The 72,089-nt window shown below is 49.7% G+C and overlaps 1 protein-coding gene across 1 annotated transcript; it reads left to right on the forward strand.

Annotated features, from left to right (window-relative positions):
• The first annotated feature begins 29,774 nt into the window (after positions 1-29,774).
• On the forward strand, positions 29,775-30,140 carry LOC109766204 (uncharacterized). Its single transcript, XM_020324977.1, has one exon. The coding sequence runs from the start codon at positions 29,775-29,777 to the stop codon at positions 30,138-30,140; it is 366 nt and encodes a 121-aa protein (XP_020180566.1).
• Positions 30,141-72,089: the final 41,949 nt, after the last annotated feature.

The following is a 72,089-nucleotide window of genomic DNA, read 5'->3' on the forward strand; positions in this document are numbered from 1 at the left end:
GTGCTGCCGGTGCGTCGCCCCGTCGGGCCGTAGCAAGGATGGCACGCGATCCCTGCAAACCGCCCTGAGGTCTTCCCCGTCGTCGCCCCAACCTGCCCACTGTCGTTGCGTCGCCCTTCGGGCCGAAACGCTGCGGCCCGCGGTCCACCGAAGTCCATGTGCGTTTACTTCCACGTGATATATGCTGCGCTGCCTCCCTTGGCGCAGGAATGTCACCGTCCGCGCCGGTCTTCATCACGCTGTTGGGTTCATTATCGCCTACTTCGAGCACCGCCATCCCGCTCCTTCTCTAGCCGCCGCTGCTGCCTCCTTAGGCCGCCGCCGCCGCTGCTCTTCTTCCGTGGCTCCACGACGACTACCTCGACATCGGTGACCCCCAACTCGACACCGACCACAGCATTCTTCGCACGGCTACCTCGACTATGGCTACACCACCTACGCTCTTGGCTACCTTGACAAACGGCACAAGGGCTACCGCCTTGCTTGAGCAACCTCGTCGGTTTCCACTCCAGCCACGACTTCGCGATGCATCGACCGTTACGACTGTGGGGGGTGTCCGTTGGCTTACCTTCGGATTATTCTCCGTTCTCACCATCTGCGTCACTACCGTTGTGACTGCGGGGGGATGTTGAGTATCGTGATTATTAGGAAAGCTAGGATGGCGTAGGATATTATTCTACCTTGCCTTGTACTCAAAGATGATCATGTACTCCTATATATATGCCCATGAGGCTCAAGCAATACAACAAACTATTCCACCAAATCCTTCTCTCCCTTATAACATTGACAGAGGCAAGGCCAGCTCGACGGGGACCCTCGTGTAGGGGTGGCGCACCCGCTGCAGTTGACACGAGCGGCGGCTCAGAACAGCAGGGCAGCTTGCGGCAGTCCGCGCGCCGAAGGCAGCTTGCGGCAGAAAAAACGGTGGGTCGCAGTAGGAGTGGACGGCTTGGCACAGAACCATAGCGAAAGCAGAGGTGGCTCAGTGCTTCACCGCGGTGGCGGCTCACCACGAGGGCTGTGGTGGCTCACCGCAGTGGCGGCTCGGCGAGGCGGCAGCGCCTTGTTACTTGAAGGAGGATGGTTCAAGGCGGAGTTGGCGGGTTGAAGAGGTGTGGCCAAATCGGCGGCTGACGGTGCAATAGAGGAGGCCGGCGACACGCTGTCGGGCCTGAGACGGCGATGGTTTGCGGCAGTGGTGAGCCAGGACGGTGTGGCGATTCAGTGGAGGTGTCTTCAAAGCCGTGGTGGCGACTTGGCCGCGTGGGCGAGGGCGGTCTGACGGCGGGTCAAGGCAGGCCCACGACAGTGGTTTTGACGGAGGTGACCCGACGCGGGGACGACCCGGCGGAGCTGACGTTTTACTGCTGCGGCTCACGGAAAACTGCGGCGGCTTTGAAACAGGGGGACGAGAGTTGGATTCGGATGGCACCGCTGTAGGCTAAACGTAGTTTGAGGTTGGCGGCTCAGCAGGAAGCCAGTTTAAAGATAGCGGGTGGAGGCAGCTTGCGGTGATGCAAGGCAGAGGTGAGGTGGCCCAAAGCAAAGGTCGGGGCGGCTCAGTAGAGACGGCGGCTCGAGGCCTACTCGAGACTCGGAAGACAGGCACAACGGCGGAGCTCCCAAGGGCTTAGGCAGGTCAAGGCCACGGTGGCTTGAAGACGGAGGTCGGCGACTCACGGCGTGCAGACAAGCGGTGGCGCTCAGGCACGGTGAAGAGATGTTGTAGCCCGTGGCCGGCAGGCGCTTCAGGAGGAGCACGGAGGCAGCGAGCTGAGGCCGCATGGCCGCGGCGGCTCAGGCTCGGCCCGACGGAAATCGGTGAAGCGTGGCTGGTTCGATGGCGGAGACCGAGTCTTCTGTCCCAATCCTTTTCCGGGTCGTGGCCCTTTTCCTTCGTCTTCTATTTTTTTGCTTGATCTTCACGTGGGTAGATGGGTCTCTGTACATAGGTTGGTTTCTTTTTTCCCCCTGTAAACCGGACAAGTAGCAGAAGTTGATCTACGCCAATTAGTCTCGGATTAGTACCAGCAGCAGACATCGATCTATTGGATTGACCAATCGCCACAGACACGTGTGGCGGCGCATAAGCTGAAACCCGAGCTTCTCTTGAACTCGATCTTCTAAACTTCGTTTCAACGGCTCGTTGACGGTGTAAATCCTTCCATGCTAGTGGCAGAAAACTTCTCAGCTAACACATGAAATATGTGGTTGAGGTGAAGCTTTCAGTGCCGGTTCTTCATCATCTCGATGATTGCGTGCATCTCGATCCAAAAAGAGATCCCTCCTAGAACACAAACCACCGTGCGCTTTCCCCACGGTGGGCACCAACTGTCATATATTTGTTACGGCAGATGTCCTCTTGAAAAGGACTTAGTCGCGAGGCCAACGCATCTGCGTAGTAGCTTGAGAGGGGTTGAGTGGGACGAGAGACGCGAGGGTTTTTACCCAGGTTCAGCCCCTCACTGTGGAGGTAAAAGCCTACATCCTGCTTCATTGATATTCATCATGGTGATGCTCACGATTACAAGGGCGATGATCCACTACCTCTGTCTCGAGAGCTATTGACTTGTCTGCCTAAAACTTGTCCCCCTTGGGGTGCCCTGCCCCTCCTTATATAGTTGGAGGGGCGGGTTACATGTGGAGTCCTAATAGGACTAGGATTACTCTATTACAAGCAGAGTCCTAGTCTTGCTTCCTTTGTAAGGGAATATTCCTTATGTCTTTCCTCTTAAACCGGCCTAACGTAACATGAGCCGGCATTCTATGAGCCGCCTTCTGGGCCACCAGGTCTTGTCGCTCTTCAGACCTGCCATGCCGGGTCACCAATGAGTCACCGGGCCCAGCCGGGTCATCAGTGAGTGGAGAGATCCGGGCGGGTCACTTAGTGAGTCGCCAAGTCAGGCCGGGTCATACTTCCGGACGGGTCATACCGCGGGGTATATCCCCGATAGAAAGTCTCTCTCCTTATGCTATACCCGTTGTCTTAGTACCAAAAAAAGATGGATTCCAGATGTGCTATGATTGTAGGCCTATTAACAACATCACCATGAGGTATAGGCACCCCATACCTAGGCTTGATGATATGCTTGATGAACTTAGTGGCGTCACCATCTTTTCTAAAATTGACTTGTGAAGTGGCTACCACCAAATTAGAATGAGAGAGGGTGATGAATGGAAAACTGCTTTCAAAACAAAATCTGGTTTGTATGAGTGGTTAGTTACACTATTTGGATTGACAAATGCACCTAGTACCTTCATGAGATTAATGAATCATGTGCTTAGAATGTTCATTGGCAAGTTTTTGGTTGTTTAATTGATGACATCCTAATTTATAACAAAACTTTGGATGAACATGTTGAACACATCCGGTGTGTGCATTCTGTCCTAAGAGAGGAGAGATTGTATGCTAATAAGGAAAAGTGCACATTTTGCACAGACAACATAGTGTTTCTTGGCTTTGTTGTTTCCGGTAAAGGTGTGGAGGTAGATGAGGAGAAGGTCAAAGCCATCCGTGGGTAGATGCCTCCACGAAATCTAAGCCAAGTACGAAGCTTTCTTGGCCTTGCTGGATTCTACCGTCAGTTTGTGAAGGACTTCAACACCATTGCTGCCCCAATGAATGAGCTAACCAAGAAATATGTTCCCTTCAAGTGGGGAAATGCACAAGAGAAGGTCTTCCAAGAGCTGAAAGAAAATTTGACATCTGCACCACTACTTGCACTACCCAACTTTGGCAAGACTTTTGAAATTGAATGTGACACAAGTGGTGTTGGTATCGGAGGCGTACTAATGCAAGAAGGCAGGCCTATTGCATATTTTAGTGAGAAGCTAAGTGGTCCAACTCTAAATTACTCGGTTTATGACAAAGAATTATATACACTTGTGAGATCTTTGGAAACATGGCAACATTATTTGTGGCCTAAATAATTTGTGATACATTTCGACCATGAATCTTTAAAGCACCTTAGGGATCAACAAAAATTTAACCGTAGACATGCAAAATGGAGTGAATTCATAGAATCTTTTCCCTATATTGTCAAGTACAAGAAAGAGAAAGATAATGTTGTTGCCGATGCTTTGTCTAGACGCCATATTTCACTCTCACAACCTGATACTAAATTTTTTTGGGTTGCAAAGCATCAAAGAATTGTATGCCAATGGCCCATATTTTGCTGAACCACACTCAAAGTCTAGCGAGGGGAAAGGTTGGGAAATGTTTCACTTGCATGACAGATTCTTGTTTCGAGCTAACAAATTGTGCATCCCAAATTGCTCTGTTCGTTTGTTGCTTTTGCAGGAGGCTCATGCTGGTGGTCTCATGGGACATTTTGGAGCAAAGAAAACTGAGAGTGTGTTGATTGACCATTTCTTTTGGCCAAGGATGAGGCGTGATGTTGAGCGCTACGTGCTATGTTGTGAGATCTGCCGTAAAGCTAAGTCATGCTTAAACCCTCATGGACTTTATACGCCTTTAACAATTCCTAGTACACCTTGGGTGATAGAGGCAAAGGTGTCCCGTCTTTCGATGAGATGGTAACTATTGTTTCGGAGGAGTATACTTTGGCGATCCGACTACGAACGTGCGAGGTCGTCGCGCCTTGGCAACCGTAAACCAATTCTGAGAGGTTATTGACCACGCCGGAGCACGGTCAACATGACCATGAAGGTCTATTTCCTGCAAGCAAACGAAGAACAAGCAAGAAACTAAGATTGCAATCTAGATATTGCGAATATAAGATGAAAGCTTTATTGATCAAGGTGGGGTTCTATGACGTCTTGGTCTGGTCGTTGAACACAAACGAAGTACGCGAAGTTGCAGCTATGGCAAACTTTTTATCTAAACAAAACCCAGAGTCTAAACGGCGCCCTAAGGGCTGTATATATGGAGGAAGAGGGGGGGGGGATTTTGTGGCCCTTGAAGGAGGGGTTGAAAACCAACCCTAACTCTTGTTTCCCCACACATACGTACTCTAAAAATAGCCTATACTCAAGTATTTCGAAATTACATGGGCCTGGCCAAATAATAAGGCGATGCAACACCTATAATCGCCTCTGGACGAAATTTAGGAAGTGGCATGTTGTATATTTCATCCAAGCCTTCATGCACTCATTATGGTGGCTTCAAAGTCATGAAATCATCACTTGAAACTCCACTCTTGTTCCCCTGGTGCATGCCATCATCTCCATGCTTGAACTTGCTTCAAGGTTCATCTTTCTTGTCCAAGCTAGGCCCTTCATTTGTAAGCAAAACAAATGTATCCAATTTAGGCAGCATCTTATTCTCATGAACATTAGAATCGTTACCTAGAAATGAAAGTACCTGGAAATTCAATTGGCGTGCGCGAGCTCTAGTAATTGGTCTAGTATGTATAGCATCAGGGGCTGTGGGTGTAACAATGGTATCGATGGCCTCATCATACTCCCCTTCTTGAAATGAAGTCATCCTCGATGGAAGCTCATGTTCCTCACCCAAGTAAGGCTTCAAATCTGCAATGTTAAAAGTGGGACTAACCCCAAAATCTGCAGGCAGCTCAAGTTTACATGCATCATCATTTATTTTCTCTAACACCTTAAACGGACCATCAACACGTGGCATTAGCTTTGATTTCCGTAAATCAGGAAATCTATCCTTACGCAAATGTAACCAAACAAGATCTCCAAGTGCAAACACAACATGTTTTCTACCCTTATCTCCAGCAAGTTCATGTTTAGCATTCATACGCTCAATGTTCTCCTTAGTTAACTCATGCATTTTTAAGACCAATTCAGCACGTTGCTTAGCATAAAAAATAACCTTCTCCGAAGATGGAAGAGGCAACAAATCAATAGGTGCACGAGGTAGGAAACCATACACAATTTCAAAAGGGCACATCTTAGTAGTAGAATGCAGGGAACGATTATAAGCAAATTCAATATGAGGCAAGCATTCTTCCCACATTTTCTTGTTATTCTTCAAAATAGCCCTAAGCATAGTAGACAAAGTTCTATTGACTACTTTAGTTTGTCCATCAGTTTGGGGGTGACAAGTAGTACTAAACCGTAGTTTAGTCCCCAACTTAGCCCATAAACATCTCCAAAAGTGGCTAAGAAATTTAGTATCACGATCTGAAACAATAGTATTTGGCACACCATGCAAGCGAATAATTTCACGAAAGAATAAATCAGCAACATTAGCAGCATCATCGCTTTTATGACATGGTATAAAGTGTGTCACTTTCAAGAACCTATCCACAACAACAAATATGCTATCCCTCCCCTTCTTTGTTCAAGGTAAACCCAAAACAAAGTCCATAGATATATCCTCCCATGGAACACTAGGTACACGCAAAGGCATATATAAACCATGAGGATTGAGTCGTGACTTAGCTTTTTGACATGTAGTGCAGCGAGCAACAAAGCGCTCAACATCCAGTCTCATCTTTTGGCCAAAAGAAATGTGTAGCAAGTACACCCTGCATCTTCTTCATGCCAAAGTGTCCCATTTATCCTCCTCCATGCGCCTCCTGCAACAACAAAAGACGAACAGAGCTAGCTGGAATGCATGGCTTGTTAGCATGGAACACAAATCCATCACTAATGATGAACTTGTTCCATGTTCTCCCTTCTTTATAATTATGCAATACATCTTTAAATTCAGGATCATGCACATTGATCTTTGATGGTCTCCGAACCAAATATTTTAAAATCAAGTTGTGGAAGCATAGTATAACGACGAGACAATGCATCATCAATAACATTTTCTTTACCATTCTTGTGTTTAATAACATAAGGGAAAGTCTCAATGAATTCAACCCATTTAGCATGTCTACGGTTCAGTTTCGTTGGACTTTAATATGTTACAAAGATTTATGATCAGAATGAATAACAAATTCTTTGGGTCATAAATAATGTTGCCATGTTTCCAAAGTCCGAACAAAAGCATAATATTCCTTATCATAAGTATAATAATTCAGACTAGGCCCACTCAATTTTTCAGAAAAGTATGCAACAGGTTTACCATTTTGTAATAATGCACCTCCTAATCCAATCCGACTAGCATCACATTCAAGCTCAAAAGTCTTATTAGAATCAGCAAGTTGGAGTAGAGGAGCACCTGACCTCAAGATGAAGATGCCAGGAACCAAGGGCATTATCACGATCAGTGGCGACTATGAGAAGTCGTCCGCCTGTGCTGCAGCCAGCAGTCGGCTGGCTGAGTCCCTCGTGATCGCGGCTGAGAAGAAGCTCCTGGAACGGGTGGTGTCCATGGTCGGCAAGCAGCCGGACCTGTCACCATAGCCGAAAGAGTCACAGACTGAGGGCTCCTTCAAGCCAGCCAAAGAGACAAAGAAGATTCCCTTGGACCCTGAGCACCCGGAGAGGCATGCTGTCATATGTGCCAACCTTGATAGCAAATAGGAAAGCGAGCTCATTGATTTCCTCCGTGAGAATCGGGACATCTTTGCATGGTCCCCCAAAGACATGCCGGGTGTTCCGACGGATTTCGCCGAGCACAAGCTACACGTCAGAGCAGATGCCAAGCCAGTCAAGCAACCCCTCCGCCGACTGTCGTAGGAGAAGAGAAGAAATGTTGGAGAAGAGATCGCCCGCCTATTGGTAGCCGGCTTCATCATGGAAGGTTTCTTCCCAGGGTGGCTCGCCAACCTAGTCCTTGTACTAAAGAAAAAAAACAAGTGGCGCATGTGCATACACCAGTCTCAACAAAGCCTGCCCCAAGGATCTGTTTGCATTACCCCGGATTGACCAAGTGATAGACTCCACAGCCGGATGCGAGCTGCTGAGTTTCTTGGATGCCTACTCAGGTTACCACCAGATCAAGTTGAACCCGGCAGACCGCCTGAAGACCGCCTTCATCACACCATTTGGAGCCTTCTGCTACCTGACCATGACATTCGGCCTGAGAAATTCCGGTGCCACGTTTCAGCGTTGCATGCAGAAGTGCCTCCTCAAACAGCTCGGCAGAAATGCCCATGTCTATGTAGACGATATTGTGGTAAAGACGGAGAAGCGCGGTACCCTCTTGGAAGATCTCAAGGAAACTTTTGAAAACCTGCGCCGGTTTCAGATCAAGCTCAACCTAGAGAAATGCGTCTTTGGAGTACCAGCAGGCCAGCTCCTTGGCTTCCTAGTCTCAGAGCGCGGCATAGAGTGCAACCCTGTGAAGATCAAGGCCATCGAGAGGATGGAGAAACCCACCCGACTGAGAGACGTCTAGAAGTTCACCGGCTGTTTGGCATCCATCAGCCGTTTCATCAGTCGGCTGGGCGAGAAGGCTCTTCCCCTGTACCAGCTCATGAAGAAGACCACTCATTTCGAGTGGAATGACAAGGCGGACGAAGCTTTTCTCCAGTTAAAGAAGATGTTGACCACGCCGCCTGTCTTGGCGGCTCCGACTGCTAAAGAGCCCATGGACCTCTACATCGCTGCCACCAGCCGGGTGGTCAACACAGTCATTGTGGTAGAGTGCCCAGAAGACGGCAGAGCACAGCCAGTCCATAGGCCTGTGTATTATCTGAGCGAGGTGCTGTCAACCTCGAAGCAGAACTACCCTCACTACCAGAAGATGTGCCACGGTGTGCACTTTGCCGCTAAGAAACTGAAGCCATACGTTCAAGAGCACCCAATCACGGTTGTCTACACTGCCCCACTTGCCGAGATCATTGGAAACATAGATGCATCTGGCCGAGTGGCCAAATGGGCCATCGAGTTGGCCCCGTACACCATCTTCTACCAGCCGCGCACCGCCATCAAGTCCTAAGCACTGGCCGACTTCCTTGTCGACTGGGCCGAGACCCAGTACCTGCCGCCAGCCCCGGACTCCACTCATTGGCGAATGCACTTTGACGGCTCGAAGATGCGCACCGGTTTGGGAGCCGGCGTTGTTCTCACCTCTCCCAAAGGCGACAAGCTCAGATACACATTGCAAATCCACTTTGCTACCTCCAACAATGTAGCCGAGTATGAAGCACTAATGCACGGCCTCCGGTTGGCCAAAGAGATCGGCATCCGCCGGATCCTGTGCTACGACAACTCTGACTTGGTGGTCCAACAGTCGTCTGGCGACTGGGACACCAAGGATGCAAACATGGCAAGCTACCGCTTCCTCGTCCAGCAACTCAGCGGATACTTTGAATGGTGTGAGTTCCTCCACGTGCCAAGAAACGGCAACGAGCAGGCAGACGCCTTGGCAGGGATCAGCTCCACCCGTCAAGCAATATCAGCCGGCGTTTCCTGTCAGCGCCTCCGCAAGCCGTTGATCAAGCCTTCTCCAGAATCGGAGTCCATCTTCGTGCCGACTGCTCCCAAAGCAGTCGGATCGAACTCGGGGGCTGCAGCAGCCGGCACTGGGACTTCGGCAAGCGGCACGGGGACTGCAGCAGTCGTACCCGGCCCGGGGACTTCACAACCCGGCCCGGGGACTTCACCAAGCGGCTCGGGGACTGCAGCAGTCGCACCCGGACCGGGACTTCACAACCCGGCCAGGGGGCTGCAGCAGTCGGCCCGGAGATTTCAACGATGCAGCAGGTGGCAACCAACTCCAACCTGCCACCTCCCAGCCCAACTGCCCTAGTACAGGTGGCTGTAGTGGCAGTAGAAGAAATTCAAGCACCATCATGGGCAGAGCCCATTCTCAAGTTTCTGGTGAACAGAGAGCTGCCGACCGATGAGATCTCGGCCCGGCAAGTACAACGCCGATCAGGAGCCTACACAATAGTAAACAGAGAGCTCGTCAGACGCAGCTTGACTGGAGTCTTCTAGTGCTGCGTAGAACCAGAGAAGGGCCAAGCAATCCTCAGAGATATCCACCAAGGCGAGTGTGGCCACCACGTGGCTTCCAGATCTCTTGTCGCCAAAGCTTTCCGCCATGGTTTCTTCTGGTTGACTGCTTTGGAGGACGCCAAGGAGTTGGTCAAGCATTGCAAAGGGTGTCAAAAGTTCAGCTCCCAGCAGCGTCTACCGGCCTCTGCACTCAAGACCATCCCCCTGGCTTGGACTTTTGCCGTCTGGGGGTTGGATATGGTGGGACCATTCAAGACAGCACGCGGCGGCATGACCCACCTGCTCGTCGCCGTGGACAAGTTCACCAAGTGGATTGAAGCAAAGCCAATCAAGAATTTGAATGGTCCGACTGCTGTGACCTTCACCGCAGACATCACCACCCGGTACGGAGTACCGCACAGCATCATCACCGACAATGGCACAAACTTTGCCAAAGGAGCCTTGTCCCGTTTCTACGCGACGCAGGGCATCCGACTGGACTTAGCGTCCGTTGCCCATCCGCAGTCAAACGACCAAGTCGAGTGAGAAAACGGCCTCATCCTCTCCGGCATCAAGCCCCGACTGGTCGAGCCACTGGAGCGGTCGGTCAGCTGCTAGATCGACATGCTTCGGCCGTCCTTTGGAGCATCCGCACCACTCCGAGCAAGTCAACCAGCTTCACTCCATTCTTCCTCATGTACGGTGCTGAGGCCGTCATCCCAACTGACATTGAGTTTGACTCACTTCACCTCACCATGTACACGGAGGCGGAGGCGCGAGAAGATGGCGTCGACCTGCTGGAAGAGGGCCGGCTGTTGGCACTCAGCCGGTCCGCCATCTACCAGCAGAGTCTGTGCCGCTACCACAGTCGGAAGGTCAAGCCAAGGTCCTTCCAAGAGGGAGACCTTGTGCTCCAGCTGATCCAGCGAACAGCTGGCCAACACAAGCTCTCGGCCCCTTGGAAGGCCCCTTCATCGTCAGCAAAGCATTGGGCAACGACTCCTACTACCTCATCGACGCGCAGAAGCCCAGAGCACGCAAGAGAGACGATTCGGGCAAGGAGTCGGAGTGCCCATGGAACGCAAATCTCCTCCGAAGGATTTATAGTTGATTCAGTATGTACCACGCTACCTTTTGTATTAAGTACAAGACATCGGGCCCCTCGAGGAACGCTCGAGGGCTACCCCTTTTTTATCTATATGATAAGTTCTATGCCTATGAGTATGGTATTTCATCATTCTGCCTGGCACCGGGTTCGACCAGTCGGCCCGGGGGCTTCCCGGCTTGTACTATGAGAATGCTACCTGCAGTCGGAGAAGTGTGTGCCGGCACCTAAGCCCTCTCTTGCCACAAGCCGCAGCTTGCAGAGCGACTATCCGGCCGGCAAGAGTTAAAGGCAGGAAACGGTGCCCACACGAAAAATGGCTAAGGACTAAAGCATTTTCATAGGCCGAGCCGGCTCCTCGCCTTGCCGACCAACTGCTGAGTAGCCGGCCGGCCGGTTTCTAACTTAAATTTGCTACACTCTACCAATGGCTAAAGTACTTGCCTTCCCAAAAATGGACAAGTACTTGACCCAGCCACAGACCGCAGAGCGGCTGTCCGGCTGGCAAGACGGTAGCCAAGGGAAGGCGGCAAAGGAAAAGCCAAAAGAGTAGAAAAGCAAGACAAGTCGGAAATCGGCAAAAGACAATTTTTTACAGCAAAAAGGCCCTTGGCCAGTATTCAACAGAGTTTGAATACACCCCCAGCGGGTGGAACTGCGTGGACTTAACAATCTTTATTCAAGCGGTTACAAAACAGGAAAAGGAAAGATAACTCGGCCGCCTAGGCCAGAGGAGCAGCAGCCGGATCGGAGGGCCCGGCGGAGGTAGAGGCTCCGGGTGGTGGAGCGGCTGCCTGGTGGGTCTTGGCCTGGTCAGCGTCGGCAGCAGTCGGTTCGCCGGCGCTTCGCCCGTTGGTCGAGACTTGGTCAGGTCGAGGCTGGCCATTGTCTTCACCATCCGGCGCATCGTCTTCGCTGTCCTCATCCTCATCCTCCTCCTCCTCGCCCTCATCGCTGGAGGTGATCTCCTCCACCGAGTCCTCACCGCCTTCCGGGTTCAGCCCGAACCACTTGGGCAACACCTCGGCGCCCGCTTCGTCTAGCTCGGGGAGGAAGACGCTGGTGTCCGTGTACTCAGCAATCGCCGCGGCGCAGTGATAGAGTTGGGCACCACCGCCTCCAACTCCTCGCCGGCCTCAGCACGAAGACTGGCCAGCTGGTCCATGTTCAGCCAGGGTACCACCCCTTGACGAACTCTAGGGCTCGCCGTGCACCTGCCCGAGCGGAGGAGCCTTTCCACGCCTCGAAGCGGCCAATGGCCACCTCTAAACAGTCGGAGGTCCAGCTGGCGGTGCACAAAATGGGAGTGCCTGGCCAGAGGACGGAGACCACCTAGGCTCCAGCCTGCTAGAGACGGCGGAGAGCCCGATGCGTTTGCTGGAGACGAGCTTGGATGGCAAGCATCTGCTCGGCAAGGGTCCGAGGGGCATTGGGCGCGATTGTCGCGCCAGCCAGCCTCCGCTCGTTGCGATGAGCCTCGGTGGCCTGACCGGCGGCAACGGAGTAGCCAGGAAAATACTCTGCGCAAGGGGAGAAGAAAAAAGTGAGAAGTCGGAGGCCGGCTTGCAGGACCAACCGGCAGGAAGAAGAAGGAAAAGATCAACCTACCATCGACCATGTCCTCGACGTCGCCGAAGCTGGACGACAGGGCCTTCTCCTTCTCAACCTAGTTCGAGCGCTGAGTCTCGAACTCGGCCTGAAGGGCCTCCTCCGCGTCCTTGAGCTTCTGCAGCTCTGCCTGGTGCTTGTACGCCTGGTCAGCCAGCTGCTTGGCCAGACGGTCTCGCTCCTGCTCCATCTTGAGGCGCTCCTCCTCCTTAGCATGCAGTGCGGTCTGAGCTTCGCCCATTTGCTACCGCAAGGTGGCATTGGCTCCTGCAGAAGACGAGGGTAAGAAGAGGTCAACAAATCAACAATGAAAGAAGTAGTTGCCGGAAGATCTGACCCGACTGCTCAGCAGTTGGCCCAAATCTCGGGGGCTACACCCCGCAGGTGCGCTGGCGCGCCCCCACGAGACTAAGGATTGAGCAATTCAATGAAAGAAATAAGAAGTAGTTGCCAGAAGATCCGACTCGACTGCTCAGCAGTCGGCCCGAATCTCGGGGGCTACACCTCGCGGGTGCGCTGGCGCGCCCCCGCGAGAATAAAAGAGCGGAGTGCTTACTCCGGCTGTCGGTCAGCTCGGCGGTCTGCTTGTCCAGCTCTTGGACGTGGGAGTTGTAGGCGGCCGCACGAATGTTGTGGTAGTCCTACAACAGAATCAACAGAAGAGAAGAAAGGGTCAGCACTCAGAGTTTTCCTTTAAGTTCCAAGCCGCCTACTCAGCAGCCGGCCCGAAACTCGGGGGCTACACCCAATGGGTGCGCTGGCGCGCCCCCACAGAAGATTGCAAGAAATTGAAACCGAAGCACAAGGAGCATACCCGGATGGCGGCTCGCGACGCCAGGAACTTCTGCGTATAGTCCTTGAGGGCGTCGCCTTGGGCCTGAAGTAGGGAGTAGACCTCGTGCGCAGCCTTGTTCAGGACGCTCGTCACGCCCCCAGTCGTCCACTCCTACGGGACGGCACTAGTGGCCTCCGCTTCTAGGGCCAACGAGCTCGAGGCTCCGATCTCTTGAGGGCGCGGCGCCGAAGTCGCCTTGGCCGCACGCCGACACATTGGAGTGCGGGCCACAGGGGTCGCCCCTACCACCAACCCGCCACCGACTTGAGGCGCCTGTGCCGCGTTAGGCTGACTACCCTGGGTCTCGGCAGCCGGCGTCTGCTGGGGGATCTCCGCCTTGGGAATGACGGCTTCGCCGCCCTCCCTCTCCATGACCGGATGGTCGTTGCCGGCCGCTCCAGTCGGCACTAAGACCTCTGACGCCGGCGGCATGGAGCGCAGCGAGATGACCACCTGTGGAGCCTGGCCACCCACGGCTCCTCCTGCTCGTGCCTTGGCGGCCGAGTCAGCCTGGGCCTTGGTCGCCTCCTCCTCCTGGGCCTTGGCCGCGGCGTCAGCCTGGGCCTTGGCTGCCGCGTCCTCCTCCTCCTGCGCCACCTTGGCCACGTCCGCCTTCGCCCGCTCCGCCCTCTCCTTCTCCTCGCGCGCCTCCCGCGCGTTCTTCTCTATCGCCTCCAGAAGGTCGACCGCTCAAGAGAGAGCAGGGCCCTGTTCACACAAAACCAGAAAAATTCAGAAAGAAGTTTGTGAAAAAGGAACAAAGGAAGACATCAGGAAAGATGTATTCTAATGCGGACACCATCGGCGGCTGCTTCGGGGCCCTCTGATACCGGGCTGCCTTCACGGCGGCCTCCTCCCGCCTGGTCTCCGCGGCCGAGCCCTTGGGCTTCTTCGGCCGGCCGCCTTGCAGCTGCGTGCCGGCTCGACGCTTCAGTGCGCCGCCTGGTGCGGGAGGCGCCGCTGAGGAGCTCGCCCTGCCCTGTTGGCAACCGGCTGGCGGCGCGGCTCGGCCTCCTCCTCGTCGTCATCTAGCCAGGTCTCAATGCCGCCTCCTCCACTGGAGCCGCCTGCCCTGTCGCCACCGCCCGTGGCGTCGTCTTCCAAGGCGGCCGCCCCCAAATCGGGGTCGTCCGCGTCGCTCACCGCTCGGTCCAACAGGTACTCCTGGCCGTGTGCTGGGGCGTCGGCTGCCTGCTCGGTCATGAGGAGCTGCGACACGTCCAACTGGTCAGACGACAAAGCAGAACTCGGCAAAAGAAGAAAAGATCAAGAAAGAAAGGGGAGTCGGGAGCTTACGGCAGGAGGCGGATGCGCACGGGAGTATGGCCGCTTGCCGTACTACCAATCCGACTCCAAGAGCTTGAGGTTTGCGATCTCATCCACCATACGGGCCACCTCTGTGGCCGGCATCTCTTGGGTGGACAGTCGGCATGGGTCTCGGTGCCCACTCATCTGACTGATCATGTGAGGCCGGCCCTGGAGAGGGAGAACCCGGCGCACCACGAAGGCGGTCAACAAGTCGGACGCCTGGAGCCCCTCCAAGTCCGTCATCTCCTTAAGCCTGGCGACGACGGTGGTAGAGGCGGGCGACACGTGCTTCAGCTTGAAGGCCCAGTTGGTGCATGGCTCGGCCAGTGGGTCGGCTTCGTAGACCGGCAGGTTGACGAAGTCCAACGCCAGGTTGACGTTCTTCATGGAGAAGTATGACTTCTGCCACATCTTCATGGACTAGGTCAAGGTGATGGACAGGAAGCAATTGCCGGCTCCTGGGCGCTGTACCGCGATGAAGGCGCCACACTGGGCCGCCTCCTCCTTGGCGGAGACGCCGAGCTTGGTGTAGAATAACTCCCCCCACAGCTCGAGTGTGGGGAGGACGCTGAGGTAGCCTTCACACGGAGTGACGAAGGCCAACAGCAGCACCATCGTGTTTGGTGTGAGGTGGTGCAGCTGGAGATGGTAGAATTGGAGAATGGAGCAGAGGAAGCCGCTCGCTGGCAGGCCAAAGCCCCGGAGGAAGTGCGAGCGGAACATGACGCGCTCGCCTTCCTCCAGCACCGGCGAGATCTCCTTCTTCGGCGGGACGCGCGCCTTGATGTAGCCCTCGCCCAGCAGCCTCCGCGTGTTGCGGAGGTAGGTGATGTGGTCCTCGATGACGTTTGAGCCGTCCCAGTCGCCGGCTCGCGCTCGCGCCATGGAAGCTCGAGGTCAACGGAGCAACGGTGTGGCGGAAGGGCCGGGCTTGGTGACAACGGGCCGCGGCGGCGCTTCGGCGTGTTGCGGGAGTGCGGCAGCGACAGAAAGAGAGAAGAGGAAGGGCAGAGCAAAGGAAGAGGAGGGCACGCGGGCCAGAGCCGCCCCCTCCTTCCCCTACTTAGAGCCCTGGGCTACGAAGCAGAGGGGACGGGGCGTGGGGATCGTTGGATGAACTGTGCCCACAACCCCATGACCCCGCATTTACCATGCAGTAACGGTGTGGAGTAATCACGGCCCGGAATCCCAACCGTCTGCCTCGGCCACAACAGATCCACGTGCGTGCCAAGGCCCTGTAGTGCTGGGCCCCGGCCTGCGGCGATGTCCCATCGCGCGCGTGGGCTCGCAGGCGGCCCGGCCGGCTGGCACCACATGGCTCGCAGATAATAGGCCACCGTGATGTTTCAAAAACCACCAGGCGACCCGCCTGGTCGTGTCCGGCTCCTGGCAGTCGGCGTGCCGGAAGACGGACGAAGCAAGATCAAACGAAGCACTTGGAGTAGGAAGCTGCCGAGGCTCCTTCCTTTTCACCAGCCACGAAGCCTCATCAGATTCGGGGACTGCTGTCGGAGTAATTGGCCACGGGTAGCCTCATCGGCCCCCCATGGCGCTTCAAGACATCGGGGCCGGCAGCTCCCTCAAGATTCAAAGAGCCAAGCGCCGTCTCCTCGCGGCCAGCTGGTCCAAGCGACCAGCTGCCAGGAGACGGCACATCCCAGCAAGTGGCCATAAGGTGGGCCGACTCCTAGCAGGCGGCCCCCAGAGAGGCCGGCTTCTAGCAGGCGACCCCAAGCGTCATCATAGTCTACACCCACATAAATACGATGAGACGGGGCGTGGCTACAGCGCGCCCTGCCACCCCCAAATCCAGGGCCGAGCGTGGCCACAGTGCACCGTACCAGACGAAGATCTCCCGTCCGGCGCGACACTGTTGCCACTCCGCCCATGACATCACCCATGGCAGAGAAGGCCATGCCTCCACTACGGGCTGTCGGTACGGCCCACAGGCGGTGGGCCTTACCTGTCAGAGAGAAGCCAGAAGGCAGCGAGCCCAGACCAGTCGGCATGAGGGGAGGCCGACTCCTACCAGTCGGCCCTCCCCTCCCTCAAAGTCCGTGCGCCAATAATCTGAAGAGATGGGGGATGGCTACAGTGATCGCCTGCCATGCGGCTGTACTGTAGCCACGCCTCCCCCGACCAAGCACGCGTCATTACCAGCATCACTACAGTACTGAGCAGCCGGCCAGACCCGCAAGCGGCGGGCACGGCCTGTCGGCCAAGTACGAGACAGCCAGCGGGGCCCACCAGGCGGCGGGCCCCATTAGCTAGCGGAGAAGCCGGCGATCAGAGACACTGACAGCGGGGTCCTACACTCAGCCAGATTACCTTTGTACCCCTGGAGGGTAGTCCTATATAAACCCCCAGGGCACCCATGCAAAGGGTTCAGACCTTAGTTCATTCACCCATACATACGGAGAGAGGAAGCTAGGGCTAGCCTTTTTCTTCTTCCCCCTCTAGAGAAACAACTCAAGGAGCAATCTTGTATTCACTCTTGTTGCTTTAGTGATCATGCGGAGACCCCACAGAGCAGGACTAGGGGTGTTATCTCCTAGGAGAGCCCCGAACCTGGGTAAGATACGCCGGCGTGCATGCCTTCGCCTCATCCCGTTTCCTCGCACTAGGGACGTCTTATTAGCCCCCTCCATGATAAGCCATCCTTTGGCATATGTCGCACGACACCCCCGACAGCGGTGAAGTCAAACTCAGGAGCATCGTCGGGCTTGGACATCGTGGTGGTACTAGGCTCATGCTCATCGTCTTGGAGCTTGGTCTTCCAGAAGTGTGCTTGGGGTGGAGAAGCCTTGGCCTTCATGAGTTCTTGTTCCGCCTTGAGAGCACCAATGTAGTTGTCGTCGAGGGACTTGTAGTTCTCGAGGAAGATAGTCTTGGAGATATCGTTGTTTTATCCCATCATAAAGTGGAACTTCATTGACATGGAGTCGTCCACGCCGGCTCGTCACAAGGCATTCTTCATCTCCTTGAAGTACTTGTCGATGGACTTGGATCCTTGGATGGTGTTCTCCAATTGGCGTAGAAGTTGTTCCGTGTAGGTTGGAGGCACGAACTCTCGCTGCAAAGCTCTCTTCGTCTTGGGCCAACTCATGACGTAGCTCTCCGAATGTGTGTGAAGCCACCATTTGGATGCGTAGTCGTGGAAGTTCCTTGTGGCGCACTTCACTTGATCTTTGGGAGGAACTTGATGTAGCTTGAGGTAGTCGTCCATGAGGCGCTCCCACTCGAGATACTCCTCGGGTTCTTGAGTCCCATAGAAAGGAATCGCGTGGTCGATGTCGAGGTCGTAGTAGCTCGTGGAGTCGCGGACTTGAACTTGGGGAGCTTGTCTTGAGCGTAGTCTTGAGGTGCTTGTTGGCGAAGATGCCGCATGTCCAAAGGCGAAGATGCCTTGAAGTCGCTTGGCGAAGATGCCAAGGTAGATGGTGAAGTTGTTGAGCGGTTGTTGGTGTTGAGCTCTTGACCATCACGTACTTGTTGTTGATGGTGTCGACGCCGATGTGACCTTGCCGGAGATGGTAGCTCGGAAGCATGTGCACTTGAGCGTCTTCTCGAAGATGAGGAAGACCTCTTGGAGGACTTGATGAGGGTTGGATCCCCTCCATTTGAGCTTGCATCTTGGCGTCAATGAAGTTTTGCGTGGCATCGAACTCGTCATTGTTGTTGTTGATCGAAGGAGGTGTGCTTTGCCTATCCATCACAAGACTCGAGCAAAGGGTGATTAGGAAATGAGATAAACAATACCAAGCTACCTTTTCCCAAAGTTGAGGATGTATCACGTTTCACTCAATGTGAAATGAAAGAATAGTGGAATTGGTACCGTACTTTCTCACTCACACCTACAAAGTAAAGCTTATCGAGTGGCTTGGTTAGGACAAGTGGCACAAAATTTTGATGCAAAATGTTAGCAAGAGTCAATAATGTTGAAAGAGATTCACAAATTCGCAAGTGAAACAAGTAGACCAATAGCAATGAATGGCACACGGAAACATGCACACAAATAGATAAATGGGGTCGTGCAACAAAGGAATGAGCACAAAATGTGGAATCCACGAAAAATGCTCGTGTTGCACAACTCAAGAGAGACGCTAGCACGATTGCTCAATAGGGGGATACGACACTTGTGCACAACCTATAAGATGCAAAATGGATAAACTTTCTATCCCAAGTATGCTATTATGTATGGTTCCCAGTGTTTCACACACGATGATCCAAGATGGTCAATATGGTAGTATGATATGCAATGTGGCGATGCTATGGCTATTTCTTACAAGCTCTTTGTTTTCTCTTTGCTTAAAATCTTATTCTCTTTTTTTGTATGGCCACTACGCAAAATGCACAAACCAAGATAGCAATTGTGTATATGCGGGAACAATCTTGTGACACAAGAGATGATATGATGATACTAAGATGAGGATACCAAGATGATATGTTATGTATGCAATGGAAGGTGCGGATCACTAATGTGCACAAGTAAAGTTGCCGGCAATACTCAAATGGCTAGTCTCGATAGGCAAGTGACGCAAAATGGCTAGGGGTTAACAAAACAATGGCAAGAAAGAATGTACAATGATGGGATACCACGATACCAAGATGATATAGAGGTTACCGTTCTTGCTTACGGTTAGGGTGCCAAAATGGTGAAGGTGGACAATGTCGAATCCTTGTTGAAGTTGAGCGGCGGTGTTGTCGATGTTGAACCGTTCCTAGTTAGCCAAAACACCCTAGGAAATGGAAAAACCGCGAACTCAAAATCTCATACGGAAAATGTCAAATGGTGATAGCGGAATGCGGTGGTGGTTCCAGAGTTGACAATGCGGAAGTGGTGGTAGTGGTTGATGAAGGTGTAACCGTCCCTAAGTAGCCAAAACACCTTAGGAGAGTCAAGTCACCACTCAAGCAACCACGAATGCTATATGGATCAAAATGGGTTAGGTTGCGGAAAGCTATGGTGGTTTTGCGGATGATATGGTGGAGAGCCTAGGCAAAGATGCCAAAATTTCAAAACATTTATGGAGTCAAATGATGTTGGAACATATCTAGATGGATGGGGAATGTCAATAGCTACTCAATGAGCTAAAGAACGTCAAAATCGGACTCCGGATGTGGAAGATATGGCCGAAACAAGAAATCAGCCGAAGCAGTTTTTGAACTAGCGGGCAGTCTGGTCCTGGGTAGCGGACAGTCCGGTCTTCATCCGAAAACCTTCTGATTCGAGCGGACAGTCCGGCCGAAGAGCGATTTTGGTCCTGATGCGAGCGGACAGTCCAGTACGGTGGTCCAGACAGTCCGTTGCGGGTTGGGAAGGCACGAAATTGAATTTTTTTGGGCGGAAATGGATGATTTTGTGGTCGAAATTGAGGATATTTCGGGGATGGAAGGTGGGGAAACTTGTGGGGAAGCTAGATCCACTCGAAACACAATGAATCCATGGATCAAAATCAACAAAACATCATCAAACCAACAAATCACAAAAAAATTGGGGTATTTTTGGTGGGGATTTTCGGATTTTAGGACGAAATCAAGCAAATCAAGGCTAGAAAATGGTGGGGCAGACTCAAAATTCATGATCAACATGGCTCATGATACCAAGATGTTTTAGGGTGGAGACCCTAAGCATAGATCTTTCACGAATTGGAGGGGATCCACGAAGAACACGAAGAACAAGAGGGGAAATCACAAGAGGAAAACACTCAAGAACAAGTCCAATCACACATCCACTAGACTCACAATCACATAAGATCCACAAAGGTACAAGGACAACAAAGGGAAAGATACAAGGTAAAGTTCATCCCAAATCCAAAGGGGATGAGGTCTTGATGATCCTATGATGGGGATCCTTCTCCAAGAGGAGGCCTTGATATCCACAAGAGGATCTTCTCCAAGAGGAGGGCTTGATCTCCAAGAGGAGCTTCTTCAAGAGGAGGTCTAGATCTCCAAGAGGAGGTCTAGATCTCCAAGAGGAGGAAGATGAGCAAAGCTCTCTCTTTGTCTATCAAAATACTTTGCTAACCCTCAAAAACTGAGAGGAGCACGGAATATATAGTCTAGGGGCGAAAGGGTATGGGCCTCGGTGGTAAGACGGGCTTTTTAGCCCAATTCGTAGCGAAACTGGGCCTACCGGACAGTCCGGTGGTAAGGACCGGATAGTCCGGTGAGGACAAATGCATTTTCGTACGCCACCGGACTGCCCGCTATGGGGACCGGACTGTCTGGTAGTGCAATTTCAGTGTGACCGGACAGTCCGATGTGGGGACTGGACTGTCTGGTAGTGCAATTTCTGCACGCTTCCTTTTCTTCATCTTGACGCTTCCGGTCAGCTCTTGGGTCTTGGGGTCCTTCTCCTTTGCCTCCGGGAAGCTTCCTAGCTGCTTGGTGGCAGTTGCCCTCATACCTAACGATGCACAATGTTCCATGGTGAGGTAGCAACCGAGTCCAATGGATATTCATGTAAATATCGAAGAGGAGTGGGTTCACCTTAAGTCCGGTAGGTCCACTTGGGGCTTGAGGTGCTATGAAGGTGTACATGGAGATGATCGTAGGATGCTCCACATCAGCTATCAAATCTCACAACGTAACTGGGTGATTATAAAGATGCTCTACAGGTGTCTCCGAAGGTGTTTGTTGGGTTGGCATAGGTCGAGATTAGGATTTGTCACTCCGAGTATCAAAGAGGCATCTCTGGGCCCTCTTTGTAATGGACATCATGATAAGCCTTGCAAGCAATGTGACTAATGAGTTAGTTGTGGGATGATGCATTACGGAACGAGTAAAGAGACTTGCCGGTAACGAGATTCAACTAGGTATGAGGATACCGACGATCGAATCTCGGGCAAGTAACATACCGATGACAAAGGGAATTACGTATGTTGTTATGCGGTTTGACCGATAAAGATCTTCATAGAATATGTAGGAACCAATATGAGCATCCAAGTTCCGCTATTGGTTATTGACCGGAGATGTGTCTCGTTCATGTCTACATAGTTCTCGAACCCGTAGGGCCCGCACGCTTAACGTTCGATGACGATTTGTATTATGAGTTGTGTGTTTTGGTGACCGAAGTTTGTTCGGAGTCCCGGTTGAGATCACGGACATGACGAGGAGTCTCGAAATGGCCGAGAGGTAAAGATTCATATATTGTAAGGTTATATTTGGACATCGGAATGGTTCCAAGTGATTCGGATATTTTCCCGGAATACCGAGGGGTTACCGGAACCCCCCGGGGAAGTGTTGGGCCAACATGGGCCTAAGGGAGAGGGAGGGAAGCCTGCGGGGGGTGGCCGCGCGCCCCCCTCCTAGGGAGTCTGAATAGGACAAGGAGGAGGGGGCGGCGCTCCCTTCCCTTTCCACTCCCTCTCCTTCTTATTCCCTCCGGTGGAAGAAAGGAAAAGGGGGGCGAATCCTACTTGGACTAGAGTCCAAGTAGGACTCCCCCCATGGCGTGCCCCTCCTGGCCGCCGGCCTCTCTCCCCCTCCTTTATATACGTGGGCAGGGGCACCCCAAAGGCACACGAAGAGTTCTCTTAGCCGTGTGCGGTGCCCCCTCCACAGTTTACTCCTCCGGTCATAGCGTCTTAGTGCTTAGGCGAAGCCCTGCACGAATCACATCACCAACACCGTCACCACGCCGTCGTGCTGACAGAACTCTCCCTCGACCCTCTACTAGATCAAGAGCTCGAGGGACGTCATCACATCAACCGCGTTAACATAACGCTTCCGCTTTCGGTCTACGAGGGTACACAGACACACTCTCCCCTCTCGTTGCTATGTATCTCCTAGATAGATCTTGCATCATCGTAGGAATTTTTTTGAATTACTACATTCCCCAACAGTGGCATCCGAGCCAGGTCTATGCGTAGATGATATGCACTAGTAGAACACAATGAGTTGTGGGCGATAATAGTCATACTGCTTACCACCAACGTCTTACTTTGATTTGGCGGTATTGTTGGATGAAGCGGCCCGGACCGACATTAGATGATGCGTTCATGAGACTGGTTCTACCGACGTGCTTCGCACATAGGTGGCTGGCGGGTGTGTGTTTCTCCAACTTTAGTTGAATCGAGTTTGACTACGTCTAGTCTTTGTTGAAGGTTAAAACAACACAATTGACGAAAAATCGTTGTAGTTTTGATGCATAGGTAAGAACGTTCTTGCTAGAAGCCCGTAGCAGCCACGTGAAACTCACAACAACAAAGTAGAGGACGTCTAACTTGTTTTTGCAGGGCATGTTGTGATGTGATATGGTCAAGACGTGATAAGATATAAATTGGTGTATGAGATGATCCTGTTTTGTATAAGTTATCGGCAACTGGCAGGAGCCTTATGGTTGTCGCTTTATTGTATGAAATGCAATCGCCATGTAATTGCTTTACTTTATCACTAAGCGGTAGCGATAGTCGTAGAAGCAATAGTTGGCGAGACGACAACGACGCTACAATGAAGATCAAGGTGTCAAGCTGGTGACGATGGAGATCATGACGGTGCTTTGGAGATGGAGATCAAAGGCACAAGATGATGATGGCCATATCATGTCACATATTTTGATTGCATGTGATGCATATCTTTTATGCGTCTTATTTTTCTTAGAACGGCGGTAGAATTATAAGATGATCCCTCACTAAATTTCAAGGTATAAGTGTTCTCCCTGAGTATGCACCATTGCTACAGTTCGTCGTGCCGAGACACCACATGATGATCGGGTGTGATAAGCTCTACGTTCACATACAACGGGTGCAAGCCAGTTTTGCACGCGCGGAATACTCGGGTTAAACTTGACGATCCTAGCATATGCAGATATGGCTTCGGAACACTGAGACTGAAAGGTCGAACGTGAATCATATAGTAGATATGATCAACATAGAGATGTTCACCATTGAAAACTTCTCCATCTCACGTGATGATCAGACATGGTTTAGTTGATATGGATCACGTGATCATTTATATGACTAGAGGGATGTCTATCTAAGTGGGAGTTCTTAAGTAATATGATTAATTGAACTTTAATTTATCATGAACTTAGTCTTGGTAGTTTTGCATATCTATGTTGTAGATCAATAGCTCACGATTAGCTCCCCGTTTATTTTTGATATGTTCCTAGAGAAAAATAAGTTGAAAGATGATAGTAGCAATAATGCGGACTGGGTCCGTGATCTGAGGATTATCTTTATTGTTGCACTTAAGAATTATGTCCTTGATGCACCGCTAGGTGACAGACCTATTGCAGGAGCATATACAGACGTTATGAACATTTGACAAGCTCAGTAAGATGACTACTTCATAGTTTAGTGCACCATGCTTTACGGCTTAGAACCGGGACTTTAAAAACCATTTTGAACGCCACAGAGCATATGAGTTCTTCCAAGAGTTGAAATTGGTATTTCAGACACATGCCCATGTCGAGAGGTATGAGACCTCTGACAAGTACTTTGCCTACAAGATGGAGGAGAATAGCTCAACTAGTGAGCATGTGCTCAGAATGTCTAGGTATTACAATCACTTGAATCAAGTGGGACTTAGTCTTCCAGATAAGATAGTGACTGACAGAGTTCTCTAGTCACTATCACCAAGTTACTAGAACTTCGTGATGAACTATAATATGCAAGGGATGATGAAAACGATTCCCAAGCTCTTCGTGATGATGAAATCGGCGAAGGTAGAAATCAAGAAAGATCATCAAGTGTTGATGGTTAACAAGACCACTAGTTTCAAGGAAAGAGGGCAAGGGAAAGATATGGAACATCAAGAAGAATGGCAAGCAAGCTGCCACCCCCATGAAGAAAACCAAAGCTGGACCTAAGCCTGAGACTTAGTGCTTCTGCTGCAAAGGGAATGGTCACTGGAAATGGAACTACCCCAAATGCTTCGCGGATAAGAAGGATGGCAAAGTAAACAAAGGTATATTTGATATACATGTTATTGATGTGTACTTTACTAGTGTTCATAGTAGCCACTGGGTATTTGATACCGGTTCAGTTGCTAAGATTAGTAAACTCGAAACAGGAGTTACAAAATGAATAGAGACTAGTTGAGGGCGAGGTCACGATGTGTGTTGGAAGTGATTCCAATGTTGATAAGATCACCATCGCATACTCCCTCTACCTTCGGGATTTGTATTGGACCTAAATAATTGTTATTTGGTGTTTGCGTTGAGCATGAATATGATTGGATCATGTTTATTGCGATACGGTTATTCATTTAACTCAAGAATAATTGTTGTTCTGTTTACATGAAGAAAACCTTCTATGGTCCTACATCTAATGTAAATGGTTTACTAAATCTCGATCCCAGTGATACACATATTCATAATATTGATGCCAAAAGATGCAAAGTTAATAATGATAGTGCAACATATTTGTGGCACTGCCGTTTAGATCATATTTGTGTAAAGCGCATGAAGAAACTCCATGCGGATGGAATTTTGGAATCACTTGATTATGAATCATTTGATGCTTGTGAACCATGCCTCATGGGCAAGATGACTAAAACTCCGTTCTCCGGAACAATGGAGCGAGCCACTGACTTATTGGAAATAATACATACCGATGTATGTGGTCCAATGAGTGTTGAGGCTCGCGGCGGATATCGTTATTTTCTGACCATCACATATGATTTGAGCAGATATGAGTATATCTAATTAATAAAACACAAGTCTGAAACATTTGAAAAGTTCAAAGAATTTCAGAGTGATGTTGATAATCATCATAACAAGAAAATAAAGTTTCTACGATCTGATCGCGGAGGCGAATATTTGAGTTACGAGTTTTTCCTTCAATTAAAACAATGTGGAATAGTTTCACAAACTCATGCCACGTGGAACACCATAGCATAATGGTGTGTCTGAACATCGTAACCGTACTTTACTAGATATGGTGCGATTTATGATGTCTCTTACCGATTTACCACTATCGTTTTGGGGTTATGCATTGAGACAGCTGCATTCACATTAAATAGGGCACCATCTAAATCCGTTGAGACGACACCGTATGAACTATGGTTTGGCAAGAAACCTAAGCTGTCGTTTCTTAAAAGTTTGGGGTTGCGATGCTTATGTGAAAAAGTTTCAAACCGATAAGCTCGAACCTAAATCGGAGAAGTGCATCTTCATAGGATACCCAAAAAGAAACTGTTGGGTACACCTTCTATCACAGATCCGACGGCAAGATATTTGTTGCTAAGAGTGGATCCTTTCTAGAGAAGGAGTTTCTCTCGAAAGAAGTGAGTGGGAGGAAAGTAGAACTTGATGAGGTAGTTGTACCTTCTCTTCAGTTGGATAGTAATTCATCACAGAAATCATTTCCAATGATGCCTACACCAATTAGTGAGGAAGTTAATGATGATGATGATCATGAAACTTCAGATCAAGTTACTACCAAACCTCGTAGGTCGACCACAGTATGTTCCGCACCAGAGTGGTATGGTAATCCCATTCTGGAAGTCATGTTACTAGACCATGACGAACTTGCGAACTATGAGGAAGCGATGATGAGCCCAGATTCCGCAAAATGGCTTGAGTCCATGTCGTAGTAAATGACCATGGGTAGCCTCATCTGCTCCCCGTGGCGATTCAAGACATCGAGGCCAGCTGCACCCCTCAAGCCTCAAGGACGAAGAGCCGCCTTCTCGGGGCCGGCTGGTCCAGGCGGCCGGCTGCCACAGGGCGGCGTCCCTCAGAAGAAAGCTACGAGACAGGCCGACTCCTAGCAGGCGGCCCCTCAAGCCCTCAAAGTTAGCACCCACATAATTATGACGAGACGGGGCGTGGCTACAGTGCAGCCTGCCACCCCCGAATCCTGGGCAGAGCGCGGCCACAGTGCAGCGTACCGGGCGGACATCCCTCGCCCGGCGCGGCAGTGTTGTCACGAGGCCCATGACATCACCCATGGCAGAGAAGGCCATGCTCCCACTACAGGCTGTCGGTACTGCCTGCAGGTGGCGGGCCCTACCTATCCGCGAGCTCCGACCAGTCGGCACGGGGGGAGGCTGACTCCCAGCAGGCGGCCCTCCCCCTCCATCAAAGTCTGTGCGCCATTAATCAGAAGAGACGGGGAGTGGCTACAGTGAACGCCCGCAAGGCGGCGGTACTGTACCATGCCTTCCTTGACAAAGCACACATCAACAGTGGCATTGCCACAGCACTGAGCAGCCGGCAGGACCCGCAAGCGGCGGGCGCGGCCTGTCGGTGAAGTATGAGACAGCCGGCGAGACCCGCCAGGCGGCAGGCCCCAGCGGCCGGCGGAGAAGCCGGCGACCATAGACACTGATAGCCGGGTCCAACACCCGACCAGATTACCATTGTACCCCTGGGGGGTAGGCCTATATAAACCCCCTAGGGCACCCATGCAAAGGGTTCAGACCTTAGTCCATCCACACACACACACAAAGAGAAAGCTAGGGCTATCCTTGCTCTTCTTCCCCCTCTATGGAAACCGCTCAAGGAGCAAGCTTGTAGCCACCATTGTTGCTTGAGTGATCATGCGGAGACCCCGCAGAGCAGGAGTAGGGGTGTTATCTCTTAGGAGAGCACTGAACCTGGGTAAGATTCGCCGGCGGGCATGTTTGCGCCTTATCCCGTTTCCAGGCACCGGCGACGTATTATTAGCCCCGTCCATGATAAGCCACCCGTTGTCATATGTCGCACGACACCCCTGACATTTGCGCCCATCGTGGGGCTAGATGCACTATCGTCCGGAGATCTGTTCTGGATGGGAACCCTCTTCCTTCCCAGCGAGCACAACCAGCCTGGCACGCCCGATGGCGTTTGCGCCGATGCGATGCATGGCGCGGAGGTCGCCTGCGCGGCGAGCTGCCTCGCTGACCTCATCGGCGAGATCCGCCTCTCTGACGAGACCGCGCCCTGCGCAGGGGCAGCCAGCTCCGAGAGCTGCCTCCTCGACCTCCTTGGCAAGCTCGACATCGCCAACGAGTCAGCCTTCGACCTGGAGTCGATCGGCTCCACCAACCCGATGCTTGTCGACTCCGACACAGCGTCCCTTGATGCCTTCCCCACCAACCTGATGGTCATCGATGACCCTCTCCCTCGCGCCGGCAGTGGCGGCAGCACCATCACGGAGGTGCTCGTCATCAGCCACGACGGAGCCTCTGGTGGGGCTGCCCAAGACCCACTGCAGGCGGCACTGCGGGACCTGTCTGCACCCATCGCAGAAGATGCCAACGCCGAGACGCTAGAAGCCTGCCGTGTCTCGCTCGTCGAAAGAGCCAAGAAGTTGGCCACCATGAGACGCCTCTCCGAGGCTTACCAGCATGAAATCGATCGCGTCGTTGGCGGCGTGCCGGCTGCTGGCGGGCCTAGCCGCATTGGCACGGTCCAATAGTGCGGCGCTGCTATTGCCAGCATGTTCGGGGCACACTGCCCTGTCCATGCCACACCCATGGAGAACATACGAGCTGCCCAGGCGGCAGCAGACGAGCTGGATCTCCTTGAGGGTGACTGGCGACGCTGCATGGCGGATCGCGTCCAGCAGCTCCTCGACGCGGCTGCCGCAGCAAGAAGCCGGCTGCCGCGTAGAAGAACACGGCCAGCGGGTTGAGAACCCGTTCCCTCGCCTAGAGCAAGGCGCGACCTCCCGGACGCCGATAGGCGGCGTCCATGACAGACGAGACCGAGAGCCGGATGCTAGCTGCAGCCGCACACGCCTCACCATCGAGCGCGACCAAGATGGCCGCCCACGAGCAGTGGAACGACAGGACGACTATCCGCCTCCTCCTCCTCCTCGCAGGGAGAGGCGCGCCTCCCCGCCGCCTGTTGAGCACCCGACACTCGGCGACTGGCTGGGCCGCCGAGAAGGAGTCGGAGAGAACGATGCACGCCACCGGATCGACCGCCTTGCTCGATCCTTGGCGCTAGAAGAAGAAGACGCGATGGGCCCGCCTTGTTTTGGCCCCCACATCCGCGACGAGCTCTTCCCCAAAGGGTTCTCGCTCCCAAGAGACACGCCCAAGTACAATGGCTCCGTGAAGCCGGAGGATTGGTTGGTTGACTATTCCACTGCCGCCGGCATAGCAAATGACAACAAGCACGTTGCCATGAAGTACATTCCGCTCATGCTCCAGGGCATGGCCTGGACATGGCTGAACAGCCTGAAGCCCCGCAGCATCAACAGCTGGGTAGATTTCACTGAAGTCTTCCTCCGCAACTTCACCAGCACCTACAAGCGGCTGCCCAAGCCCCGCCAGCTCTCGCTGTTCGTTCAAGGCCCTGACGAGTCCACCCGCGACTACCTGACACAGTGGGCTGAACTGTGCAACTCCTGCGAAGGGGTGCACGAGGTGCAAGCCATCGGGTACTTCACTGACGGGTGCCGAGAGGGTACCTTACTCAAGCACCGACTCCTCTGCGACGGGCCGGCCACCCTCGACGAGCTGCTGATCGTAGCAGATAAGTACGCCACAGCCGACTCCTCCATGAAGTCGGAGCTCCGAGTGGACGCTTCTGGGAAGGTGCTCCCTTCGGCTCCTCGAACGCCGGCTGGGGATAACAGTCGGCGCCAACAGCCGAGCGACAACAAGCACAAGGCCCCGTAGCCGGCTTCCACTAGCCGACAGGTGGCAATAGTCGAAGACCAGCAGCCTGAAGGACAACCCGGCCCCAAGCGTCAGAAGGGCGGCAAGGCAGCGTGGTTGCCCGCTTTCTCATTTGAGCAGACCCTTGATGCTCCCTGCAAATTCCATAGTGGTGCGAAGCCGTCCAACCATACAACCCGGAAGTGCCACTGGCTTGTCCGCATCGCCAAGGGAGAAGGACTGCCTCCTCCACCTGCCGGCCCGCCGGCTCCGCCTCCTCAGCAGCCGGCTGCCTGCCCAGCAGTCGGCGCAATCCAAGATGATTTCCCGGAAGAACATGGTGCTTACGTTGTCTTCACCAGTGTGGCCAACGACAGACACAGCCGACGTCAGCAGCATCACGAAGTGAGTACCATTGCTACGGCAGCCCCAGAATTCATGCACTAGTCTGAGAAGCCTATCAGCTAGAGCCGAGCTGACCACCCGGAAGTGATGCCTTCTCCGGGTTCCTATGCCTTGGTGTTGGATGCTACCCTTGCTACGGAGAGGCGAGCTGCTCGTTTCTCCCGGATGCTGGTAGATGGCGGTAGCAGCATCAACATCCTTTACCGTGATACCATGGAGAAGTTGAACAACAAAGAGAAGCAGCTGTTGCCCAGCCGAACTGTGTTTCATGGCATTGTGCCCGGCCTGTCCTACTCACCAATCGGCAAGATCAAGATATATGTCATCTTTGGAGACAGGGATCACTTCCGCCGTGAAGCAATTTGGTTTGAGGTGGTTGACCTGGAGAGTCCTTACCATGTGCTCCTAGGCCGGCCCGCTCTAGCCAAGTTTATGGTGGTGCCTCATTATGCCTACCTCAAGATGAAGATTCCAGGAACCAAGGGCATTATCACGATCAATGGAGACTATGAGAAGTCATCCGCCTGTGCTGCAGCCAGCAGCCGGCTGGCCGAGTCCCTTGTGATTGCTGCTGAGTAGAAGCTCCTGGACCGGGTGGTGGCGATGGCCAGCCAGCAGCCGGACCTGTCACTAGAACCCAAAGAGTCAGAGACCCAGGGCTCCTTCCAGCTGGCCAAAGAAACAAAGAAGATCCCCTTGGACCCTGAGCACCCGGAGAGGCACACTATCATAGGTACCAAGCTTGATAGCAAATAGGAAAGCGAGCTCGTCAATTTCCTCCGTGAGAATCGGGACATCTTTGCATGGTCTCCCAAAGACATGCCGGGTGTTCCGACGGATTTTGCCGAGCACAAGCTACATGTCAGAGCAGATGCCAAACCAGTCAAACAACCCCTCCACCGACTGTCGGAGGAGAAGAGAAGAATCGTTGGAGAAGAGATCCCCCGCTTGTTGGCAGCCGGCTTCATTATGCAAGTTTTCTTCCCAGAATGGCTTGCCAACCCAGTCCTTGTACTGAAGAAGAAGAACAAGTGGCGCATGTGCATTGATTACACCAGTCTCAACAAAGCCTGCCCCAAGGATCCGTTTGCGTTGCCCCAGATTGACCAAGTGATAGACAACACAGTCGGATGCCAGCTGTTGAGTTTCTTGGACGCCTACTCAGGTTACCACCAGATCAAGTTGAACCCCGCAAACCGCCTGAAGACTACCTTCATCACACCATTCAGAGCCTTCTGCTACCTGACCATGACATTCGGCTTGAGAAATGCCGGTGCCACGTTTCAGCATTGCATGCAGAAGTGCCTCCTCAAGAAACTCGGCAGGAATGCCCACGTCTATGTAGACGATATTGTGGTGAAGACGGAGAAGCGCGGTACCCTCTTCGAAGATCTCAAGGAAACTTTTGAAAATCTGCACCGGTTTCAGATCAAGCTCAACCCAGAGAAATGTGTCTTTGGAGTACCAGTTGGCCAGCTCCTTGGCTTCCTGGTCTCAGATCGCCGTATTGAGTGCAACCCTGTCAAGATCAAGTCCATCGAGAGGACGGAGAGACCCACCCGACCGAGAGACGTCCAGAAATTCACTAGTTGTTTGGCATCCATTAGCCGTTTCATCAGTCGGCTGGGCGAGAAGGCTCTTACCCTATACCAGCTCATGAAGAAGACCACTCATTTCGAGTGGAATGACAAGGCGGACGAAGCTTTTCTCAAGTTCAAGAAAATGTTGACCACGCCGCCTGTCCTGGCGGCTCCGGCTGCTAAAGAGCCCATGTACCTCTACATCACCGCCACCAGCCAGGTGGTCAGCACTGTCATGGTAGAAGAGCGCCCAGAGGACGGCAGAGCACAGCCTGTCCAGAGGCCTATGTACTATTTGAGCGAGGTGCTGTCAACCTCGAATAAGAACTACCCTCACTACCAAAAGACGTGCTACGGCGTGCACTTTGCCGCCAGGAAGCTGAAGCCATACTTTCAAGAGCACCCGATCATGGTTGTCTGCACTGCCCCGCTTGCTGAGATCATTGGCAACAGAGATGCATCTGGCCGGGTGGACAAATGGGCCATCGAGTTGGCCCCCTACACCATCTTCTACCAGCCATGGACCGCCATCAAGTCCCAAGCACTAGCCGACTTCCTCGTCGACTGGGCCGAGACCCAGTACCTGCTGCTAGCTACGGACTCCACTCATCGGCGGATGCACTTTGATGGCTTGAAGATGCGCACCGGCTTGGGAGCCGGTGTTGTTCTCACTTCTCCCAAAGGTGACAAGCTGAGATACACATTGCAAATCCACTTTGCCGCCTCCAACAATGTGGCCGAGTATGAAGCACTAATACACGGCCTCCGGCTGGCCAAAGAGATCGGCATCCGCTGGATCGTGTGCTATGGCGACTCCGACTTGGTGGTCCAACAGTCGTCTTGTGACTGGGACACCAAGGATGCAAATAAGGCGAGCTACCGTTTCCTCCTTCAGCAACTCAGCGGATATTTTGAAGGGTGCGGGTTCCTTCACATGCCACGGAATGAAAACGAGCCAGCTGATGCTCTGGCACAGATCGGCTCCACCCGTCAAGCAATACCAGCCGGCGTCTCCCTTCGGTGCCTCCGCAAGCCGTCAATCAAGCCTTCTCTAGAATCTGAGTCCATCTTCGTGCCGGCTCCTCCTAAAGTAGTCGGATCCGACTCGAGGGATGTAGCAGCCGGCCCGGGGACTTCGGCAGGCAACACGGGGACTGCAGCAGTCGCACCCAGCCCGGGGACTGCACAACCCAGCACGGGGGCTGCAGAAGTCGGCCCGGGGACTTCACCAAGCGGTTCGGGGACTGCAGCAGTCGCACCCGGCCCGAGGACTTCACAACCCGGCCTGGGGGCTGCAGTAGTCAGCCCGGAGAATTCAACGATGCAGCAAGCAGCAACCAATTCAAACCCGCCACCTCCCAACCCAACCGCCCTAGTACAAGTGGTTGTAGTGGCAGTAGAAGAAATCCAAGCACCATCATGGGCACAACCCATCCTCAAGTTTCTGGTGAACAGAGAGCTGCCGGCCGATGAGATCTCGGCCCGGCAAGTGCAACGCTGAGCAGGAGCCTACACGATAGTAAACAGAGAGCTTGTCAGACGCAGCATGACCGGAGTCTTCCAGCGCTGCGTAGAAGCAGAAAAGAGCCAAGCAATCCTCAAAGATATCCACCAAGGCGAGTGCGGCCACCATGCGGCCTCCAGATCCCATGTCGCCAAAGCTTTCCGCCATGGTTTCTTCTGGCCTACTTCTTTGGAGGACGCCAAGGAGTTGGTCAAGCATTGCAAAGGGTGCCAGAAGTTTAGCTCCAAGCAACATCTACCGGCTTCTGCACTCAAGACCATCCCCTTACCTGGCCTTTTTCCATGTGGGGGTTGGACATGGTGGGACCATTCAAGACAGCACGCGGCGGCATGACCCATCTGCTCGTCGCCGTGGACAAATTTACCAAGTAGATCGAAGCGAAGCCAATCAAGAAACTGAACGGTCCGACTGTTGTGACCTTCATTGCAGGTATTACCATCCGATATGGTGTGCCACACAGCATCATCACCGACAATGGCACGAACTTTGCCAAGGGAGCCTTGGCCCGTTTCTGCGCGATGCAGGGCATCCGGCTGGACTTAGCGTCCGTTGCCCATCCGTAGTCAAACGGCCAAGTTGAAGGAGCAAACGGCCTCATCCTCTCCGGTATCAAGCCCCGACTGGTTGAGCCACTGGAGCGCTCGGCCGGCTGCTGGATCGATGAGCTGCCGGCCGTCCTCTGGAGCCTCTGCACCACTCCGAACAAATCAACCGGCTTCACTCCATTCTTCCTCGTGTACGGGGCCGAGGCCGTCATCCCAACTGACGTTGAGTTCGACTCACCTCGTGTCACCATGTACACGGAGGCGGAGGCGAAAGAAGCAAGAGAAGACGACATTGATCTGCTGGAAGAGGGCCAGTTGTTAGCACTCAGCCGGCCCGCCATCTACCAGCAGAGTCTGCGCCGCTACCATAGTTGGAAGGTCAAGCCTAGATCATTCCAAGAGGGAGACCTTGTGCTCCGGCTAATCCACCGAACAGCCGGCCAGCACAAGCTCTCAGCCCCTTGGGAAGGCCCCTGCATCATCAGCAAAGCTTTGGGCAATGACTCCTACTACCTCATCGATGCACAGAAGCCCAGAGCACGCAAGAGAGATGACTCCGGCAAGGAATCGGAGCGCCCATGGAATGCAAATCTCCTCGGAAGATTTTACAGTTGATGCAGTATGTACCACGCTACCTTTTATATTAAGCGCTAAGACATCGAGTCCCTCGAGGAGCACTCGGGGGCTACCCTTTTCATCTATATGATAAGTTCTATGCTTATGAATGTGTTATTTCATTATGCTGCCCGGCACCGGGTTCAACCAGTCGGCCCGGGGGCTTGCCGCCTTGTACTATGTCAATGCTACCTGTAGTCGGACAAGTAGTGTGCCGGCACCTAAGCCCTCTCTTGCCATCAGCCGCAGCTCGCAGAGCGACTGTCTAGCTGGAAAGAGTTAAAGGCAGGAAACAATGCCCACACGAAAAATGGCTAAGGACCAAAGCATTTGCATAGGCCAAGCCGGCTCCTCGCCTCGCCGACCGGCTGTTGAGAAGCCGACCGGCCGGTTTCTAACTTAACTTGGTACGCTCTACAAACGGTTAAAGTACTTGCCTTCCCAAAACGGACAAGTACTTGACCCGGCCACAGACCGCAGAGCGGCTATCCGGCTGGCAAGACGACAGCTAAGGGAAGGTGGCAAAGGAAAAAGCCAAAGGAGCAGAAAAGCAAGACAAGTCAGAAATCGGCAAAGATAATTTACATAGCAAAAGGCCCTTGGCCATCATTCAACAGAGTTTGAATACACCCCATGGGTGGAACTGCGCAAATCTAATAAGTTTGTTCAAAGAGATTACAAAACAGGAAAGAAAGATAACTTGGCCGCCTAGGCCAGAGGAGCAGCAGCTGGATCGGAGGGGTCAGCGGAGGTCGAGGCTCTGGGTGGTGGAACGGCCGCCAGGTTGGCCTCGGCCTGGTCAGCATTGGCAGCAGTCGGCTCGCCGATGCGCTGCTCATTGGTCGAGACTTGGTCAGGCTGAGGCCGGCTGTCGTCTCCATCATCTGGTGCATCGTCTTTTCCGTCCTCATCCTCCTCCTCCTCACCTTCATCGCTGGAGGCGATCTCCTCCACCGAGTCCTCGCCGTCTCCTGGGATCAGCCCGAACCAGTTGGGTGGCACCTCGGTGCCCTCCTCATTTAGCTCCGGGAGGAAGATATTGGTGTCCGTGTACTGGGCGATCGCCGCGGTGTGGTGATAGAGCTCGGGCGCCACCACCGCCAACTCTTCGCTGGCTTTAGCACGGAGAGTGGCCAGCTGGGCTAGGTTCAGCCCAGGGTACCACCCCTTGACGAACTCCAAGGCATGCCGTGCACGTGCCCGGGCTGAGGAGCCCTTCCACGCCTCGAAGCGGCTGATAGCCACCTCTATCCAGTCGGAGGTCCGACTGGGGGTGCGGAGAACTGGAGCACTTGGCCAGAGGGCGGAGACCACCTGGGCTCCGGCACGCTACAGACAGCGGAGCGCCCGATGGGCCGGCCGGAGATGAGCTTGGACGGCGAGCAGCTGCTCAGTGAGGGTCCGAGGGGCGTTGGGCGTGATTTTTGCACCAGCCAGCCTCCGCTCGTCGCGGCGAGCCTCGACGGCTTGGCTGGCGGCGACGGCGTGACCAGGCAAATACTCTGCACAAGAAGGAAAAAGAAGTATGTAGTCGGAAGCCGGCTCATATGACAAGTTAACAGGCAGAAGAAAGAGAAGGACAACTCACCATCGAGCATGTCCTCGATCTCGCCATAGCCGTCGGACAGGGCCTTCTCCCTCTCGACCCAGTTCAAGCGCTGATTCTCAAACTCGGCCTGGAGGGCCTCCTCCGCATCCTTGAGCTTCTGTAGCTCCGCCTGGTGCTGGTCCACCTGGTCAGCCAACTTCTTGGCCAGGCGGTCGTGCTCCTACTCCATCTTGCTACACTCCTCCTTGGCGCGCAGCGTGGTTTGAGCTTCGCCCAGCTGCTGCTCTAAGGTGGCGTTGGCTCCTGCAGAAGACAAGAAAGAAAAGACGATCAACAAATTAACAAAGAAAGAAGTAGTTGCCGGAAGATCCGACCCGACTGCTCAGCAGTCGACCCGAATCTCGGGGGCTACACACCGCGGGTGCGCTGGGGTGCCCCCGCGAGACTAAGGATTGAGCGATTCAACAAAAGAAAAAAGAAAAGTGGTTGCCGAAAGATCCGACCCGACTACTCAGCAGTCTGCCCGAATCTCGGGGGCTACACCCCACGGGTGCGCTGGCGCGCCCCCGCAAGAATAAGGACAGAGTGCTTACTCCGACTGTCGGCCAAGTCAGCGGTCCGCTTGGCCCGCTCCCGGACATGGGAGTTGAAGGCGGTCGCGCGGATGTTGTGGTAGTCCTACAGCAAAGACAACAGAAGAAAAAAGAAAAGGTTAGCACTCGGAACTTACCTTTAAGTTCCGAGCCGCCTGCTTAGCAGCCAGCCCGGAACTCGGGGGCTACACCCAATGGGTGCGCTGAGGCGCCCCCACGGAAGATTACAAGAAGACTACAAGAATCAGAAACAAGCGATCAAGAGACATACCAGGACGGCAGCACGCGTCGCCAAAAACTCCTTCGTGTACTGTTGGAGGGCGTCGGCTTGGGCCCGGAGATGGGCCTGGAGGTCATTCGTGGCACGGTTCAGCACGCTCATCCCGCCCCCATGGGTCCACTCTGGTGGGGCGGCGCTGGTGGCCTCGACATCAGGAGATGATGAGCTTGTGACCACGAAATCCAGCGGCCTTGGCACTGACGCTATTGGGGAACGTATTAATTTCAACAAAATTACTACGCACACGCAAGATCATGGTGATGCATAGCAACGAGAGGGGAGAGTGTAGTCCACGTACCCTCGTAGACCGTAAGCGGAAGCGTTTTGACAATGCGGTTGATGTAGTCGTACGTCTTCACGATCGACCGATCCTAGCACCGAAAGTACGGCACCTCCATTATCTGCACACGTTCGGCTCGGTGATGTCCCACGAACTCACGATCTAGCAGAGTGTCGGGGGAGAGCTTCGTCGACACGATGGCGTGATGATAGTGATGATGAAGCTACCGGCGCAGGGCTTTTCCTAAGCACTGCAACAATATGACCGAGGTGGATTATGGTGGAGGGGGGCACCGCACACGGCTAAGAGATCAATGATCAACTTGTGTGTGTCTATGGGGTGCCCCCTCCCCCGTATATAAAGGAGGGGACGAGGAGGCCGGACGGCCCTAGGGGAGCGCCAAGGGAGAGGAGGTGTCCTCCTCCTAGTAGGAGTAGGACTCCCCCTTTCCTAGTCCAACTAGGAGGAGGAAGCGGGAAGGAAAGAGAGGGAGAGAGGGAGCGAAAGAGGGGGCGCCCCCCCTCCTTGTCCAATTTGGACTCCCAAGGGGGGGGCGCGGCCAGCCCAATGGCCCCTCCTCTCTCTCTCACACAAGGCCCATGTTGGCCCATTAGCTCCCCCGGGGGTTCCGATAACCCCCCGGCACTCCGATAATTATCCGGTGACCCCCGGAACTCATCCGGTGTCCGAATATAGTCATCCAATATATCAATATTTATGTCTCGACCATTTCGAGACTCCTCGTCATGCCCGTGATCACATCCGGGACTCCGAACTATCTTCGGTACATCAAAACACAAAAACTCATAATACCGATCGTCACCGAACGTTAAGCATGTGGACCCTGCGGGTTCGAGAACTATGTAGACATGACCGAGACACGTCTCCGGTCAATAACCAATAGCGGAACCTGGATGTTCATATTGGCTCCCACATATTCTACGAAGATCTTTATCGGTCAAACCGCATAACAACATACGTTGTTCCCTTTGTCATCGGTATGTTACTTGCCCGAGATTCGATCGTCGGTATCTTAATACCTAGTTCAATCTCGTTACCGGCAAGTCTCTTTACTCATTCCGTAATGCATCATCCCGCAACTAACTCATTAGTCACGTTGCTTGCAAGGCTTATAGTGATGTGCATTACCGAGAGGGCCCAGAGATACCTCTCCGACAATTGGAGTGACAAATCCTAATCTCGATCTATGCCAACTCAACAAGTACCATCGGAGACACCAGTAGAGCACCTTTATAGTCACCCAGTTACGTTGTGACATTTGGTAGCACCTAAAGTGTTCCTCCGGTATTCGGGAGTTGCATAATCTCATAGTCATAGGAACATGTATAAGTCATGAAGAAAGCAATAACAATATACTAAACGATCAAGTGCTAAGCTAACGGAATGGGCCAAGTCAATCACATCATTGTCTAATGATGTGATCCCGTTAATCAAATGACAACTTATGTCTATGGCTAGGAAACTTAACCATCTTTGATCCAATGAGCTAGTCAAGTAGAGGCATACTAGTGACACTATGTTTGTCTATGTATTCACACATGTACTAAGTTTCCGGTTAATACAATTCTAGCATGAATAATAAACATTTATCATGATATAAGGAAATATAAATAAAAACTTTATTATTGCCTCTAGGGCATATTTCCTTCAGTCTCCCACTTGCACTAGAGTCAATAATCTAGATTACACAGTAATGATTCTAACACCCATGGTTTCTTGGTGTTGATCATGTTTTGCTCATGAGAGAGGCTTAGTCAATGGGTCTGCAACATTCAGATCCGTATGTATCTTGCAAATATCTATGTCTCCCTCCTTGACTTGATCGCGGATGGAATTGAAGCGTCTCTTGATGTGCCTGGTTTTCCTGTGAAATCTGGATTCCTTTGCCAAGGCAATTGCACCAGTATTGTCACAAAAGATTTTCATTGGACCCGATGCACTAGGTATGACACCTAGATCGGATATGATCTCCTTCATCCAGACTCCTTCATTTGCTGCTTCCGAAGCAGCTATGTACTCCCCTTCACATGTAGATCCCGCCATGATGCTTTTCTTAGAACTGCACCAACTGACAGCTCCACCGTTCAATATAAACATGTATCCGGTTTGTGACTTAGAGTCATCCGGATCGGTGTCAAAGCTTGCATCGACGTAACCATTTACGACAAGCTCTTTGTCACCTCCATAAACGAGAAACATATCCTTAGTCCTTTTCAGGTATTTCAGGATGTTCTTGACCGTTGTCCAGTGATCCACTCCTGGATTACTTTGGTACCTCCCTGCTAAACTGATAGCAAGGCACACATCAGGTCTGGTACATAGCATTGCATACATGATAGAGCCTATGGCTTAAGCATAGGGAACACCTTTCATTTTCTCTCTATCTTCTGCAGTGGTCAGGCATTGAGTCTAACTCAACTTCACACCTTGTAACACAGGCAAGAACCCTTTCTTTGCTTGATCCATTTTGAACGTTTTCAAAACTTTATCAAGGTATGTGCTTTGTGAAAGTCCAATTAAGCGTCTTGATCTATCTCTATATATCTTGATGCCCAATATATAAGTAGCTTCACCGAGGTCTTTCATTGAAAAACTCTTGTTCAAGTATCCTTTTATGCTATCCAGAAATTCTATATCATTTCCAGTCAACAATATGGCATCCACATATAATATTAGAAATGCTACAGAGCTCCCACTCACTTTCTTGTAAATACAGGCTTCTCCAAAAGTCTGCATAATACCATATGCTTTGATCACACTATCAAAACATTTATTCCAACTCTGAGATGCTTGCACCAGTCCATAAATGGATCGCTGGAGTTTGCACACTTTGTTAGCATCCTTTGGATCGATAAAACCTTCAGGTTGCATCATATACAACTCTTCTTCCAGAAATCCATTCAGGAATGCAGTCTTTACATCCATTTGCCAAATTTCATAATCATAAAATGGAGCAACTGCTAACATGATTCGGACAGACTTAAGCATCGCTACGGGTGAGAAGGTCTCATCGTAGTCAACTCCTTGAACTTGTCGAAAACCTTTTCGCAACAAGTCGAGCTTTGTAGACAGTAACATTACCGTCAGCGTAAGTCTTCTTCTTGATGATCCATTTATTATCGATGGCTTGCCGATCATACATGGATCCCATCTTAGATTTCATGGCCTCAAGCCATTTCGCGGAATCTGGGCTCATCATCGCTTCCTCATAGTTCCTAGGTTCGTCATGGTCAAGTAACATGACCTCCAGAACAAGATTACCATACCACTCTGGTGCGGATCTTACTCTGCTTGACCTACGAGGTTCGGTAGCAACTTGATCTGAAGTTACACGATCATCATCATTAGCTTCCTCACTAATTGGTGTAGGAGTCACAGTAACAGATTTCTGTAATGAACTAGTTTCCAATAAGGGATTAGGTACAGTTACCTCATCAAGTTCTACTTTCCTCCCACTCACTTCTTTCGAGAGAAACTCCTTCTCTAGAAAGGACCCATTCTTAGCAACGAATGTCTTGCCTTCGGATCTGTGATAGAAGGTGTACCCAACAGTCTCCTTTGGGTATCCTATGAAGACACATTTCTCCGATTTGGGTTCGAGCTTATCAGGTTGAAGTTTTTTCACATAAGCATCGCAGCCCCAAACTTTAAGAAATGACAACTTTGGTTTCTTGCCAAACCATAGTTCATAAGATGTCGTCTCAACAGATTTAGATGGTGCCCTATTTAACGTGAATGCAGCCGTCTCTAAAGCATAACCCCAAAACGATAGCGGTAAATCAGTAAGAGACATCATAGATCGCACCATATCTAGTAAAGTACAATTACGACGTTCGGACACACCATTACGCTGTGGTGTTCTGGGTGGCGTGAGTTGCGAAACTATTCCGCATTGTTTCAAATGAAGACCAAACTCGTAACTCAAATATTCTCCTCCACGATCAGATGGTAGAAACTTTATTTTCTTGTTACGATGATTTTCCACTTCACTCTGAAATTCTTTGAACTTTTCAAATGTTTCAGACTTATGTTTCATCAAGTAGATTTACCCATATCTGCTCAAATCATCTGTGAAGGTGAGAAAATAACAATACCCGCCGCGAGCCTCAACATTCATCGGACCACGTACATCAGTATGTATGATTTCCAACAAATCTGCTGCTCGCTCCATTGTTCCGGAGAACGGAGTTTTAGTCATCTTGCCCATGAGGCATGGTTCGCAAGTACCAAGTGATTCATAATCAAGTGATTCCAAAAGTCCATCAGAATGCAGTTTCTTCATGTGCTTTACACCAATATGAGCCAAACGGCAGTGCCACAAATAAGTTGCACTATCATTATCAACTCTGCATCTTTTGGCTTCAATATTATGAATATGTGTGTCACTACTATCGAGATTCAACAAAAATAGACCACTCTTCAAGGGTGCATGACCATAAAAGATATTACTCATATAAATAGAACAACCATTATTCTCTGATTTAAATGAATAACCATCTCGCATCAAACAAGATCCAGATATAATGTTCATGCTTAACGCTGGCACCAAATAACAATTATTCAGGACTAAAACTAATCCCGAAGGTAGATGTAAAGGTAGCGTGCTGACCATGATCACATCGACTTTGGAACCATTTCCCACGCGCATCATCACCTCGTCCTTAGCCAATCTTCGCTTAATCTGTAGTCCCTGTTTCGAGTTGCAAATATTAGCAACAGAACCAGTATCAAATACCCAGGTGCTACTGCGAGCATTAGTAAGGTACACATCAATAACATGTATATCACATATACCTTTGTTCACCTTGCCATCCTTCTTATCCGCCAAATACTTGGGGCAGTTCCGCTTCCGGTGTCCAGTCCCTTTGCAGTAGAAGCACTCAGTCTCAGGCTTAGGTCCAGACTTGGGCTTCTTCACTTGAGCAGCAACTTGCTTGTCGTTCTTCTTGATGTTCTCCTTCTTCCCTTTACCCTTTTTCTTAAAACTGGTGGTCTTCTTGACCATCAACACTTGATGCTCCTTCTTGGTTTCTACCTCCGCAGCCTTTAGCATTGCAAAGAGCTCGGGAATTGTCTTATCCATCCCTTGCATGTTATAGTTCATCACGAAGCTCCTGTAGCTTGGTGGCAGTGATTGAAGAATTCTGTCAATGACACTATCATCAGGAAGATTAACTCCCAGTTGAATCAAGTGATTGTTATACCCAGACATTTTGAGTATATGCTCAGTGACAGAACTATGCTCCTCCATCTTGCAGCTGTAGAACTTATTGGATACTTCATATCTCTCAATCCGGGCATTTGCTTGAAATATTAACTTCAACTCCTGGAACATCTCATATGCTCCATGACGTTCAAAACATCGTTGAAGTCCCGGTTCTAAGCCGTAAAGCATGGCACACTGAACTATCGAGTAGTCATCAGCTTTGCTCTGCCAGACGTTCATAACATCTGGTGTTGCTCCTGCAGTGGGTTTGGCACCTAGCGGTGCTTTCAGGACGTAATTCTTCTGTGCAGCAATGAGGATAATCCTCAAGTTACGGACCCAGTCCGTGTAGTTGCTACCATCATCTTTCAACTTAGCTTTCTCTAGGAACGCATTAAAATTCAATGGAACAACAGCACGGGCCATCTATCTACAACAACATAAACATGCAAAATACTATCTGGTACTAAGTTCCTGATAAATTAAAGTTCAATTAATCATATTAATAAAGAATTCCCACTTAGATAGATATCCCTCTAATCTTCTAAGTGATCATGTGATCCATATCAACTAAACCATGTCCGATCATCACGTGAGATGGAGTAGTTTTCAATGGTGAACAATCACTATGTTGATCATATCTACAATATGATTCACGCTCGACCTTTCGGTCTCAGTGTTCCTGTCAGGACCCCGATTCTAAGTCACACCGATCTAGCATGTAACACATCATATCACTTTGCAGCCTCACGCACGGTATTCCCGCAGGTGCCACCTTACCTGGCCCGGGACCGTTTGTGCCTTTTGGCTCACGTATATGATAGTGTCGCTAGTATCCATATGACAGAGAACCCGGGCCGACATGACTAGTCGTGAACCCAAAGTGGCGCTAACTTACGGGGACAGGCATACATGAACCAGCATCGAACGTGTCGGTTATCAGCGTGTGAATCCGGGCTGTAGCAACTGGGCTAACAGGATCCGGGAACCCGGGCTGTAGCAGGCTGATACGTCTCCAACGTATCTATAATTTTTGATTGCTCCATGCTATATTATCTACTATTTTGGACATTATTGGGCTTTATTATTCACATTTATATTATTTTTTTGGACTAACCTATTAACCGGAGGCCCAGCCCAGAATTGCTGTTTTTGGCCTATTTCAGAGTTTCGCAGAAAAGGAATATCAAACGGAGTCCAAACATAATGAAACCTTCGGGAACGTGATTTTTCGGAAGATTATGATCCAGGAGACTTGGACCCTACGTCAAGAAACAAAGGAGGAGGCCACGAGGTAGGGGGCACGCCCACCCCCCCAGGGCGCGCCCTCCACCCTCGTGGGCCCCCTGTTGCTCCACCGACGTACTCCTTCCTCCTATATATACCTACGTACCCCCAAACGATCAGATACGGAGCCAAAAACCTAATTCCACCGCCGCAACCTTCTGTACCCACGAGATCCCATCTTGGGGCCTGTTCCGGAGCTTCGCCGGAGGGGGCACCCATCACGGAGGGCTTCTACATCATCACCATAGCCTCTCCGATGAAGTGTGAGTAGTTTACCTCAGACCTTCGGGTCCATAGTTATTAGTTAGATGGCTTCTTCTCTCTTTTTGGATCTCAATACAATGTTCTCCCCCTCTCTCGTGGAGATCTATTCGATGTAATCTTCTTTTTGCGGTGTGTTTGTTGAGACCGATGAATTGTGGGTTTATGATCAAGATTATCTATGAACAATATTTGAATCTTCTCTGAATTCTTTTATGTATGATTAGTTATCTTTGCAAGTCTCTTCGAATTATCAGTTTGGTTTGGCCTACTAGATTGATCTTTCTTGCAATGGGAGAAGTGCTTAGCTTTGGGTTCAATCTCGCGGTGTCCTTTCCCAATGACAGTAGGGGCAGCAAGGCACGTATTGTATTGTTGCCATTGAGGATAACAAGATGGGGTTTTTATCATATTGCATGAATTTATCCCTCTACATCATGTCATCTTGCTTAAAGCGTTACTCTGCTTTCATGAACTTAATACTCTAGATGCATGCTGGATAGTGGTTGATGAGTGGAGTAATAGTAGTAGATGTAGGCAGGAGTCGGTCTACTTGTCTCGGACGTGATGCCCATATACATGATCATACCTAGATATTCTCATAACTATGCTCAATTCTGTCAATTGCTCAACAGTAATTCGTTCACCCACCGTAAAATATTTATGCTCTTGAGAGAAGCCACTAGTGAAACCTATGGCCCCCGGGTCTATCTTCATCATATTAATCTTCCAACACTTAGTTATTTCCTTTGCTTTTTAGTTTTCTTTTATTTTACTTTGCATCTCTATCACAAAAATACCAAAAATATTATCCTATCATATCTATCAGATCTCACTCTCGTAAGTGACCGTGAAGGGATTGACAACCCCTTATCTCGTTGGTTGCGAGGAGTTATTTGTTTTGTGTAGGTGCGAGGGACTTGCGCGTAGCCTCCTACTGGATTGATACCTTGGTTCTCAAAAATTGAGGGAAATACTTACGCTACTTTGCTGTATCACCCTTTCCTCTTCAAGGGAAAACCAACGCAGTGCTCAAGAGGTAGCAAGAAGGATTTCTGGCGCCGTTGCCGGGCAGTCTACGCAAAAGTCAACATACCAAGTACCCATCACAAATCCCTTATCTCCCGCATTACATTATTTGCCATTTGCCTCTGGTTTTCCTCTCCCCCACTTCACCCTTGCCGTTTCATTCGCCCTCTCTTTTCCGTCTGCCTCTTTTTCGCTTGCTTTTTGTTTGCTCATGTGTTGGATTGCTTGTTTGTCACGATGGCTCAAGATAATACCAAATTGTGTGACTTTACTAATACAGAATTTTGTGAAATCAATGCTGCTTTGTTGAATCTTGTCATGAAAGATCAATTCGCCGGCCTTCCTAGTGAAGATGCCGCTACTCATCTAAATAGCTTCGTTGATTTGTGTGATATGCAAAAGAAGAAAGATGTTGACAATGATATTGTTAAATTGAAGCTATTTCCTTTTTCGCTTAGAGATCGTGCTAAAGCTTGGTTTTCGTCTTTGCCTAAAAATAGTATTGATTCATGGAATAAGTGCAAAGATGCTTTTATCTCTAAGTATTTTCCTCCCGCTAAGATCATCTCTCTTAGAAACGATATTATGAATTTTAAGCAACTTGATCATGAACATGTTGCACAAGCTTGGGAGAGGATGAAATTAATGATACGTAATTGCCCTACTCATGGTTTGAATTTGTGGATGATTATACAGAACTTTTATGCCGGATTGAATTTTGCTTCTAGAAATCTTTTAGATTCGGTAGCGGGAGGCACTTTTATGGAAATCACTTTAGGAGAAGCTACTAAACTCCTAGATAATATTATGGTTAGTTATTGTCAATGGCACACTGAAAGATCTACTAATAAAAAAGTGCATGCAATAGAAGAAATTAATGTTTTGAGTGGAAAGATGGATGAACTTATGAAATTATTTGCTAATAAAAGTGTTTCTTCTGATCCTAATGATATGCCTTTGTCTATTTTGATTGAGAATAATAATGAATCTATGGATGTGAATTTTGTTGGTAGGAATAATTTTGGTAACAATTCGTATAGAGGAAACTTTAATCCTAGGCCTTATCCTAGTAATTTCTCTAATAATTATGGAAATTCCTACAACAACTCTTATGGAAATTTTAATAAGATGCCCTCTGAATTTGAGACTAGTGTTAAAGAGTTTATGAATTTGCAAAAGAATTTCAATGCTTTGCTTGAAGAGAAATTGCTTAAAGTTGATGAATTGGCTAGGAACGTTGATAGAATTTCTCTTGATGTTGATTCTTTAAAGCTTAGATCTACTCCTCCTAAGCATGATATCAATGAATCTCTCAAAGCCATGAGAATTTCCATTGATGAGTGCAAAGAAAGAACCGCTAGGATGGATGCTAAGAAAGATTGCTTTATGAAAGCGTGTTCTTCAAATATCTATGAAAATAAAGATGAAGATCTAAAAGTTATTGATGTGTACCCTATTAAATATTTGTTTTGCAATATGAATATTGATAATTATGAGACTGAATATGATCCACCTTTACCTAGAGGGCGTTCCAAAAATTCGGAGTTTTTAGATCTTGATGCTAAATTTGATGAAAGTGGGATTGAAGAAATCAAAACCCTAGATGTCGCTAAACCCACTATTTTGGATTTCAAGGAATTTAATTATGAAAATTGCTCTTTGATAGATTGTATTTCCTTGTTGCAATCCGTGCTAAATTCTCCTCATGCTTATAGTCAAAATAAAGCGTTTACCAAACATATCGTTGATACCTTGATGCAATCTTATGAAGAAAAACTTGACTTGGAAGTTCTATTCCTAGAAAACTTTATGATGAGTGGGAACCAACTATTAAAATTAAGATTAAGGATCATGAGTTCTATGCTTTATGTGATTTGGGTGCTAGTGTTTCCACTATTCCCAAAACTTTGTGCGATTTGCTAGATTTCCGCGATTTTGATGATTGCTCTCTAAACTTGCACCTTGCGGATTCCACTATTAAGAAACCTATGGGAAGAATTAATGATGTTCTTATTGTTGCAAATAGGAATTATGTGCCCGTAGATTTTATCGTTCTTGATACAGATTGCAATCCTTCATGTCCTATTATTCTTGGTAGACCTTTCCTTAGAACGATTGGTGCAATTATTGATATGAAGGAAGGGAATATTATATTTCAATTTCCATTAAAGAAAGGCATGAAACACTTCCCTAGGAAGAAAATAAAATTACCATATGAATCTATCATGAGAGCCACTTATGGATTGCCTACCAAAGATGGCAATACCTAGATCTATCCTTGCTTTTATGCCTAGCTAGGGGCGTTAAACGATAGCGCTTGTTGGGAGGCAACCCAATTTTATTTTTAGTTTTCTGCTTCTGTTTAGGAATAAATATTTGATCTAGCCTCTTGTTAGATGTGTTTTTATGTTTTATTTAGTGTTTGTGCCAAGTTAAACCTATAGGATCTTCTTGGATGATAGTTATTTGATCTTGCCGTAATTTCCAGAAACTTTCTGTTCACGAAAACAATTGTTAAAAATCACCAGAACGTGATAAAATACTGATTCCAATTGCTTCTGATCAATAAACAAATTTCCTAGGCCTTCCTATTTTTGCTGATTTTTTGGAGTTCCAGAAGTTTGCGTTAGTTACAGATTACTACAGACTGTTATGTTTTGACAGATTCTGTTTTTCGTGTGTTGTTTGCTTATTTTGATGAATCTATGGCTAGTAAAATAGTTTATATACCATAGAGAAGTTGGAATACAGTAGGTTTAACACCAATATAAATAATGAATGAGTTCATTACAGTACCTTGAAGTGGTCTTTTGTTTTCTTTCGCTAACGCGGCTCACGAGATTTCTGTTGAGTTTTGTGTTGTGAAGTTTTCAAGTTTTGGGTGAAAGATTTTGATGGATTATGGAACAAGGAGTGGCAAGAACCTAAGCTTGGGGATGCCCATGGCACCCCCAAGATAATCTAAGGACACCATAAAGCCAAAGCTTGGGGATGCCCCAGAAGGCATCCCCTCTTTCGTCTACTTCCATCGGTAACTTTACTTGGAGCTATATTTTTATTCACCACATGATATGTGTTTTGCTTGGAGCGTCTTGTATGATTTGAGTCTTTGCTTTTTAGTTTACCACAATCATACTTGCTGTACACACCTTCTGAGAGAGCCATACATGATTTGGAATTTGTTAGAATACTCTATGTGCTTCGCTTATATCTTTTGAGTTATATAGTTTTGCTCTAGTGCTTCACTTATATCTTTTAGAGCACGGTGGTGGATTTGTTTTATAGAAACTATTGATCTCTCATGCTTCACTTAGATTATTTTGAGAGTCTTAAATAGCATGGTAATTTGCTTAAATAATCCTAATATGCTTGGTATCCAAGATTTGTAAAACTTTCTTATGAGTGTGTTGAATACTATGAGAAGTTTGATGCTTGATAATTGTTTTGAGATATAAAGATGGTGATATTAGAGTCATGCTAGTTGAGTAGTTGTGAATTTGAGAAATACTTGTGTTAAAGTTTGTGATTCCCGTAGCATGCACGTATGGTGAACCGTTATGTGATGAAGTCGGAGCACGATTTATTTATTGATTGTCTTCCTTATGAGTGGCGGTCGGGGACGAGCGATGGTCTTTTCCTACCAATCTATCCCCCTAGGAGCATGCGCGTAATACTTTGCTTTGATAACTTATAGATTTTTGCAATAAGTATATGAGTTCTTTATGACTAATGTTGAGTCTATGGATTATATGCACTTTTCTTCCTTCCACCATTGCTAGCCTCTCTAATACCGCGCACTTTTCGCCGGTATCATAGACCCACCATGTACCTTCCTCAAAACAGCCACCATACCTACCTATCATGGCATTTCCATAGCCATTCCGAGATATATTTCCATGCAACTTTCCACCATTCCATTTATTATGACACGCTCTATTATTGTCATATTGCTTAGCATGATCATGTAGTTGACATTGTATTTGTGGCAAAGCCACCATTCATAATTCTTTCATACATGTCACTCTTGATTCATTGCATATCCCGGTACACCGCCGGAGGCATTCATATAGAATCATATTTTGTTCTAAGTATCGAGTTGTAATTGTTGAGTTGTAAGAAAATAAAAGTGTGATGATCTTCATTTTTAGAGCATTGTCCCAAGTGAGGAAAGGATGATGGAGACTATGATTCGCCCACAAGTCGGGATGAGACTCCGGACGAAAAATAAAAAAAAATGAAAAAGAGGCCATAAAAAAAAGAGAAAGGCCTAAATAAAAAAAAATGAGTGAAAAAGAGAGAAGGGACAATTTTACTATCCTTTTACCACACTTGTGCTTCAAAGTAGCACCATGATCTTCATTATAGAAAGTCTCTCATTTTGTCACTTTCATATACTAGTGGGAATTTTTCATTATAGAACTTGGCTTGTATATTCCAATGATGGGCTTCCTCAAAATGCCCTAGGTCTTCGTGAGCAAGCGAGTTGGATGCACACCCACTTAGTTTCTTTTGTTGAGCTTTCATATACTTATAGCTCTAGTGCATCCGTTGCATGGCAATCCCTACTCACTCACATTGATATCTATTGATGGGCATCTCCATATCCCGTTGATACGCCTAGTTGATATGAGACTATCTTCTCCCTTTTTGTCTTCTCCACAACCACCATTCTATTCCACATATAGAGCTATATCCATGGCTCACGCTCATGTATTGCGTGAAGATTGAAAAAGTTTTGAAAATGTCAAAAGTATGAAACAATTGTTTGGCTTGTCATCGGGGTTGTGCATGATTTAAATACTTTGTGTGAAGATAGAGCATAGCCAGACTATATGATTTTGTAGGGATAACTTTCTTTGGCCATGTTATTTTGAGAAGACATGATTGCTTTGTTAGTATGCTTGAAGTATTATTATTTTTATGTCAATACTAAGCTTTTGTCTTGAATCTTCCGGATCTGAATATTCATACCACAATTAAGAAGAATTACATTGAAGTTATGCCAAGTAGCACTCCGCATCAAAAATTCTGTTTTTATCATTTACCTACTTGAGGACGAGCAGGAATTAAGCTTGGGGATGCCTAATACGTCTCCAACGTATCTATAATTTTTATTGCTACATGCTATATTATCTACAGTTTTGGACATTATTGGGCTTTATTATTCACTTTTATATTATTTTTTGGGACTAACCTATTAACCGGAGGCCCAGCCCAGAATTGCTGTTTTTTTGCCTATTTCAGAGTTTCGCAGAAAAGGAATATCAAACGGAGTCCAAACGTAATAAAACCTTCGGGAACGTGATTTTTAGGAAGATTATGATCCAGGAGACTTGGACCCTACGTCAAGAAACAAAGGAGGAGGCCACGAGGTAGGGGGCGCGCCCACCCCCCCATGGCGCGCCCACCCCCCATGGCGCGCCCTCCACCCTCGTGGGCCCCTGTTGCTCCACCGACGTACTCCCTCCTCCTATATATACCTACGTACCCCCAAACGATCAGATACGAAGCCAAAAACCTAATTCCACCGCCGCAACCTTCTGTACCCACGAGATCCCATCTTGGGGCCTGTTCCGGAGCTCCGCCGGAGGGGGCACCCATCACGGAGGGCTTGTACATCATCACCATAGCCTCTCCGATGAAGTGTGAGTAGTTTACCTCAGACCTTCGGGTCCATAGTTATTAGCTAGATGGCTTCTTCTCTCTTTTCGGATCTCAATACAATGTTCTCCCCCTCTCTCGTGGAGATCTATTCGATGTAATCTTCTTTATGTGGTGTCTTTGTTGAGACCGATGAATTGTGGGTTTATGATCAAGATTATCTATGAACAATATTTGAATCTTCTCTGAATTCTTTTATGTATGATTAGTTATCTTTGCAAGTCTCTTCGAATTATTAGTTTGGTTTGGCCTACTAGATTGATCTTTCTTGCAATTTGAGAAATGCTTAGCTTTGGGTTCAATCTTGCGGTGTCCTTTCCCAGTGACAGTAGGGCAGCGAGGCACATATTGGATCGTTGCCATCGAGGATAACAAGACGGGTTTTTTTTATCATATTGCATGAATTTATCCCTCTACATCATGTCATCTTGCTTAAAGCGTTACTCTGTTTTCATGAACTTAATACTCTAGATGCATGCTGGATAGCGGTCGATGAGTGGAGTAATAGTAGTAGATGCAGGCAGGAGTTGGTCTACTTGTCTCGGACGTGATGCCTATATACATGATCATACCTAGATATTCTCATAACTATGCTCAATTCTGTCAATTGCTCAACAGTAATTCGTTCACCCACCGTAAAATACTTATGCTCTTGAGAGAAGCCACTAGTGAAACCTATGGCCCCCGGGTCTATCTTCATCATATTGATCTACCAACACTTAGTTATTTCATTTACTTTTTACTTTGCTTTTATTTTACTTTGCATCTCTATCACAAAAATACCAAAAATATCATCCTATCATATCTATCAGATCTCACTCTCGTAAGTGACCGTGAAGGGATTGACAACCCCTCATCCCGTTGGTTGCGAGGAGTTATTTGTTTTGTGTAGGTGCGAGGGACTTGCGCGTAGCCTCCTACTGGATTGATACCTTGGTTCTCAAAAACTGAGGGAAATACTTATGCTACTTTGCTGCATCACCCTTTCCTCTTCAAGGGAAAACCAACACAGTGCTCAAGAGGTAGCACAGGCTAGCAGGACTCCGGAAGTCACCGCGTGACATTTCCCGAAGGGACAGACACATGAACGAAGTGGATCACATGCCGGCCAGTCCAAGTGTTCCGGAGCAGTAGTAACTGGGCTAGCAGGACTCCGTAAATCGAGCTGTCGCAGACTACCATGGCTCCTTGGAAGCACTAGACTACATTTCCCCATAAGAGAGGCTACCAAGGATAAACAATTAGGTTGTCGGATCCCACACATATCAAGCATTTCAATCATACACACAATATGCCCGATATGTGTAAATACAACATGGCATCACAACAAAACTCTACAACTCAAAGTATTTATTCATTAGGCTCTGAAGAGCCAGATATTACAAACATGGGTCTCATGACCCAACATACAGAGCATACAAGCATCAAGCGGAAGCATAAACATGTCTGAGTATAGACAACTACAAATGAAAAAGGCTGAGAAGCCTGACTATCTACAAGACCCTCCCAAGGGTACAAGATCGTAGCTGAGGTAACAAGCTAAACGTCGAAGTCCACGCGGAACTACTAGTGAGACTGACGTCTCTCTGCAAAAACATAAATTAAGCAAACGTGAGTACAAATGTACCCGGCAAGACTTACATCAGAACTATCTACATATGCATCGGTATCAATAAAGGGGGTGGTGGAGTTTGACTCCAGCAAGCCATCTTTGACTCGGTGGCTATCCAGAACTACGACTGCAACTAACTCTTTTGGGGTGGCGCACACGAGTCCACATATTCACCATATCAATACACCATTATGGATCCGGTCCCGTCTCCCTACGAGAAGGCCATCCATAGCACTCACGCTTATCTTGCGCATTTTAGAGTATCCACTTTTCACTTGTCTATGAACTGTACAGGCAACCCAGAAGTCCTTTACCGCGGACACAGCTATTCGAATAGATGATGTTAACCCTGCAGGGGTGTACTTCTTCACACACGCTCTCGCCACTTACCACCATGTACACGTCGTGTATCTCGGCAACCTTCAAGCGGAAGCCTGGCGAGGGAGTCGGCCATTACCTGACTAACCACACAAGTCTCTAGTCCAGGTTTGTCGCCTATTCGGGTTCCATCCGCAAGGAGATCCGGCCGGGGTGTCGCTCACGGCCCCAAACGATGTGTGCAGGGTTCCCAAGCCCACCTCGACGGATGGATCTACGCTTGGTACACCGTGCCATGGTGCCTAGTCTGTCCCAAGCCCACCTGTACTGGGTGCCACTTGGTAGACTACTAACACAACCTACAAACACCAGAAACTAGTTGCAATTCCTGGACAGAGATCGAGGAGGTTAATAAGACGAGAGGGGTCGAGTTACCGGAACCCAATGTGTGGTAGTAACTGTTCGTGGATCACAAACACAGAACTCAGTTCCTGAGGATGGTTTCCATGAGACAACCCACCATGTACTCCTACATGGCCTCTCACCGCTACCTTTACCAAATCGTGTTCACCACTTAGATCTCAACAGTAGGACATGTTCACACACCTCCGATTCATCTCCGATGAATCAGACCTGACTCAACTCTAAGCAGTATCAGGCATGACAAACAAGTATGAATGAGTAGGCACATCAGGGCTCAAACAACTCCTACTCATGCTAGTGGGTTTCATCTATTTACTGTGGCAATGACAGGTCATGCAGAGGAAAGGGGTTCAACTACCGCAGCATGTAATAGTTGAATCATTGTTGTCCTAATGCAGTAAAAGGGAGCAGGACCAAGAGAGTGGGATTGTATTGGAATGAACAAGGGAGTTTTGCTTGCCTGGCACTTCTGAAGATAGTATAGTTCTTCATCGGTGTCATCGAACTCATCGTCGAAACCACGTCTACTGAGAGGGGACAAACACCGGCAAACAAGAGGGAACACAATCAATGAAATGCAACAATATGATGCATGATCATGACATGTCAAGAATGTTATGATTTACACTAATGCATCTAGCAACAGTTTAAATGAAGTCCATATGAACTAAGGGTTCATATGCAAACTCCATATTTAGCATTTAAAATGCCATTATCATGTTTTCACCTATACAGCAGGTATACTTAGTTTGACATGCATGAAAATGATACAAATGGATAGATTGCATTTTTCTGATAATTTTTCATATATAATTTTTTTTCATTTGGAGTTACGGTTTAATTTCTATGATTTTTAGAAGTTTGCTCTATTTTTTGGAATTTCCTGAAAAGAATAAATCCAGAAAAGGGCATTACTGCGTCAGCATTGCGTCATGCTGACTTCAGCAAGTCAATAGACCCGGTCTAGGTAAAACCTGACCAGTGGGACCCACTGGTCAGTGTCTTAGTGCTGTTTAGGGTCGCTGACGTGTGGGCCCAGTCAATGGCCACGTGAACATGGTCAATGCTGACGCGTGGGGCCACTAGGATTAGTTAATACTAAGCAGAAACTTAGTCTAAGCTTAATTAGGTAGCGGGGCCCTGCTGTCAGTCTCACTAGGTGGTAACAAACTGCGTCATTAGCCTAAACTAATCTGCCACGTCACCATCGCCGGAGTTACGCCGGCGGCGACCAAAACGCGGTGGGGCGCACTGGGTTGGCTCGGGTTTCGCCTACAGGCGATGGTTTTGAGCGCGGGGAGGCTCTACGGGGACCTGCTGCTCGCGCACGGCCGATGGGGTGGGCGGCGGGAGCTGAGGTGGCCGGAGCCCGGCGGAAACAAGCTCGCGGTGGCGGCCGGCGCTCGGCGAACTCGGGCTCGGCGTTGTGGTGCACGGGAGCAAGAACAACTGGGTGCTACGGGCTACTGCAGATGCTCTGGTTGCGGTGACGCGCTCATACGCGGTGCGGGTGGGCTCTAGCCACGGCGGCGTCATGGCCGGCGGCGAGGAACTCTCGGGCTCGACGGAGTCCGCGGTTAGAGGAAGAAATCGGCATCGGGGGGAGAGCGATTCGGTGCGGAGGCTCACAGCGAGGCCAACGAGCGCGATGGCGAGGTCGGGGATGCTCTGTAGCTCCCGAATCGACAGTGAGGATCCACGGCGACCGACGAGGGGAACGGCGGTGCTGGCGGCGTCCAGGGGCTTCAGGCATCATGTGGCTCGGTGAGGAGGAAGAGGGGGACGGGGCGGAGCTTCTTGGCGCGTCGGCGAGGTGTGGGGTGGCCGGTGGCCGCGGTGGTGCTCGTCGGCGGCGGTGGGCGTGTTCGGTGAGGTGGGGAATGGCGAGGGAGAGAGCAGGGGGAGAGTGAGAGAGGTCGGGCGGATCGGGTCGACACCGGGGCGTTCAACCACGCATCCAGGGGCTCGGCGGCAAGCAGGAGGTGGCGTGCGGTGGCCACGCGCGCATCGGGCACACGCTGTGCGTCCGACTGGCGGGAGGAAGAAGACCTCCCTGCCCCTGGTGGGCTGGGCCAGCCAGATGGGCTGCCAGGTGAGCGCCAGGTAAGTGCGGGTAGGTTTTCTGTCCTTTTTCTTTTATTTCTGTTTTCTAATTCTTCTGTAATTTTAGGGCTTTAATTAAAATACTAAAACTAACTCAAAAATCATGAAACTTCTCAAGCCCACTGTTTGGAATATTTCCAACAGTAAACATTTTCGTTCATGACTATTTGGACATTTAAAATATTATATAGCATTTAAATGCTCAAATGCAAATACCTTATGATTTAATTCAAAAATCCAGAATGGCCTAGAAATATGTGCATCATTTTTGGCAGAGGTTTTCACCTTTGACAAAAATCATGAACTTTTCTAAAGGGCATTTGGGTTCATTGAAAATATTTTTATTGAACCTAGTTGAATTCATTTGATGCTAGGGTTTCAACAATCCCCATTTCAACTTTCAAAGAAATTTAGACATGATGCATGGATGCTTGTGCAACTATTTGCAATCAAATTCTAGGGCTATGACAACTCACCCCCACTAACAAAAATCTCGTCCCGAGATTCAAGACGTGAGGTCAGAAGGCAGAGGGACACAAAGCTAACACGATCTTCACGATCCAACTGTCCTTCTCGAAGATGTTGATTCATTGCATCATCTTGATCTCGATGTCTTGCTTTGAGAACTTCATCCAACATGACCATCGAGAAGAAAGGGAGAATTTTTAGAAGAATCGATCTTCTTGAGGTTCGAGTAACTTAGGATCATCTTGATGATCACAAGATCAACTCACGGAATGAGATGTAGAAACATTCTCTGGAGCTGAGATGCAAAACATGCATCAGGAGGGACGGAAGAATAATTTGACGAGGGTTTCAAAGTAGCGAGGAAACAATTGCCATGATCCCATAACGGGGCACCTTGGGAGAGGTGACTCGTAGAATTAATCCCTTAAGTGGCAAAAAGAATTACTTTTGATACAAAGATCATTGAAACTCTTTATACCAGCCTAAGACAATCACAATCGATCTTCCGAAGTAGTTCGAAGGAATGGCATACTCAGACTAGAATGGATGATGTGGACTACCTTGTTGAAAACAACGCAATGGATGATTTTTGCTTATCATCGGAAATGGATGGGACCCATGGTAGGACCACTTTTGAAGATGATCCTGAATAAGAATTACTAAGAAGGCATCGCATAGTAAAATGGCACAAAGAAGGGTGCAAGCTGGGAACAAAATGCAAATGCTGGGAATGTTCCAACCATCATATCTGCCTGAGATTCAGATGTGGTTGGTAACGGGATATTTCAGATGTCATCTCTGGAAAAGAAAGTTTGCAACAAAAACCGACGAGATGAAGTTGCGAGATTCTCGGGAAATGAACTACGATAGCAAGCTCCAAAACATGAGCTGGTTCTGCTACACGCATGTGAACACGCTGTCCCAGACAAGCATGACCACACAGTAGTCTTACAACGAAACACTACCGAGTTCAAGTGGGGAACCATCATTGAGGATATCGAAGTCTTGTGCATATCCGTCCGGGCCCTTCAGGATTAGCGCATGAACTTCTTTTCTTTGAACAAATCAATCAGTGGCTTGGTGTGCTAGGGAGTACATATGGAGTGGAGGTAATTAATCTACCAAACCATAGAACACATTCGCACATGCATGGCTGACTTGGGATGATTCCGGAGAAAGCAAAAACAATCTTTCTCAAGTCCACGGCGGCAACTTGCACCCAATGCACGTGAACTTGGAGAAAGTCACTTCTTACACCAAACATGTATTTCATGAACGGGACGTGAAGATAATGCTTACAAAAGTTTCCAACACCAGCTTGATGTTCAACATGAATCATGGAGGAGACAAGATGCTGCTGATGGGCTCAATAGCAACTCATCGGAGTTTCCATATCACTGGACTTCCACCATCATGTGAACGCGGTGATAGCATTGGTCAGACCAAAAGATGTAATGGTGTATGCTCGAGGGATCAACCACGAGTAAGACAACATTACGAACATCGTTGGTTCTGATTTGACTTGACGATAGCCCATACTCAAGTCAAAGTTTTGACAAGACAATAGATCCAACAACTGATCACGAGGACCAATTGGTGAAGATATCATCTTTCTTCAACACACACACACAAAAGATATACCTTTGGAATGAACTAAGTCAGATGAAACTTTATCTTCCAACTCCCCAAGTTGTTGTTTAGCTCAACCGACTAGTTCAGAGGTATCCAACACAGATTCTTGGAGAAGGGGTGGTTTAGAGGAAAACCAACTTGGTCACGAACTCAACATAGTGGTCAGGTGACAACCTGGTAATACTTCCGAGAAGATATTCAGAACATCATGAGCCACCGATATGTTACTAAGCTCGAGAACAATCCTGCTTTTCAGAGCAAGACGATATGATCAAATAAGCAAGGGATTGAATAATCCTAACTCATTGATCGAAGAGTGCACCAGAAATAAGGACTAGGTAGCACAATCTATCTTAGCATGATGACTCAATAACCAACACGCTAAGAAATGAGAATATTGTCCATTTACTACCAAGCAACTAGTTGCTAGGAGTATTGATTTCACACATCACAGTTCACTTGTCGGTATTCTAGTTGCAACAACACGGAACCGAGGAGCGAATGATGATGGCGAGAAGTATCACTGCATCAAGAATTCATAAGAGTTGGTGCAATTATCATGACATTCCTGACATCAAGAGGGCAATACTTTAGGGTAGAATAAAATCAAAAGTTGGGTTGCATTTTGATCTGCGGAATACAACTGCTTTGACCCAATCCTGGATATGGATGAGGTACTGGAGTTTGTTTCTCCTAGTCATTCAGAAATAGAACGGCTCGACGGACTACCAAGATAATAGACACTGACGAACACGATGGCACCACTATTCCTGACTATCACTTGATAGACGGAGGTCAAGATACAACTAAAGAGGGACAACTCAAAGGAACATATGTTTTTCTGAGTTGTGGATGCATAGATTAGTATGTCGAGCGAAGCTCAACATTTCTTCCGGATAACCCATGTGGAAAGGGTAGAACTGGCAGATTCACAATATAGAATGGAGAACTCATCAAGAGCACTCTGGTCGTGACCTTTTGGTTTAAAAGAACTCCTGCCAAGAATGGTTCATGGTAATTGGAACAAGGATGTACCACGAACCTCGAGGACTATCGCAAAGGTTACTAATATCCTAAAGGAACTAGCAACACTATCAACATGAGGTAAGTAGGGTGAATCTCGGGTCAAGAACCTAGGAGTAGAATACCTACTACTAAATGGCATCACGGGATGCTTTCGAGAATGGTGGCCAGAATCATCACGGTGGGAACACAAAACATGGCTAGATTACTAGGTGATCCTCTAAGACACCTATAGTCATAGTAATAGCTCCAACATATATGTCGAGACAACAGAGTACCTCAACACACTGGTTAGTGTGGTTAATCTGGCCCAAAGGGACAGCGGGAACGGGAAGAACGGATTTGGAAATGCATCAGACTATGTAGAAACCTGGGATGACTCGGACAGCATAACGGCTGTAAATGCTCAAAAAGATTTGAGACATCCTGCAAAAATGGTGGCATAACTACTCAAATCACAATATCAAGGTTCCGAGACCAACTATGAACACACGGAAGTAGTAGGAACTGAACTGAGGCTTAAATCCAACAAACTTAAGAGTCTACTGATTAGTAACACGTGATCCTGATAGAAAGAAGAGAAAGCCTGGTTCTTAATCCCCGTAGAAAAGAAGAGATTGACTCAGATCAGAAGGGCATAAGGTAAAGGAGTAAAAGAGCCTTATGTTCCCTTCCACAATCAATTCCCTTATATAACTAAAGCATTTCTAGACTCAACTTCAACCAGTTTGGCTTGGTAATCCTACAGGCAGTCAGGCTCTGATACCAAAGCTGTCAGGACCCCGATTCTAAGTCACACCGATCTAGCACGTAACACATCATATCACTTTGCAGCTTCACGCACGGTATTCCCACGGGTACCACCTTACCTGGCCCGGGACCGTTTGCGCCTTTTGGCTCACGTATATGATAGTGTCGCTAGTATCCATATGACAGAGAACCCGGGCTGACATGACTAGTCATGAACCCAAAGTGGCGCTAACTTACGAGGACAGGCATAAAAGAACCAACATCGAACGTGTCGGTCATCAGCGTGAGAATCCGGGCTCTAGCAACTGGGCTAACAGGACTCCGGGAACCCGGGCTGTAGCGGGCTAGCGGGACTCCGGAAGTCACCGCGTGACATTTCCTCGAAGGGACAGACACAAGAACGAAGTGGATCACATGCCGGCCAGTCCAAGTGTTCCGGAGCAGTAGTAACTGGGCTAGCAGGACTCCGGTAAACCGGGTTGTAGCAGACTACCATGGCTCACTGGAAGCACTAGACTACATTTCCCCATAAGAGAGGCTACCAAGGATAAACAATTAGGTTGTCGGATCCCACACATATCAAGCATTTCAATCATACACACAATATGCCCGATATGTGTAAATACAACATGGCATCAGAACAAAACTCTACAACTCAAAGTATTTATTCATTAGGCTCCGAAGAGCCAGATATTACAAACATGGGTCTCATGACCCAACATACAGAGCATACAAGCATCAAGCGGAAGCGTAAACATGTCTGAGTATAGACAACTACAAATGAAAAAGGCTGAGAAGCCTGACTATCTACAAGACCCTCCCAAGGGTACAAGATCGTAGCTGAGGTAACAAGCAAAACGTCGAAGTCCACGCGGAACTACTAGTGAGACTGACGTCTCTCTGCAAAAACATAAATTAAGCAAACGTGAGTACAAATGCACCCAACAAGACTTACATCATAACTATCTACATATGCATCGGTATCAATAAAGGGGGTGGTGGAGTATGACTGCAGCAAGCCAGCTTTGACTCGGTGGCTATCCTGAACTACGACTGCAACTAACTCTTTTGGGGTGGCGCACACGAGTCCACATATTCACCATATCAATACACCACTATGGATCCGCTCCCGTCTCCCTACGAGAAGGCCATCCATAGCACTCACGCTTATCTTGCGCATTTTAGAGTATCCACTTTTCACTTGTCTATGAACTGTACAGGCAACCCAGAAGTCCTTTATCGCGGACACGGCTATTCGAATAGATGATGTTAACCTTGCAGGGGTGTACTTCTTCACACACGCTCTCGCCACTTACCACCATGTACACGTCACGTATGTCGGCAACCTTCAAGCGGAAGCCTAGCGAGGGAGTCGGCCATGACCTGACTAACCACACAAGTCTCTAGTCCAGGTTTATCGCCTATTCGGGTTCCATCTGCAAGGAGATCCGGCCGGGGTGTCGCTCACGGCCCCAAACGATGTGTGCAGGGTTCCCAAGCCCACCTCGATGGATGGATCTACACTTGGTACACCGTGCCACGGTGCCTAGTCTGTCCCAAGCCCACCTGTACCGGGTGCCACTTGGTAGACTACTAACACAACCTACAAACACCAGAAACTAGTTGCAACTCCTGGACAGAGATCGAGGCGGTTAATAAGACGAGAGGGGTCGAGTTACCGGAACCCAATGTGTGGTAGTAACTGTTCATGGATCACAAACACAGAACTCAGTTCCTGAGGCCTGTTTCAATGAGACAACCCACCATGTACTCCTACATGGCCTCTCACCGCTACCTTTACCAAATCGTGTTCACCACTTAGCTCTCAACAGTAGGACATGTTCACACACCTCCGATTCATCTTCGATGAATCAGACCTGACTCAACTCTAAGCAGTAGCAGGCATGGCAAACAAGCATGAATGAGTAGGCGCATCAGGGTCAAACAACTCCTACTCATGCTAGTGGGTTTCATCTATTTACTGTGGCAATGACAGGTCATGCAGAGGAAAGGGGTTCAACTACCGCAGCATGTAACAGTTGAATTGTTGTTGTCTTAATGCAGTAAAAGGGAGCAGGAGCAAGAGAGTGGGATTGTATCAGAATGAACAAGGGGGTTTTGCTTGCCTGACACTTCTGAAGATAGTATAGTTCTTCATCGGTGTCATCGAACTCATCGTCGAAACCACGTCTACTTAGAGGGGACAAACACCGGCAAACAAGAGGGAACACAATCAATGCAATGCAACAAGATGATGCATGATCATGACATGTCGAGAATGTTATGATTTACACTAATGCATCTAGCAACAGTTTAAATGAAGTCCATATGAACTAAGGGTTCATATGCAAACTCCATATTTAGCATTTAAAATGCCATTATCATGTTTTCACCTATACAGCAGGTATAACTTAGTTTTACATGCATGTAAACGATACAGATGGATAGATTGCATCTTTCTGATAATTTTTCATATATAATTTATTTCATTTGGAGTTACGGTTTAATTTCTATGATTTTTAGAAGTTTGCTCTATTTTCTGGAATTTCCTGAAAAGAATAAATCCAGAAAAGGGCATTACTGCTTCAGCATTGCGTCATGCTGACCTCAGCAGGTCAACAGACCCGGTCCAGGTCAAACCTGACTAGTGGGACCAACTGGTCAGTGTCTTAGTGCTGTTTAGGGTCGGTGACGTGTGGGCCTAGTCAATGGCCACGTCAACATGGTCAATGCTGACGCGTGGGGCCACTGGGTTTAGTTAATACTAAGCAGAAACTTAATCTAAGCTTAATTAGGTAGCGGGGCCCTGCTGTCAGTCTCACTAGGTGGTAACAAACTGCGTCATTAGCCTAAACTAATCTGCCATGTCACCATCGCCGGAGTTACGCCGGCGGCGACCAAAACGCGGTGGGGCGCACTGGGTTTGCTCGGTTTCACCTACAGGCGATGGTTTTGAGCGCGGGGAAGCTCTACGGGGAGCTGCTACTCGCGCGCAGCTGATGGGGCAGGCGGCGGGAGCTGAGGTGGCCGGAGCCCGGCGGAAACAAGCTCACGGCGGCGGCTAGAGCTCGGCGAACTCGGGCTCGGCGTTGTGGTGCACGGGAGCAAGAACAGCTGGGCGCTATGGGCTACTGCAGACGCTTTGGTTGCGGTGACGCGCTCATACGCGGTGCTGGTGGGCTCTAGCCACGGCGGCGTCATGGCCGGCGGCAAGGAATCGACGGAGTTCGCGGTTAGAGGAAGAAATCGGCATCGAGGAGAGAGAGATTCGGTGCGGAGGCTCACAGCGAGGCCAACGAGCGCGAAGCCGAGGTCGGGGATGCTCTGTAGCTCTCGAATCGACGGCGAGGATCCACGGCAACCGACGAGGGGAACGGCGGTGCTGGCAGCGTCCAGGGGCTTCAGGCATCATGTGGCTCGGTGAGGAGGAAGAGGGGGACGGGGCGGAGCTTCTTCGCGCGTCGGCGAGGCGTGGGGTGGCCGGTGGCCGTGGTGGTGCTCGTCGGCGGCGGCGGGCGCGTTCAGTGAGGTGGGGAACGGCGAGGGAGAGAGCAGGGGGAGAGTGAGGGAGGTCGGGCGGATCGGGTCGAGACCGGGGTGTTCATCCACGCGTCCAGGGGCTCGGCGGCAAGCAGGAGGTGGCGTGCGGTGGCCGCGCGCGCGTCGGGCACGCACTGTGCGTCCGACTAGCGGGAGGAAGAAGACCTCCCTGCCCCTCGTGGGTTGGGCCGGCCAGATGGGCTGCCAGGTGAGCGCCAGGTAAGTGCAGGTAGGTTTTCTGTCCTTTTTCTTTTATTTCTGTTTTCTAATTCTTCTGTAATTTTAGGGCTTTAATTAAAATACTAAAACTAACTCAAAAATCATGAAACTTCTCAAGCCCACTGTTTGGAATATTTCCAACAGTAAACATTTTCGTTCATGACTATTTGGACATTTAAAATATTATATAGCATTTAAATGCCCAAATGCAAATACCTTATGATTTAATTCAAAAATCCAGAATGGCCTAGAAATATGTGCATCATTTTTGGCAGAGGTTTTCACCTTTGACAAAAATCATGAACTATTCTAAAGGGCATTTGGGTTCATTGAAAATATTTTGATGGAACCTAGTTGAATTCATTTGATGCTAGGGTTTCAACAATCCCCATTTCAACTTTCAAAGAAATTTAGACATGATGCATGGATGCTTGTGCAACTATTTGCAATCAAATTCTAGGGCTGTGACAGTTCCGAGGCCATATCTGCATATGCTAGGCTCGTCAAGTTTAACCCAAGTATTCTGCGTGTGCAAAACTGTCTTGCACCCATTCTATGTGAACGTAGAGCTTATCACACCCGATCATCACGTGGTGTCTCGGCACGATGAACTTTTGCAACGGTGCATACTCAGGGAGAACACTTGTACCTTGAAATTTAGTGAGAGATCATCTTATAATGCTACCGTCGAACTAAGCAAAATAAGATGCAGAAAGGATAAACATCACATGCAATCAATATAAGTGATATGATATGGCCATCATCATCTTGTGCCTTTGATCTCCATCTCCAAAGCACCATCATGATCACCATCGTTACCGGCGCGACACCTTGATCTCCATCGTAGCATCATTGTCGTCTCGCCAACTATTGCTTCTACGACTATCGCTACCGCTTAGTGATAAAGTAAAGCAATTACATGGCAATTGCATTTCATACAATAAAGCGACAACCATATGGCTCCTGCCAGTTGCCTATAAGTTCGTTACAAAACATGATCATCTCATACAATAAATTTAGCTGCAAAAACAAGTCAGACGTCCTCTAGTTTGTTGTTGCAAGTTTTACGTGGCTGCTACGGGCTGAGCAAGAACCATTCTTACCTATGCATCAAAACCACAACGAGTTTTCATCAAGTATGTGGTGTTTTAACCTTCAACAAGGACCGGGCGTAGCCACACTCGATTCAACTAAAGTTGGAGAAACTGACACCCGCCAGCCACCTGTGTGCGAAGCACGTCGGTAGAACCAGTCTCGCGTAAGCGTACGCGTAATGTCAGTCCGGGCCGCTTCATCCAACAATACCGCCGAATCAAAGTATGACATGCTGGTAAGCAGTATGACTATTATCGCCCACAACTCACTTGTGTTCTACTCGTGCATATAACATCTACGCATAAACCTGGCTCAGATGCCACTGTTGGGGAACGTAGTAATTTCAAAAAAAATCCTACACACACGCAAGATCATGGTGATGCATAGCAATGAGAGGGGAGAGTGTAGTCCATGTACCCACGTAGACCATAAGCGGAAGCGTTATGACAACGCGGTTGATGTAGTCGTACGTCTTCACGATCGACCGATCCTAGCACCGAAAGTACGGCACCTCCGCGATCAGCACACGTTCGGCTCGGTGACGTCCCACGAACTCACGATCCATCAGAGTGTCGAGGGAGAGCTTTGTCAGCACGAGGGCGTGATGACGGTGACGATGAAGCTACCGGCGCAGGGCTTCGCCTAAGCACTACAACGATATGACTGAGGTGGATTATGGTGGAGGGGGGCACCGAACATGGCTAAGAGATCAATGATCAACTTGTGTGTCTCTATGGGGTGCCCCCTCCCCCGTATATAAAGGAGGGGAGGAGGAGGCCGGCCGGCCCTAGGGGCGCGCCAAGGGAGAGTAGGTGTCCTCTTCCTAGTAGGAGTAGGACTCCCCCTTTCCTAGTCAAACTAGGAGGAGGAAGGGGGAAGGAAAGAGAGGGAGAGAGGGAGGGAAAGAGGGGGCGCCGCCCCCCTCCTTTTCCAATTCGGACTCCCAAGGGGGGGAGGCTAGCCCTATGGCCCCTCCTCTCTCTCTCACAAGGCCCTAGTTGGCCCATTAGTTCCCCCGGGGGTTTCGATAACCCCCCGACACTCCGATAATTATCCGGTGACCCCCGGAACTCATCCGGTGTCCGAATATAGTCATCCAATATATCAATCTTTATGTCTCGACCATTTCGAGACTCCTCATCATGTCCGTGATTACATCCGGGACTCCAAACTATCTTCGGTACATCAAAACACATAAACTTATAATACCGATCGTCACCAAACGTTAAGCGTGCGGACCCTACGGGTTCGAGAACTATGTAGACATGACCGAGACACATCTCCCTTCAATAACCAATAGCGGAACCTGGATGTTCATATTGGCTCCCACATATTCTATGAAGATCTTTATCGGTCAAACCGCATAACAACATACGTTGTTCCCTTTGTCATCGGTATGTTACTTGCCTGAGATTCGATCGTCGGTATCTCAATACCTAGTTCAATCTCATTACCAGCAAGTCTCTTTACTCGTCCGTAATGCATCATCCAGCAATTAACTCATTAGTCACATTGCTTGCAAGGCTTATAGTGATGCACACTACCGAGAGGGCCCAGAGATACCTCTCCGACAATCGGAGTGACAAATCCTAATCTCGATCTATGCCAACTCAACAAGTACCATCGGAGACACCTGTAGAGCACCTTTAGAATCACCCAGTTACGTTGTGACGTTTGGTAGCACACAAAGTGTTCCTCCGGTATTCGGGAGTTGCATAATCTCATAGTCATAGGACATGTATAAGTCATGAAGAAAGCAATGGCAATATACTAAACGATCAAGTGCTAAGCTAACGGAATGGTAAGAGTCAATCACATCATTCTCTAATGATGTGATCCTGTTAATCAAATGACAACTCATGTCTATGGCTAGTAAGCTTAACCATCTTTGATCCAACGAGCTAGTCAAGTAGAGGCATACTAGTGACACTATGTTTGTCTATGTATTCACACATGTACTAAGTTTCCGATTAATACAATTCTAGCATGAATAATAAACATTCACCATGATATAAGGAAATATAAATAACAACTTTATTATTGCCTCTAGGGAATATTTCCTTCAGACGCCGCCTTCTCCGAGCAACGGCGCCCCAGAGTGCGGCCCGCCGAGGTCGCCCCCACCACTTGCTCGCCACCAACTGACGGTCCTTGCGGCGCCTCAGGTCGATTGGTCTGAGCGTCGGCAGTCGGCACGGGCGGGGTCACTTCCGCCAACACGATGACGGGGTCGCCCCCTCCACTATCCATGACCGGCTGGTCGTCGTCGGCTCCTCCAATCGGCGCCTGAGTCCCTGGTGCCGGTGGCACGGTGTGCAGGGGGACGATAAGTTGCGGAGCCCGGCCGCGCGCGGCCTCGTATGTCTTTGCCTTGGCGGCTGCTTCTGCCTGAGCCTTGGTCGCGGCGTCCGCTTGTGCCTTTGCAGTGGCGTCGGCTTGGGCCTTGGCCGCCGCATCCGCGTCTGCCTGCGCCGCCTTGGCTGCTGCCGGCCTCTGCCTTTCCGCCTCATCCCGCTCCTCGCGCGCCTCCCGCGCGTTCTTCTCCATTGCCTCCTGAGGTCGGCGAGCGGGTCTATGCAGCAGATGTTGGTGGAGCCCTCCGTTCCCCTGATGATGGAAGCAGAGGCTGATTGCTCAAGAGAGAGCGGGGCCCTGTTCAAGTAAGACAAGAAGAAATTCAGAAGGAGTTCCGCAAGAAAGACGAAAGGTAAAACGCAAGAAGAGTCAAGCACTTACGCGGACACTGTCGGGGGCTGCTTCAGGGTCCTCTGGAACTGGGCCGCCTTCGCAGCGGCCTCTTGCCGCCTGGTCGCGGCGGCTGTGTTCTTCGGCTTCTTCGGCCGGCTGCCAAACAGCGGCTTGGCGGCCTGACGCTTCAGCGCGCCGCCTGGTGTGGTCGGCACGGCTGACGAGCCCGCGCCCGCCCTGTCGGCGCCATGCGGGCCACGCCGCTCGTCCTCCTCCTCGTCATCATTCGGCAACAACTCGACGCTGCCTCATCTGGAGCCGCCTGCTCTGCCACCGCCACCTGTGACATCGTCCTCCTCCAAGGCAGCCGCCCCCAAGTCGGGGTCGTCCACGTTACTCACAGACCGTTCTGGCGGGTACTCTTGGCCCTCCTCCAGGGCGTCGGGTGCCGGCTGGGATGTGAGGATCTGCACCGTGACCAACTGATTACGCGACAAAATCAGAACCCGGCAGATAAAGAGAAAAAAGAGTTAAGGACTTACCACGGGCGGTGGGTTTGCGCGGGAGTACGGTCGCCTGCCGAACTGCCACTCCTCCTCCGATAGTTTGCAGTTCGAGATAAAGTTCACCAGACGGGCCACCTCCGTGTCCGGCATCTCCTTGGTGCACATCTGGCACGAGTCTCGATGCCCGCTCATCCGACTGATCTGGTGAGGCCGGCCTTGGAGATGGAGCACCCGGCGCACAACGAAGGCGGTCAGCAGGTCCGATGCCCTGAGACCCTCTGACTCCGTCATCTCCTTGAGCCGGGCGATGGCGGCAGTGGAGGCGGCCGACAGAGTCTTCGGCTTGAAGGTCCAGTTGGTGTGGGGCTCAGCTGGCGAGCTGGCTTTATAAGCCGGCAGGTTAACGAAGTCAGACGTCGGGTGGACGTTCTTGACGTGGAAGTAAGATTTTTTCCACAGCTTGTCTGACTGTGTCAAGCTGATGGCCGAGAAGCAGTTCCCGACACCCGGACGTCGCACCGCGACAAAGGCTCCGCACTGGGCCGCCTCCCCCTTGACGGCAGTGCCGAGCTTGGTGTAGAAGAACTCCCCCCCGGAGCTCGAGGGTGGGGAACGCCGAGGTAACCCTCGCAGAGGGTGACGAAGGCGGATAGCAGGACCATCGTGTTCGGTGTGAGGTGGTGTGGCTGGAGGCGATAGAACTGAAGAAAGGACCGGAGGAAGCCGCTTGCCGGTAGGCCAAAGCCGCGAATGAAGTGCGACCGGAAGACGACACGTTCCCCTTCCTCCAGCGCCGACAAAATCTCCGTTTCGGGCAGAGGATGCACCCGAACGTAGTTCTCACCGGGCAGCCGCCGCGTCTGGCGGAGGAAGGTGATGTGGTCCTCTTGGACGTTGGAGCCGTCCCAGTCACCACCCCGCGCTATGAGGGCTTGGGATCGACGGAGGCATAGAACGACGGCGAGTGAGCGGACCCGCGGCGGAGCAGCAACGCTGCGGGGGGGGGGGAGGGGGGGCGCTCGGCAACGATGAACTACGGCGGCACTTCGGCGAGATGCAGGAGTGCAGCGGCGACAGCAAGGAGAGGAAAGGAGAAGGGAGAGGAGGGTGCGCGTGCGTCTGCCGCCCCCTCCTCCCCCTACTTATAGCCCCAGGCGGCGAAGCAGAGGGGGCGAGAACGTGGGGGTCGTGGGATTAACTGTGCCCACGACCCCATGACCCCGCTTTAACCGCGCAGTAATGGCGTGTAGTTACTGTGCCGCGGAATCCCAACCGTTTGCCTCGGACGCACCGGATCCACGCGTGCACCGAGGCCTGGTAGTGGCGGGCCCCAGCCTGCGGCAACGTCCCATCGCGCGCGTGGGCTGGCAGGCCGGCCCGGCTGGCTGGCGCCGCATGGCGCGCAGGCAGCGGGTAGCAAGCCTAGCACCTGGCTCCCGCCACGACGTTTCGAAATCACCGGACGGACCGCCTGGTCGTGACCGGCTTCGACCAGTCGGCGCTTCAGAAGACGGATGGAGCAAGTTTACCAGATCACTCGGAGTAGGAAGCTGCTGAGGCTTCTCGCCTTCTCAGCAGCGGCGACCCACCAGCTTCGGGGACTACTGTCGAAGTAAATGACCATTGGTAGCCTCAACTACTCCCCATGGCGATTCAAGACATCGGGGCCAGCTGCGCCCCTCAAGCCACAAGGACAAAGAGCCGCCTTCTCGGGGCCGGCTGGTCCAGGCGGCCGGCTGCCAGAGGGCGGTGGCCCTCAGAAGAAAGCTACAAGATAGGCCGACTCCTAGCAGGCGGCCTCCAGAGAGGCCGGCTCCTAGCATGCGGCCCCTCATGCACTCAAAGTTAGCACCCACATAATTACTACGAGACGAGGCGTGGCTACAGTGCAGCCTGCCACCCCGAATCCCGGGCAGAGCATGGCCACAGTGTAGCGTACCGGGCGGACATCCCTCGCCTGGCGCGGCACTGTTGCCACGCGGCCCATGACATCACCCATGGGAGAGAAGGCCATGCTCCCACTACGGGCTGTTGGTACGGCCTGCAGGTGGCGGGCCCTACCTGTCTGTGAGAAGCCAGAAGGCGGCGAGCTCCGACCAGTCAGCACGGGGGGAGGCCGAATCCCAGCAGGCGGCCCTCCCCCTCCCTCAAAGTCTGTGCGCCATTAATTAGAAGAGACGGGGAGTGGCTAAAGTGAACGCCCGCCAGGCGGCAGTACTGTAGCCACGCCTTCCCCGACAAAGCACGCATCATCGGTGGCATTGCCACAGTATTAAGCAGCTGGCAGGACCCGCAAGCGGCGGGCATGGCCTGTCGGTGAAGTACAAGACAGCCGGCGGGACCCGCCAGGCGGCGGGCCCCATCGGCCGGCGGAGAAGCCGGCGACCATAGACACTGACAGCCGGGTCCAACACCCAACCAGATTACCATTGTACCCTTGGGGGCTAGGCCTATATAAACCCCCCCAGGGCACCCATGCAAAGGGTTAAGACCTTAGTCCATCCACACACACATAGAGAGAGGAAGCTACGGCTAGCCTTGCTCTTCTTCCCCCTCTAGAGAAATAGCTCATGGAGAAAGCTTGTAGCCACCATTGTTGCTTGAGTGATCATGCGGAGACCCCACAGAGCAGGAGTAGGGGTGTTATCTCCTAGGAGAGCCCCGAACCTGGGTAAGGTTCGCCGGCGGGCATGTTTGCGCCTTATCCCGTTTCCAGGCACCGGCGACGTATTATTAGCCCCCTCCATGATAAGCCACCCGTTGGCATATGTCGCGCGACACCCCTGAAAGGCCATGAAATCTAAGATGGGATCCATGTATGAAGAACAAAGTGTGGACTTTGGTTGACTTGCCCGATGATCGGCAAGCCATTGAGAATAAATGGATCTTCAAGAGGAAGACGGACGCTGATAGTAGTGTTATTATCTACAAAGCTCGAATTGTCGAAAAAAGATTTCGACAAGTTCAAGGTGTTAACTACGATGAGATTTTCTCACTCGTAGTGATGCTTAAGTCTGTCCGAATCATGTTAGCAATTGCCACATTTTATGAAATCTGGCAAATGGATGACAAAACTACATTCCTTAATGGATTTCTTAAAGAAGAGTTGTACATGATGCAACAAGAAGGTTTTGTCAATTCTAAAGGTGCTAAAACAAGTGTGCAAGCTCCAGCGGTCCATCTATGGACTGGTGCAAGCATCTCGGAGTTGGAATATACGCTTTGATGAGTTGATCAAAGCATATAGTTTTATACAGACTTGCGTTGAAGCCTCTATTTACAAGAAAGTGAGTGGGAGCACTACAGCCTTTCTGATAATTATATGTGAATGACATATTGTTGATCAGAAATGATGTAGAATTTTTTGGAAAGCATAAAGGAGTGTTTGAAAGGAGTTTTTCAAAGAAAGACCTCGGTGAAGCTGCTTACATATTGAGCATCAAGATCTATAGATATAGATCACGACGCTTGATAAGTTTTTTCAATGAGTACATACCTTGACAAGTTTTTGAAGTAGTTCAAAATGGAACAGTCAAAGAGGAGTTCTTGTCTGTGTTGCAAGGTGTGAAGTTGAGTAAAGACTCAAAACCCGACCACAACAGAAAATAGAAAGAGAATGAAAAGTCATTCCCTATGCCTCAGTCATAGGTTCTATAAAGTATGCTATGCTGTGTACCAGACCTATTCTATACCTCACCATGAGTTTGTCAAGAGGGTACAAAAGTGATCCAGGAGTGGATAATTGGACATCGGTCAAAATTATCCTTAGTGGAACAAAGACATGTTTCTCGGTTATGGAGGTGACAAAAAGTTTGTCGTAAAGGGTTACATCGATCCAAGCTTTGACACTGACCCGGATGACTCTAGGTCTCAATCTGGATACATATTGAAAGTGGGAGGAATTAGCTAGAGTAGCTCCATGCAGAGCATTGTACACATAGAAAATTTGCAAAATACATACGGCTCTGAATGTGGCAGACCCGTTGACTAAACTTCTATAACAAGCAAAACATGATCACACCTTAGTACTCTTTGGGTGTTAATCACATAGCGATGTGAACTAGATTATTGACTCTAGTAAACCCTTTGGGTGTTAGTCACATGGAGATGTGGACTAATCACATAAAGATGTGAACTATTGGTGTTATATCACATGGCGATGTGAACTAGATTATTGACTCTAGTGCAAGTGGGAGACTGAAGGAAATATGCCCTAGAGGCAATAATAAAGTTGTTATTTATTTTCCTTATATCATTATAAATGTTTATTATTCATGCTAGAATTGTATTAACCGGAAACTTAGTAATGTGTGAATACATAGACAAAACAGAGTGTCCCTAGTATGCCTCTACCTGACTAGCTTGTTAATCAAAGATGGTTAAGTTTCCTGACCATAGACATGTGTTGTCATTTGATGAATGGGATTACATCATTAGGAGAATGATGTGATGGATAAGACCCATCCGTTAGCTTAGCATGTTGATCATTCAGTTTTATTGCTATTGCTTTCTTCATGACTTATACATATTCCTTTGACTATGAAATTATGCAACTCCCGAATAATGGAGGAACACCTTGTGTGCTATCAAACGTCACAAGTAACTTGGTGATTATAAAGATGCTCTATAGGTGTCTCCGAAGGTGTTTGTTGGGTTGTCATAGATCGAGATTAGGATTTGTCACTCCGAGTATCAGAGAGGTATCTCTGGGCCCTCTCGATAATGCACATCATGATAAGCCTTGGAAGCAATGTGACTAATGAGTTAGTTGCAGGATGATGCATTACAGAACGAGTAAAGAGACTTGCCAATAACGAGATTGAACTAGGTATGAGGATACCGGCGATCAAATCTCGGGCAAGTAACATACCGATGACAAAAGGAATGACGTACGTTGTTATGCGGTTTGACCGATAAAGATCTTCATAGAATACGTAGGAACCAATATGAGCATCCAGGTTCCGCTATTGGTTATTGACCTGAGATGAGTCTCGGTCATGTCTACATAGTTCTCGAACCCGTAGGGTCCGCACACTTAACGTTCGATGACGATTTGTATTATGAGTTGTGTGTTTTGTCGATCGAAGTTTGTTCGGACTCCCAGATGAGATCACGGACATGACGAGGAGCCTCGAAATGGTCGAGAGGTAAAGATTCATATATTGGAAGGTTATATTCGGACATCGGAATGGTTCCAAGTGATTCGGGTATTTTTCTGGAGTACAGAGGGGTTACCGGAACCCCCCAAGGAAGTGTTGGGCCAACATGGGCCTAAGGGAGAGAGAGGGAATCCCGCAGGGGGTGGCCACGTGCCCCCCTCCTAGGGAGTCCGAATAGGACAAGGAGGAGGGGGTGGCGCCCCCCTTCCCTTTCCCTCTCCCTCTCCTTCCTATTCCCTCCGGTGGAAGAAAGGAAAAGGGGGTGGCAGAAACCTACTTGGACTAGGAGTCCAAGTAGGACTCCCCCCATGGCGCGCCCCTCCTGGCCGCCGGCCTCTCTCCCCCCTCCTTTATATACGTGGGCAGGGGTCACCCCAAAGGCTGTAACGTCCACGATGCGGCTATATCTCCCACATGTCGAGGCACGACTTAGAGGCATAACCGCATAGTGGTTTTGTCGCAAGAAGGGTCATCTTCACACAATCCCATGTAATGAACAAGAAAGGGATAAAGAGTTGGCTTACAATCGCCACTTCACACAATACATAAATATAATTCAT

The sequence above is a fragment of the Aegilops tauschii genome, chromosome 5 (assembly GCF_002575655.3).
Source record: "Aegilops tauschii subsp. strangulata cultivar AL8/78 chromosome 5, Aet v6.0, whole genome shotgun sequence".
Lineage (NCBI taxonomy): Eukaryota > Viridiplantae > Streptophyta > Magnoliopsida > Poales > Poaceae > Aegilops > Aegilops tauschii.

Excerpts from the sequence above, each read along its gene's own strand:
- LOC109766204 (XM_020324977.1), top strand. The coding sequence starts at position 29,775 with ATGGAGAAGTTGAACAACAAAGAGAAGCAGCTGTTGCCCAGCCGAACT.